A 70,943-nucleotide genomic window follows, 5' to 3' on the forward strand; every position below is an offset into this window, starting at 1 on the left:
TCTTTTATGGTGATTTGGGCACTGCATACTTGATAGCAGGTTGTCTGTGGCTTGCCCCAGTCCCATTTTCCTGCTCTACAAAACAACAAGATGGTGCATGGATTAGCAAAGTTCCTCACAACCACTAGTTACTGTTAACTCCCACAGGGAAACTGAAATAACAGTGACCTTCTCATTAAGGTAAACAGAAGAAATATCTTTATCTGCTTTGCAAGTGACATTTCATGGTGCTTTCAGCTGCAGTAAGTCAGGAGCAAAGCAGTACTGCTGGCTATAAGACTCCTTTTTGAATTCTCTTGATCTTTCTACTTTGTTGTTGTGACACTTAAAGGAACAACAAATGCTATCAGCATAGTAAATTTCTACCTGGTTGCCTTTTTCCCCTTGTTGCTCAGCCATTCAGTGGGATTTTTCTCCTGAAAGGGTAAATAGATGCCTCCTATGGAAGTTGCTATAGCAGTCTACAGATGGAACTTCTCAGACAGCAAGGACACACTTGTTCCTGAGAAACCATGTTACTATATCTTATCTTGAGTGCAGAAGGGTGGGGATTTTGAGAGAAACTCTCAAACTAGCCTAATAAATAAAACAAGCTACAGCTGAGGAGGACCCAGGCTCAGCTGTTTAACTACTTGTGACCACACAGGGAAAGGATGGGTGAGCATTTTAATGAGTAGGTGGCTTTTGCCCTTCAACCAAGTTTTTATCTAGGACAAACCTTTACATTTGTACTAAGACTCTACAGTTTCTCTCAGAGTCTCTTGCAAAAGACTGTGGAAGTTCCCATGCTGTAGGTATGCCCAATTTTAAACATGGAAGTGGACCTACTGAAGTTAATAAAGTACTTGCTTACTCAGGACTTGGTTTTGTTTGCTTGAATGAGCAAACCTTTCTTTAGCAAACACTTGCATCTCTTGTGGATGAACAGTATCCTGGGGCATTTAATTTCAGTAGCAGCAGTTGTCTTCTGATTTCTGTCTTTATCTTCTATAGCAATGGTCATCAACAATGGTAGAAACACCACATGTTAAATGGGGAGCAATGAGCAAACTATCAAAACTTCAGAAATGACACAGTGGGTGCAGCCTTTTTGGGACTGTATGTAGACAGGAAAAAAGATCCTTGTCATCCTAGCCCTTGCACAAGCCTTTAACAAAACACACATTAGTAGCATCAGCAGCTTTAATGGAGTTAACTGTATGGGAACTTTCAAATTCATGTTTGGTGTAGGATCAGGAAGTAATGTTTATGTTTTCAAAGGACTAGATACATGGGGACAATACTTCCCTAGTTAATAGTTACGAATGACCATTTTCCCCCTAACACAGCAATTTTAAGTAATGACTTCATACAGGAAAAACCTCTTTAATGAAGATGCATCTCTAGTCCATCATACAGCTCTAAAGCATAGAATCATACAATAGTTAGGGTTGGAAAGGACCTTAAGGTCATCTATTTCCAACCTCCCTGCCATGAGCAGGGACATCTCACACTAAACCAAGTCACCCAAGACCCCGTCCAGCCTGGTCTTGAACACTGCCAGGGATGGAGCATTCACAACTTCCTTGGGCAACCCGTTCCAGTGCCTCACCACCCTCACTGTAAAGAGCTTCCTCCTTATATCTAATCTAAACTTCCCCTGTTTAAGTTTGAAGCCATTGCTCCATGTCCTACCACTACAGTCCCTAAGTTTGAAGCCATTGCCCCATGTCCTACCACTACAGTCACCTCTCCAGCATCCTTATAGGCCCCCTTCAGATACTGGAAGACCAACTGCCTCATTGTTTTTCATGCGCCTTAGCATGCTTTCCAGGAGAATCTGCTCCAAGATTTTGCCAGGCACAGTGGTGAGACTGACTTGTCTGTAGTTCCCTGAGTCTTCCATTTTCCCCTTCTTGAAAGTGGGGGTTCTATTTCCCTTTTTCCAGTCGTTGGGAACTTCACCTGACTGCCAGGATTTTTCAAATATGATGGATTAGCAACTTCATTCACCAGCTCCTTCAGGACCCGTGGAAGGATCTCATCTGGTCCTATGGACTTGTGGCATGTTCAGGTTCTTAAGATGATCTCAGACCTGATCCTCTCCTACAGTGGGCCTAAGGTCTTCATTCTCACAGTCCCTGTGTGGGGTAAACCCCCACACTAGACACATGAATGTTAATAAACACAAGCAAATATCTAAACATCCTGTGTAACAAATGCAGAAGAGATTTCTTAAATTCTTCCTTCCAAGAAGACGACCTTGCCATAAGCAGCATAGTAGCAAATGACACCTGGTGTATTGATAAGGAATGGTGAGGAAATCCTGCATGCTCTCTACGTTTCTGCAAAGTTCATGCAGAGGGAACCAAAACCCCTTTCTTTCACCTCTGAGATCGCCACAGTCAAATGACTGTACGTGGTATAAACGCCTTTATTGATGCAGTCTGAACATACAGATTAATTTACAGGGACACCCCGCAGCGGTGCCCAGTGTGTGGCCGCCACGGGCAGGGACATCCCCCTGGGCCTCCTGGGCACAGGCACTGCCTCAGGGCCAGCATCCCAAAGGCCTTTCTCCAGGAGCCTTCTCCAGGGGATGCTGGGCAAAGGGGCAGCAGCAGGGCTGCGCTGGGCAGGGTTGCGGGGGCCCTGTCACCCTGTGTCATAGTGCCACCCGCCGCCAGCGCAGCATCACAATGCTCTGGGGCAGTATAAGGCAGCATCCTCCCGTGTCCCACCGCCAGAGTGCCCGGCTTTGCCACCAGGACAGGGCTGGCAGGCTGAAGGTACCCGAGAGGAATTCCTTGAGGCACCAGTGGATTTACTTGGAGGGGCTGAGGGGAGAAGACTGCCCGAAGCTGCTGGAGGTTCTCTGCTGCAGTTCCAGCTCCTGGAGGGGCCACACTCAGAGCTCATCGGATGGATGGAAATCCTGCTTCAGTCTTCGGGGAGATCGCCATCCTCATCTTCTGGGGAGACAGTGGCAGTAGCCATAAGAAATAGGATCCACAGATGGCCCAGTGCCCTCTGCCAGTGCTTTGGAGCTCCCACTGCCCGGCACAGGAAGGGTTCTTGCCCCCAGGGTTGATCAGGCCGGCAGCATTTTGCTATTCTTGGAAGCCCCTGAGGTGGCTCCAGGTGGAGGCAGAAAAGGCAGTGCCAGTGTCCCCCAAGAGCCATAACCAGCCTGTGGACCAGGAGCAGGTCTTGCTCATGTGCTCAGGGAGTAGCCGATTGCCAGCACTGGGGTCAGGAAGGAATCTTCCCCCGGGGCAGATTGGCCCTGGTCCCCCGGGGGTTTTTTGCCTTCCTCTGAGCACTGACCATGACCACTTGTCAGGGCTCCTTGGTCCATTCTGGCTTGGTTATCGCCTGGTGTTTGTGCACCACGAAGGTGGCCCCTCGTGTCCTGCAGCTGGGGGGGGAAGGCTTTTTTGCCCCCAGGGTGGACCAGCAAGTGTCCCCGGGGTTTTTTGCCTTCCTCTGCAGCCGAGCACAGTCCCTTCATGAGGCTCCTTTGGGCTATTGTGGCCCAAAGGCAGCTGTTCGTGCTCCACGCAGCTGGCCCTCGTGCCCCACATCTGGGGGGAGGCAGCCTTCTGGACTCCCAGGGTGGCCCCAGCGTGGCCCCGGGACTTGCTGCTGTCCTCTGTAGCACTGAGCACCCCCATTGTCAGGTCTTCCCTGGCCCATTCTGGCTGGGTTCTTGCACTGCTCTCGCACAACCATGGCGCTGCTCCTGCCCTGGCTTTCCTTTGTCAGGCTGCAAGGGATGTCTTTTCAAGCTAAATTGAAGGATGCATCAGCCTGCTGCTGGCTACACATGTGCATCGAGTTAATGCTTGTGAGCAGCAGCTCTGAAAGATTTAGAAAAAGAAAATATAATCTAAACTAAACTAGGCTAAAATTAACTAAACTAAACCAAGCTAAACTAAACTAAATTAAATTAAAATAAGATAATAACTTTATAAATAAATAAAATACTCTTTCTACCTGTAACCTTTCTGATTTGTGTCTTTGAGTGTTTTTGTTTACCTGAAAACCTATTGTCATTTCAAGTAAATAATGGTCTCATCATTATACAACTCATTGTGAGTGCAGGGAATGGAATGGAATAGAAGAGAATGGAGTGGAATGGAACAGAATAGAACAGAACAGCTATGATATGTCATGCATATAGTTCTGCATGACAAGCTCTGACGTAGGTCTAAGGAGCTATCTGCAGTGCAGGTCCTAAGGGAGGCTGGTCCCAGGCACTGAGCCTTATGAACACTTTCTGGACCTTGACAGAAGTAGACCTTCACTCCTCATCTACTCTTTTTTAGACATGTATGGGGTGCCACTGGAGAGGGAGTATTGGGTCAGATGGACTCCTGATGGAGTGTCGTTGTTCTCAGGCTCTTGTGTTTTGTTATAATACCTGAAAAAGTACCTGAAACAACTCAGGTATTTTTAAAAACCAGTATGTGGGGGAGGGGTGGGGTTGGGAGTGTGTGGAAATCACAGGAAATGAGCATCTCCTATAATTTGAAACAGCTTGTCTTTGAAACCTAGCAGTTCATATTGATGTCTCTGGCTCTTACAACAGCCTCAGTAAAATTGTGAACCAGTGGATCCAAGACAGAAGAAAATAAAAAATCTTTTGATTTGTGTTTTTAATCTTAATTTAGTAAGAATGACCTACATTAAAAAAATAAATATTAAATCTACTAGAAAATAACTCTCGATTTACATACAAAATGGAAAGTTAAAATAACTGAGCCATAGGCCTATCATAGAAAATGAGTATTAACTATATTTTCTGTTTACATTAATTAATTTGTTGTTGGTTTCCATAAATATTTTTTTGCACAAATAAGCACTAACACTTCCCCAAAGGTAAAGCAGGCTTACATTTAATTTATATAAACAATTTAATGTATACCCTTTAGGACTTCACAATCTTTATGCTAAACTTGTACAGATGTCAGTAATTACTGTAGCAGGACAAGTGAGGGATTCAGCATTATGAAAGAGCCTAATGAGAAATAAGCCACTTTATACTAGAAATATTAGAAGTAAAATGAGCTGATTAAAAAAAAAATCTTATTAAAAGTAATCATGTTAGAATTCTGCTGCTTGTTTATTTTAATTAAGCTTTTGGAGGAATCACTAAAAGACTTAATTGGGAAGCTCTCTTTTTTTTACTTAATCAGAGCGCTCTTCTAAATTGCTACAGGGTTTGTGGAAAGGAAAGTCTTGTTTTTAAAAATCTAACGAATAAGTAATACAACACAAGAAACAGCTAATATACCTTGAATGATAAATAGGCTTATAATAATGTACCTCCAAAGATTATACTTTTGAGATCCTGTAGAGAAATCCATGCTCTTAGGAAGATTAAAGCTTTGGAATAGCATCAATGCAGCTGTAACTTACATTGCTGCTAATGTTCAAATAAGCTTGTGGGTATATTTAAAAGAGAACCAAAGCAAAATCGCTGTGAAATTTCTCCTTAGAAAGTGCAAAAATTCACCTCTGGTAAATATACATGTATATACACACACCTCTCAATTCAACCAGACAAGGGCTAGCATAGTGCAGAAAGCTCCAAAAGCTCAGTAATTGTCTGGCACCATTTTTTGCAGGGCAGAGAACAGAGATTCTCAGGTGATTCAATGCACCACTCCAATTCTGATGATCCAGTTGAAATCAATTAACTTGCAATTAACTATGAAGCTGTTTTCAGTGCTCTGCTACTCTACCTTTTGTGTTATTGGGAAAGCTGCTGATGTTTGAGGACTGCTACAATACAGGCTTTCATTTCCATTTGCTTACTGACATGCTGAAAATAGGCATATTTCTCATTAGCCTGGAAAGAGAAGTTATATTTTGATGGCATAGGGTTTAGATTTTTAAATTAGATCTAAAGAACATCTTACCTCTGTGTCTTGGGCCATGTAAGCACTCTCACTTTTTTAATTTCTGGTGTTGCCAATGGGGTGATATGGGGCTATGTTATTTTGCAAAACTTGATTTTCTTTGTAGCTGGAAGTTCATTTATTGGTCATTATTATGCTGGAAACAGGGATTTCAGTGAATGCTTCAGAAAACCTGGTTATTTCCCCTTGTGTGCTATTCCCAAAGGGTTTTTTTGAAGGGGGGGAGTAGTTTTTTAAAACCATGCCCCACACACTTGCAAGGTAGCCATCAAAAGTGTAAGTACAAAGTCAATTTCTGCAATGCAAGACATCTTTGAGGGTAAGAAGATATACTGCTTACTGGATGGGTAGAAGTGAGCTACAGGATATATAACCCAGCCACGGAGAGCATTAGTCACTAGGTTATGCAGGTATATGGTCCCTAACCGGTAGTGGTCCCTAATTAATACAAAGCGACTGGTCATTACTTCCCAGTGCTATGGTTGCACTTGCCATGGTTTGGAATTATGGATCTGCTTGCATTTAAGAGGCCCCAATATGATATTCTTTGCTGTTGACTTTTCAACAGGCGTAACTTATTCTTGATGTTTATGATTCTTACAGGAATAAAAAGTAGAAGAAATTAGAGGTCTTAATCCTTTCTTTCACAAACAATCTTGTTGCTGTAAGGATCACCTTCTTCATTTCAGATGCATTCCTAGGGGTTTCTAAGGGTTTTCTGCATTCTGGGTTCAGAGAGGTCTTAGGGGAACCGAACTTTGAAAGTTACCCTCTTCCTTTTGTTTTGAGTTTAACATGGTTGCAAGCATGTGTTATGATGTCAGAGAAGAGAAAAAGATAAGATTTTTTAATTTTTTTTTGTTTGCTTATCACTAACAATATTTCTTTTGCTGTGTTTTTCATTGGTGGTTGTCAAAGTGTTTCAAAGGATATAATTGCCCCCATTTTGCAGATGTGGAAACTGAGGCACAAAGAAATGGCTTCCACAGTCACTTAGGAAGCCAGTGGCACAAAATGGGTGATCCCAGCAGCCCCAGTCCCCAGCATTTAATTTCAGTGCTGTTTGGTCCTTGCAATCTAGCAAATTACCCACTTCTTCCTTATTAAGATCCAGCTACTGCCTCCATTTTCTTATAGCAAAAAGCTGGAAGCACTTTCCACTCTTTCCCTTCCTGCGCTGGTGGTTGGAGAATGGCTGTGAAGTCTATGCACTTAATGCCTTTGGGCTCAGTCCTAGCAATAGAGGTAATGAAAAAGCCCTCTAAAGGAACTGGCTGCAGCTTTTGGCAGCTGGTGAGAAGGCAGGAGCCTTGGGATCTGCTGCTGCTGGAGCCTCGACCAGCAGCAGCAGTGGGTGGCAGACACTGGGGGAGACTGCTGCTAAGACCCTTCTGCTGGTCTTTGTGTGCTGCAGCAGAGTGGTGAGGCAGCTCAACCAAGGAACCATGCAAAGGTGTATGTAGACTATGGAGATGTGCTGTGAAAGGTATGAGGCTGGGAAAAGGTGAGTTATAGGACTGAGGGCTTTGTAGAAAGTAGGGATGAACTCTTCAAAACGGAAAAGAATTTCAACAGTTACTTTAATTGGGGTTTGTACAGGTAGCTGAAGGGATTAATGACAGGATATAATAGCTGTAATCTTTGGATTAAAGCTATTTGGATTTGCTAGGTTTGAGATAGGTCATGGTTTGGAAGAGATTACCATGTTGGCTGTCATTTGATATACATGCAGTAATGCTACGGTCTGGACCCAGCCCTCTGCTGGCAGCAAGCTGTATGTGTCATGGAACACGCCTCGTGGAGGTCAGGGTCTCTCCTCTGTCTTCTAGATCTCTACAAGCAAAGTAGAGCAGCTGAAAGTACCTGGAGGGAGAAGAACCCTTCTGTCCTCCTGTTTTGCCTGGGGTCGCTCCAATTAAGGAGGCATTTTAGGAAAGCAAACTATTTGTCTGTGATTCAGGATGAGTTTGTAGGCTGCTACTATGGTAAATGTAGTCAATATCCCTGGGGCATATTCTTCTGAGTGTATGATGCCGGTTCACCAAAGAGGATTAACATATAGACCTGAAAGGGTTTCTGGACTCTACTACTATCTTTTTCTAAACTGCTCTGCTTCTCTTGTATCTGGTTCTTGCCTAACAGAGAATCATAGAAATATTGGTTGGGAGGCACCCTGGAAATGGTCTTGTCCAAGCTCTCCTTCAGAGGGCTATCACCTCCATAATAGAACAGATCAGCTATGGTTTTGTGTAATTGAGCTGTGAAAACCTTAAATAATGGAGATTACAAAACATAGAATCATAGAATAGTAAGGGTTGGAAAGGACCTTAAGATCATCTAGTTCCAACCCCCCTGCCATGGGCAGGGACACCTCGCACTAAACCATGTGGCCCAAGGCTTTGCCCAACCTGGCCTTGAACACCGCCAGGGATGGAGCATCCACAACCTCCCTGGGCAACCCATTCCAGTGCTTCACCACCCTCACTGTAAAGAACTTCTTCCTTATATCTAATCTAAACTTCCCCTATTTAAGTTTGAAGCCATTACCCCTTGTCCTACCACTACAGTTCCTAAGGAAGAGTCCCTCCCCCGCATCCTTATAGGCCCCCTTCAGATACTGGAAGGCTGCTATGAGGTCTCCACGCAGCCTTCTCTTCTCCAGGCTGAACAGCCCCAACTCTCTCAGCCTGTCTTTATACGGGAGGTGCTCCAGCCCTCTTATCATCCCGTGGCCCTCCTCTGGCCTTGCTCCAGCAGCTCCATGTCCTTTTTATGTTGAGGACACCAGAACTGTACACAGCACTCCAAGTGAGGTCTCATGAGAAAAACATGGCAAAGTGTATAAAAAAAAGTCTGTTGGCCTCGTAGGATCACTCCTGGAAGCTGTGTGCTATTGGGAGTTTCATTTACATTACAAAATAGAGCCATGGGTTTTGAAGGATCACAGCAACAGACATCACAGATGTTATACTGTTTTTGCCTGTGCTGTCCCTTCTTCTAGAAAGGGCACACACCCTATTTCTCTGTGGTAGTTCTGGCTTTCTCCATCTATTCTGACTAATGGATTTGGTAATTAATTGTCACTAATTCATGACTAAACTCATTGCAGATTATGTTGTATGACGCTGCATATGTACTAACAAACACATCAGGTTCTGCATGCCCAGAGCAGGGCAAACGAGCCATAACCGTAATGTAGGTGTCACCAGCAAAGACTGCCGATCCTAGAAAAAGCCTACTTGGACAGGCTGGGAGTGTATCTAAACTGATCTGATACGAGCTGACTGTCACAGACTGATTCTTATCTTCTGACTTTGAGTAATGTAAACTGAGTCTGCTTAAAGTCTCCATGGCGGAAGAGCAGAGCTCCTGCTAATTCCTACCGACACCTGTCTCTGTGCGAGTTGTCACACACCGTTCTGGCAAGAGCTATTCATGCTGCAGCAAAGAGAGCGTTAGAGAGTCCCTAATGTGAATTAAGTACTAGCACAGCATGGATGGAGGAATGATTTATGCTTACAGTGCTGAATATGCTGATTAACTTGCAGTGATTAAATTCTCCACTGGTATATAAGATCTGCTACTTGCTCTACACTAAGGAGTTGGCAACCTTTTTCTGTACTATGGACCTCATTTCCATTGCAAATCCTGAAAACAATGCTGTTATTCTGCAAGATTGCCACTGTGTAGTAATTGCAACCGCCTAGAGAGGTCCTGTCACTACCACTGTTCCATTTTATTCACCCTTCTAGATATGGCAAAGCTGTTTTTCTTATCCTGCCCACAGCTTGGTTATAAGGTGACCTAACAAAATGTGGTTTGTGATGGAGCTGGTTCGTAGCTGTATTTGCATTCAGATACATTAGGTGAACATAACTAACATGTTCACCCATATTTCATGGCTGTGACTATTACCACAGAGGTAGAATGAGATAAGACTGGTAAAGTGCTGACTTTTAGTATTGGTAAGCTTGTATGTTGTATTCAGTTGACCAGTGTGTACAGAAAACTAGAAATATGAAACTGTAGATCCAGGCTTCACGTTTAAGACAGAATGAAAACTGGTTAATTTTGTTGAAATGGGCTCATGCATTTTTATTTTAATTTATCCTCTTTCCTTCTAAGCAGAACAGAAGGTATTTCTTAGCTCTGAGAAATACATTCCCTACCGAATGTAGGAGAGGACCAAACAATACGTTCAAACTAAAAGATATTGGCATACCTTTGGACACAAATTTTAGCTGTGCTTTAAGTACAGTGCAACACTGGTAGTTTTCATGTACTAGGTATAGCTCCATTTATACATCTCTGTTTCTTTGAGAGAAAACAATGGGTAATTATTGCTAAGCATATACAACAATTATATGCTTAGGTGCCTTATAAACTATGTGGAAAATATAGGACTTTGATGGACAAATTCTGGTGAGTTATAGGTCTTCCCCATTCCCACAAGAGAAAGGAAATTTATCAAGTACTTATTTTATTCTAAACTTTGACCAATTTTCAGTATTGAAATTAAACAAAAAAACCCCACTAAACCCCCCAGCAAAACACAAAATAAAAACAAAACCCCCAGAAAACTAACCCTAAAAATCCATCTCATTAAACATATCTGAATTCTGATGTGAAATACTTGGAAAAGACTTATGCTGATCTCTTTCATAACTTCATTTTATCATATAGTCAATGCTTAGTTAAGGAATATGCAGTTATTTGGCAGCTAGAAACTTGTGGCATTCACAGCCTAGTTTACATACTGGACTCCATGTGCAGTTGCTGTAATGTACCAGAAAAATTCTTTTTTGAGGTCCAAACTCATTATCGACTTAAATGACCACAGACCTGTTCAGGTAGCTGCAAGTAACATTCTTTTTACCAGCAATTAATTTAGCCTTGCAAACATGAAAAATCTTCAGGATCGTGAGCTTTATTTTAAGATAAAAATGGAGCAAACCTGCACATCCCAGTTGAACATCTTTGTTTGACCTGCTTTGGTTCTGTCCCTCTGTTCTTCTTTGTCGCTGTAATGGAAGCAGAGCTGCTCTGGAGTAGTAAAGTACAAATGCTGTGCCTCAGCTCGCATATTGGGATATGATTGAAGAGATAATTTAACATAGTTTTCACAGATGACTATGGAACAAATAACCGCCAGTGGCTCAAAATAACCCATTTTTTTTATAAACTCTTGAGGGCAGTGGAAAGCTAATGCCAAGCACCCTCTCTTTGATGGCCAAGGTAAGAACACAGTAATAAAATTTCTGGCTGTGTGAAAAGAGCTGCTCTCTCTAGGCAGAAATGGGGGATAGCTGAAAGACGCAGACAGAAAAGTGGACACCTGCCAAAGAGAGCAGCCTGCAAAGCATTAGCAGGTAAGGTTCCCTAGGTAACACCCAGAAAGCCTGTTTGTTCCCTAGTCTTGAATCGCCAAATGATGTTCTTATTGACAGAACAGTGGGGTGGGGAGGAGGAGGTTGGCTGCTCACTGCTAGCCTGGGCTGCAGGCTCTTGCTGGAAACACAGAGGTTGCGAAGCTGCTGGGAAAATGTGTTTAATACTCAGATTTTGAAGCCTGGGGTCTGATCTGAGAGCAGAGAAGCCAGGTTAAAGAGCAAAAGGATGATGCTTGGGTGACGTGCTCTGAGACACAAAAAGAGGAAAAAAGAAATGGGAAAACCTGTAAATGTGATAGAGCCAGTCCTGCAAGTCAAACCTGGGGTGGGTTATGTGATTCTCCAGGAAACGGTGGGGCTCTGCCTGCTTCTTCCAGCCAGGAATGGGATTTCAGTTGCCAAAGGGCTGTGCCACTCTGTGGGGTCTCCTGAACTGAAGCTGCCCATGTGTCTGCTCTCAACGCATCTCTGCTTTTAACTGATTCTCAATATGTTAATGGCAATGCATTGGTTAAAATAAACCAGTGATTTAATTCTTGATTTAACTTCCAACTTAGTCCAGCAAAGTTTTCAATATTACAAGGACAAGTCCTGTTATGCAAGGCAAAATAAGCTTTAGCCTGAACATTAGTCTAGCCACAGTGAGTTACCATATAAAGGCATAGTTCTTAAATGTACCCAGCTCTTCCACTTGATTCATGTTTCAGCACAGTATCACACTATAGATTCAACAAACATAGATCATTTTAAATTGACAGCTATGTACAAAACTATGATACAATGTTATTACAAAACTTAAGAAATAAATCTCTGAATTTTGAAAACACAATACTGCACATTCCCAGTTTTAAAGCAAAAGTAACATGAATCTACACATTCTACAACTTGGACATAAAGAATATTGAGTGCAAGCAGCTGACAACAGAATTCAAACCCAGAGATTTACTAAAGGATGAGCTGAAATGTGTCTGATAAAGCACTCTGGAAAACCTCTGTTGCTTTAATAAGAGGAACTGAGGCCCTGGATCTCTGAAAGTTGATGGATGCATCTGTGTGAGTAGACTGCAAGACTACCGATGTGCTTCAGCTTAATTGCACATAAGCATCATGTAGAACCAGACACTGTTTATATGGCCATATGCTTACTAAAATACATACTTTTTTTTTTTTTTTCCACTTTTTTTTCCCTGTAACCAATTTCCCTGGCTTTAAATGGTTGAGAGTAAAAATACTTTGTCTGATCCAAGACCAATACTTAGGTCTTGGATCTGGTCCCAGATAAATCGTCAGTAGGCGATGAGAAGGGGGAGTTAACATGCTTCTACCTGTGATGGTACAGACACTGCTTAATTTATACCCTTACTGTAGTTGAGGCACTGCTATTTTTGATATTTCTCTGAAGGCTAAACACTGAGGTCCTTTCTTGGGCCACACTCAGCTGTCGTTCCAAGTGGAGTTTGGCCTAAGAGCAGGTTGAAAGATTTAGTTTCCAGGACAGCAGATGAGAGGTCTGACCCTTTCACGCCACCATGCACAGAACCGGCCCCCAGCCCTGTGAGCGCCCAGCATGAGGCACAAGCTAAGGGGTCCAAAGTCACCAGGAAGGCTCTCTGGGTCTTGGAGAGGGAACGAAAGGCTGCATGAAGAGAAGCAGTGAGTCCTGTTGGGCAGAGGTGACCACGGTGGTGTTTTGGCGATGCAGAACCTGGCTTCTGAGAAGCTGGCAGCGCTCTGAGGACACGTGAGTGGTTCGCTGGGTCTCTGTTATTTCTTCTGCCTTGCTGTGACACCTGCAGGAGGAGGGAAAATGCAACTGTTTGTAACTGTAAGACAAAAGCAGTATGTTTTTGCATGTGCGTGTATCTAATGGTTGGGGTGCTATTAGGGAAACCAAATTCAGGTTTCTCAGGTAACCTAAAAAAAAAGGTAGAGCTAAATGTTTATGTTCTTAATAAAAACATCATGTTTCCAGAACTGATTCTGATGTTCAAGAGTTTGGGCAACTTTGCTTTTAAGCTGGGTGCTAGTTCAGCCCAACAACTCAAGTCTTGTGTTTTCCAAGCAGAATACTGGAATATGCTTCTAGGTATTAAATTGCTGAATTTACTAAATCTAGAGGATTTAGCAGGACTGTCAGAATGATGAGGCTGCACACTGACATTTTTAAGAGCCTGTCTCACTCATAACCAAAGCAAATACTATTTCTAATGACAGACGTGAAGGCAAAGGCCATACAGGAAGACGAGCACTAGCTTAGCTGCATTACCGTGGTCTATAAGAAAACTGCTCACAGACAATACTGAGCCTGCAGAAGCGGATGTGAAGCATCTGTTCTCTAGTATTAAAAGAAAACAATTTAAAAGAAAAAAAAGGAAAACCTTGACCCTCAAACTCTGATGCGTCTTTGTGGGAGGAGGCTGATGTCCTACTGTGCGATGTACTTGTCATAGCTGCTGGCAGGCAGTGCTATGTCCCTCTCCTGCCCTCTGCCTCCCTCCTCGCCAGGCTGTGGTCTTCAAGCACTGGCCTATGCTCCCAGTTGGGTTTGCCCTTTTCTTTCATAGGGAATAAATCAAGTAGATTTATGAGCAGGGAAACTGTCAAAGCCTGGTTGCTTATGGACTTGTGCTTTCAAGACTTTTGTTTCCCCTAACCTTCCCAAGTGTCATAAAGATGGGAGGAGAGGAAAAAGGGAGCTGCACAAACAGACGTGAACATTTGTCTGTAGCAATTCTCTGGGGTTTAAGGCAAGGGAATTCAAAGAGAACCTTCCCTGAATCAGGCATTTGTGCAGTCCCTCCTCTGTTTGACTGTCAGCTTTTGTTAAGTGGTCCTTCTTCAAGCTCTTTCAGATTTGGTAGGAAATGAGTTCAGATGTTAACAGGGTGCATACAAACACAGTGTGACACATGATGCCACAGGAAAACCAGCTAAACCATTTATTTCAGGAATATGGAGATAGTGTGGGATACCACTCTTTGGGTCTAAAAGCTGACATTTGAAGAACATTAATATCAATACAAAAACTGTTGCACAAGATATAGTCAAAGTGAGGCAAGAGCTCAGCAGCTGATTATAAGTTTTTTACTGCTCTGAAATATTATTTCACAGAGCCACAGGCTGTTCCTGTCCTTACTTTGCTGCTGCTACAGAAGCTCTAAAAACTGATAAGCTGGATCTGCGCAAAAAGCAAGAAGATTCCTAAGACTTCACTGAGACCCAGCAACTTCCACATCCAGCAAATCCACCAGAGAGAAATATCCTGTGCCAAAAGATAACTGGTTCTGTGACCTGACCAGACCATGTATGCTTGGAACAGAAAAGAAAGTAAAAAAATAAATTATGTGGAACATCCTAGGAAAAAATATTGATGGCGAGCACTCTAGGCTTGCTAAGTCTGTCTTACCAAGAGGGACAGACTTGAGCTGCATTTGGGTAAGGAAGCTGGAGACTAAGAGAAGCAAACAGGTTTTTGTTTTGGCTAACCTTTCCAAGTGATGTAAGGATGGGAGGAGAGGAACAAAGGAATTGCGGGTTTCAAGGTGCAGCTCATTGCTGCCCTCCTGGCACCAAAGCACAGACAGGTGCTGCCAGCGCAATGTAGCTGTGCCAGGCACTGCATTTCGAGGATGCGCTGGAACTCCTGCCTGCCTCAGTCACTTTATAAACATACTGCTTGTCCATGTGTTCCTCTGTGTTGCTTTCCTATGTCTGCTAAAGAGAATGCAGAGCTGTCTGTGTCTGGGGTTTTTTTCAATTAGGACTGTTTTTAGGCCTGCATGTTGGAATCTCTGTGCTTAAAAAATACATAATCTGAGTTATGCTTAACTCACATTTTCAGCTGCCCTCCCTGAGCACAGTCCTGACATACTTCTTCCTTATGCTTCACTGGTACGATTTTCTGCTCTTGCAGTAAATCTTCCTTAGGACTTTTAAACCAACAGAGCTACTTCCCTTTTCCACTTGATATAATCCTGCGGTGCATCACAGAAAGGGCAAGAGGAGGGCAGGAGTAGTCAGGACTGTTACTACCTAATTTGTATTTCATTTTCTCTTGCTAGCAATGATGCTCCAGGTGCAGGAACAAAAGCAACCCTGTGTGGAAATCCTGCAGAGATTCCTCAGTTCTGCCACTCCAGGGGCTGAGGCCATTGGGCTGTGTGGGAACAGTGCTCCCAGCTGGCTCCCCAGCTCCAGGCACTGGGGATGCTGGAGAATAAATACATTTCTTTCAGGAAACAAGACAGAGAGAGATTTGACATTATTGATTCAGCTCATAAGAGATGCTCATCAGCATGGAAACGACAACGCGTAACTATGCAATTTCAGTACAGTGGGTATTTCGATTGTTTTTTCTCCTTGCTTTTCTTTCCACTTGCTGTAAAAACAGGCAGTTTTGTAAATGAAAATCTCATCCTGAAACTCCTGAAGTTTTCTTTTGAGAGTTGTCACTGTATGTTGCCAGCATAGTAAAGGGTGCAGTGAACTTGGTACACCATTTCACCAGAAATTTGGTTACCTGTATTATTTATTTTGGTAACAAATGATTTACCCCTACCCCCATCCCAGAAAGCTGCATGAATGCATATAAGAAGTATGCACAGTCTGTTTGTTCCAATGGACTAGTTTGTGTGCAACTCTAGAACTGAATTTGGCTTTGAGCCGGAGTTGAGGTCTTGTGCCAACTAGTACTTCCCTCGGGTTCAGTGTTCTATTCCCTTTTCCAGATACCTATATTTAAATGGTGCTATAGGAAGTAACTACCTGCAAGCAAACCAAACATTGTGCTTTGCAGGAGCTAGGTACTGAAATTGCATTTTTACAATTTTTGAGAAAATAACGTGATCAAAGCAAGGACTCTCTTTATCACATGAAGATGGATTCACTTGGTTAGAATAATGACTTTTAATTATCTGCAGGGAAAGGTTTGGTTGCTGCTGACACAGAGGACAGACATGTGGGCTGCGACCCTGTTTCGAGGGGAGATCAGTACTGACTCCACTCAATGCAAGATCAACACCCTGGAGAGCAAAAATCAGAGCAACAAGTTTATTTTACATGTGTTTGTGATTAGACACAAAGACAAAAAGCTTAGCTGATATGCTGAATACTGATTAGGTCTGTAAAGTCCCAATGCTGTGGTTAGTTCACGTAAAAACACCTTTGAGAGTTTACATACCTCATTGTACCACACAATCTTTTTTTGTTTTATTATCTCCAGTATCAGTCTCAACCTCTGCTTTTAAACAAAAGAGAGACACTAAATACATCTGATCATGGCACGGCAAACATAACAACAGAGAACTTTTTATGATGAAAACACTGTCTAGTAGAAGAGATTTTCCTAAGATGCCATCCCTGGATGCCCAGGGAATCCTGTGGCTTTTGGGGGAGTCAGTTCTTTAAGCCAGAAATACTCATTTCGGACGCCAGGAAAACACCACCACACGGTCCCATGCTGGGAGCATGGGCTGCTCCCATTGCTGCAGCTCCTCCTGCTGCCTTGTGGGAATCAAGTTTGGGAACCACTGCTCCATGGAAACCACTTCTGGTTTGTGAAAGTGGCATGTTTAGAAATGTAACTACAGCTCCAGGGCATACTGGCATTATAAGGTAAGTCCCTCAGTGGGGGATGCTTATCTTTCTGAGCAGTGAAAGCGTCTTTCTCAGCATCTTTCCTTTCTCCTCCACTTTCTTTGGAAGGAAAAACATCAAACATTGATAAAAAGAGACTTCCACCACTTTCTTGCCCATTTGTTTGACCCCAGGATCTTGCAGAAAACAGGCTTTGGACAGTATATTGTGTCTTTCTGAAGGCTGACAGAACCATGTGTCCTTCCTGTGAGACACCTCTAATTTGGGATTCAAGTACCCACCCAAGGGTGGCTTCAGCTCAGTAGACTTTGAGGGACTTGGACGCACCTCCCAGGTTTGGGACCACCAGTGCACATCTCTCATGAGACAGAGACCTGCGTGGCTCCATGCCTTCTGTGGCTGAGCTCTCCTGGCACCAGTGGGGCAATCCACTGCAAGGGATTGATTTGGCTGGCCAAATACAATCCTTCACAGAAGCATCAGCAAGATCACTTTTTTTAATTGTTGACTTTCTCCTCTCTCCCTGCAGTGATGATTTGAGGGCTTGAGGTTCAGGATCCACCTAAAGTCCCCCTGTGGCAGGCTGTCAAGTGACTGCAGGCAAAATGTTGTTGCAAGGAGGCTTTAGGAGAGGAAAAACCAAACAACCCCACGGAGCACTGATGTTGCTGCCTTTATATGTTTGTAAGTAGTTTGGAGGGGGTGACGGTTGATTAAGTACGCAGTATTAACTGCTCTTAATCACTGCTCTGGAGTCTAATGGGGCTCTTGTTTGCACATAACCGTGCCTTGTAGCTGTCTTTAGCACACTTGACAGATGTGCTTATTGCCATCTTTACTGCCTATGTGTAATGGGCTTTTTAATTATTGATTCATCATTACCCTTTTATAAACTACTTGTAAATGTCAAGAGAATGAACTATGCTTGTGTTTTTCTTTTTCAATCTCTTTCAGGCTTAAAAAAATAAAAGCTCCGTGAAACAGTGTGGCTCTAGGGGCAGGGGGCATTGGACCTTGAAATGGGGAGGAACAGATATATACAAATATAGGAGGAAGCTTCCCCAGTTTAACTCAGTCCCCAAGGGCTATATATGAAATAGGCTACCTGAGTAGCTTTTGCTGTGCCTCTTCTTCTTCCTCCTTTTCCCAGATGACCTCTGCTTTTCTCTGTCGGTGTGAGTTTGCTCTGGGGGAACTGTTGCTGAACAAGAGGAGTCAGTGGCTGGCTCCTCCGAGAAGGACTTCTCTTGAGAGGTGTCCAACAGCGAGTCTGCACCAGGGTCTTCATTTTCCTTCGCCATCTCTTTTGACTCTGCTTGATGAGCCTCACAGAGAGCAGATTGAGTGCTGCCAGGGTCAACCCCGCTCTTGCTCAGCTGGGTTTCTGGCTCCTGCGCCAGCCCGTAGCTCTCCAAGCCATCAGCTGGGCATTCCTTGTCCTGGTCTTCTGAGATGGCCCCGCTGGTCCATCTGAGTCGGTCTCTGAGAGTAGTGGCCGAACTACTGCTCACAAACATTATCCCTGTGCCCATGTTAGCAGTAGAGAAAGCAATGGAGCCGCTCTTTGCGCTTGGCTGGAGGCTTGCCCAGCTGTCTGCCTGCTCCATCCCAGTGCCTGGCATGGGCTGACCAGCCCCATCAGCTTCCACCAAGCTTACTGAGGGGTTTTCTGTTTGGGTCTCTGGTGGCAAATCTCCTCCAGCATTGTTTTTAGATAACACCTGGTTTGAAGCTGAAGCATCTGTAACATCTCCACCCACCTCCATCAGGGCAGTGTTTGATGGGGAAGTGCTTTCTGAGGGATGACCATCGTTGTTTTGCTTGGTCTTATCATCCATCTGCTTTCCTGCTGCTTGTGGATCCTTAATGCCGTTTCCTTTGAACAAGAAACATGCAATCAGCCACAGCTGCAGAGTTGCATCTGGGACCAACCAAGGTGTTTCTGCCACTGGGAGAGCTTATGAGCTAGCAGCTGCCTGGGGAGGGTGCACTGACCCTAAAGAAGCTATGCAAAAGCAGCACCATTTTATCCTCCCTCTACCTCCACTTCTTATACCCCATGCGGCCACCCCAGGTGGACTCCAAGGCTCTAGCTCAGCAAAGCCCCTGCTCTGTTTTCAGCATGTATTTCTGTGTCTTTGCTGCCAACCAGCTGATTTCCATGGAAGCCCCTGGACTTCCAAGGATGCCTGAAAGCCTATGGCAGGAAGAGGGAACCCACCTGCGAGGTCCTGAACTAGGGGGCGCTGCTGGCTTGGATGCATGAGCACTTCAAAACTGCCCATCGACCAGCCTAATCCTGCCCTTTCAGAGCAGGTTTAGGAGAGCCACAGCGCACAACTCAGGCTCTATGGCAGGCCAATGTCCTTAGACTTACTTAATGTGCACTGACACCAAGGTCAAAAGACCAAAGAAAAGCTAAACCCATGGGCTGTCTCCTAAGAAGCACATAAGGACTTAGGTCTTTTTGTAATTGAGAGTTTTTCAATCTGTTTTTTAAGGACTTCTTTGGGCTCCCAAACATAGACTAAGACATGGTGCAGCAGGCTCCAAGGCAGTGACAAGGTGTGCTACTGAGACTTGATAGCACAGAGTGGACTTGTGTGGGGATGACACCAGTGCCCCATCAGCATAGTTGTATGGCTGACCTGCAGGCCGTGCCTCTCAGAGGGTTTATCAGCAGGGGTACAAGGCCATACTGCTCTAAATTGCTGCTAATTCTGGGACAGACCTGGCTGGCAACAGCTCAGGGCTCTCTGCTCCTCTTCTCCACAGCACTGGCTGCAAAGCCTCCTTAAATAAAATGCCTCAAATACAAACATGATGGCTTCTTGCTTGTGTGCTTGGCTCAGGCTCAGAGGCAGATGGGAATGAATAGCTGCAGGTACAGTTGGGTCTGTGTCCTTACCAGACTGCCTCTCCTCTGGGCCCTCCGCAGGCAAGTTTTTAGGAATTGCATCCGACTCGTGTCTGTTCTTTGTCTTTCTCAGCGTGAACCCTTTCCTTATGTCGGCTAGCAGCGCATCGATGACACACACCTCCTCCTGCTTCACCACCCCCTTCTTAACTGGGAGAGAGAGAGATCTGGGTGTTAAATCTGCCCGTGAGATGGGGCAGGAGGAGACTTTGCAGCGATGCTGTTGCTTGGGGTCAGTACTGCTGTGCTGGAACAAGCAACCACAGGCAACACAAGGCACTGATGCCAGGCCTGGCAGCAGCCCATGCTCTGTGCCCCCGCAGCAGCATGTCCTATCTGAAGTCAAAGGGCATATCCCAAACTCTGGGTGCTACTGGCTGGCACCAGCCCTGCCCAGACTTGGTGCCTGGTTGTACCATCACCTTGCAAAACCCCCTGTTTGCTATCCATGTTGGTGGGGACCTTTTTTTTGGAGGGAAAATAATACCGATTTTTCTTTCAGCTGCTTCCAAATGTTTTTCAGTTGTGCCTTTTGTTTTCATCCAGAGATACGCAGATTTAAGTTACCTGCAGGATTTTTGGGACATCAGTCGTCTGTGGTAAAGAGAGACTATTCAAGTGTACATGGGGATTTCGGAGGTGGGGGAAGTCAAATGTTTCTTGTTAGATTTGGGATTCAAACGTTCTGTTTAGAAACTGAAAAGTTAACTGAAATGTTTCTTTTTTCTTTTTTTTTTCCCTCTGCTGTTCAGTCAGAAAACCTAAAATTAACTTCTCTGCACAGCTACAACTGTGAAAAGTCAGTTCTCAGCTATGGCTGTGAGACTTTAAGGCTAAAAGCCTTTAGTCAGCGGCATGTGGAAACCCACAAAATAAATCACCGCTGCTGGTCCATTTAAGCAGGGCCAGTAAAGAGCTCCTCTCTGCTCTCTCTCTCTTTTTTGAAGTCCTTTCAGATACTCACTGACTTTTCCGTTTTCTCCCTTCTGTCTTTTCCCCTCTTCCTCTTCCAGCTGTTTCTTCCTCTTCTCTGCTTTGGCAGCTTGCTCCTTTCTGTCCTTGTTCTCCTGCAGTGAGGTAACAGGGGCATGAGAAGGTTGGCTGTCTGCTAGAAAAGCCAACGAAGAGAAAGAAGATCTATAGATTGTTGCAAGGGAGGATGAGAAATTCTGGCCTTATCCTGTGCAGTAAATAAAATGGGCATGGGGAATAAGGGCTGTCTTGCCAAAAGCCAAGACCACTGGCTTGGTCAGGACTCAGCCACATCCCAGTGGGAGGTGGCAGTGGTGATCTGCCCAACACAGCTACCTACCAGTGTGCAGATCTTCTACCTGACCTCTAGCTGAGGAAAAAGTGGAAGATACTGAAGCCATGATTCCCTCCAATCTGCTGGGTTCTTTACTGCACATCTCCTTTCTGAGTCTGTTTGCTCAGGTTGGAGCAACAGGTTAAGTTTTATTAGCCCCTTCCGCTAAACCTTGACACTTGACTGGAGTCAAGTCACACTTGACTCCAAAGCATCTTTGTGACTTTGCAGCTAAAGTTGCACCAAAATCCCAAACCACCAGGGTCTGGGCCAGGCCAGGAGCACCAGCACTGCATGAGGATGCAGTGGAGTAGGGATCAGATGCCTCTTCACTGGGTAATCTCATGCCAAGCACTGAAAGGAGGAGGCCATAACCAGCATCTTCCCCACACTGGATTCAGGTGCCCATCCCACCCCTCAGAGAAAAGGCAGGCATCAGTACTAGGGATGCTCAGCATCACATGTGCAGATGCCAACCTTCAGAACTCGGATGAAGAGATCTCTGAAGGTCTTCATGGTGCTAAATATGTCCTCTAAGGACAACTTGCTTGAGTCTTCACAGAGATAATTTGCAAGGTCTTGTCTCTTCCTTTCAATGGTTTCAAATTCTTCTTCCAGCTTTCTGGAGGCATCAATGCTATCCTGAAATGCATTTAATATATACAGTAAAACACCATCCAGAGGACAAGGAATGAAGTGCACTTAAAGAAAAAGGGATGTCAGCATAAGACCTTGGAGTAGGCTCCAGCTTTTAGCTGCAGCAGATCTTAAAAGGTAGGAAGAAACTAAGATTTGCAGATGACTTTTGCCCCTGGCAATTGTGCTGTGCCAGTTTACAGGGGTGGCTTGGGCAAGGCATGATAAGATCAATGCAAAGCTTAATGCCAAGTGAAGGGCTTTACTCTGGTGATCTGCACAGAGGGTGAACATCTTCACTCAATGAAGTCACACACAGAGTGGAGAGCGCAGTTGGGGCAGAGGCCTTAGGAAATGGCCTCACCAAAGGTATCTAGATCTGGGGTGGAGCTGGCAATAGACACTAATGTGCCACAATATGTGGCATTGCGGCCTATTTCCAAATCTCAGAGCATGTTTCATAGCAATATTTTCCACCCTTCATTGAGCCTTCTCAATGAATATGTATTCTTCTCAGCTGCATATGTATTGCGCACTGCCTGTGTGTGTGTAATGGGGGAGATACAAGGGAGCTCCGTTACTGACCTGGATAGGTTTCTCATACTGTTGTTTCACATCGTCATTTGATGATAAGACTTTTCGCTGAAGCTCCAGCAACTTCTTTAAATTGGTACTGGACTCCGTGCGTATAATATCAAGATTAATTCTGAAATCACACAGAACCCCCCCATTAGCTGATACTCCAGCATCTTGTGCTGACCAAAGAACGGACAGGTCTGAGCTGGCAGTTTCGTTGTCCCTCTGCTTCCCACCACTTCACTGAACTGAAGCCTGAGATCTGAACTCTCTGTACAGTCTGAGCTCACAGAAAACAGTTTCCCTCCAACAGCACTTATGAAAAGGCTGCCAGGTCTACCTACAACTTTATGTAGTGAGATGCATGTCAATAAAAGCCCACCTACCCAAAGGGCTGTTCTCCACCCTCAGAGCTTGGTATTAGCTCACTTTCCCTGGTTGAAGGCATTTCTGGGTAGCTGGCCTTCACAAGCTCCTGGTACCAGAAAGGTAGTGCAGATTTTGGAAGGGCCTGGGAGGCAGCATTAGTTTAATGCTCTGCAAATTTCAGCCCTAAGTGTTGCCAGCTGTGGTAGAACTATTCTATATTAAAGGGGTTTCAACATTCATCAATCAAATCTTTCGGTTAAAACTAAATAAGATGCTGTTTCATTAATGTGCTCTACCAGCTGCATGTGTCCTAATTTCTGGTACATTGTTGATGTGTATAGGATTTATTTTTGTTTTTAAGGAAGTGACACACAATTTTACCCTGCTGCTTTTGAAACATATTCAAGATCCTTTGGTAGTTCCAGTAGGTCCTTGTGGCTGTTTTCTACTTCCTGAAGCGGAAGAGAGAAAGAAGTGTTACTTGCTGTAGCAGGAGCTAAAAGAGGAAGCTGAGGAGAAAAGACACAGGCAGAAGAGCCTGGGAAGGAGGACTGTGCCATGTCCTGCTGCTGCCCCTCCTCTGCAGTTTGCCAAGCCACATTCAAAACAGTATGGCACATTCAGAGGGGAAAAGCATTACTGCTGGGCTATAAAACCATACAAGAGGGCTGAATGTTCAAAAATACTCATAGTTCAAAGCAAAGCTGACCTGCTGCCAAGTTCTTTTTCTCCCTCTCCTGAAATACCTACTCTTGACCATGGGAGGAGGCAGGACTGTGGTTTGATGCAGTCTGACACTTTCTACAGTCCCAGGAGGGGTTCAAGAGGGCTTGAATATTATTTGCATAATTTACTTTCATGGCTGTGCTTGCTGCAGCTACTGCCAGCCGAAGCAGGCCTTGAACATGTGTAACTGGAATGGAGGGACCTTGATGAATGAAGGTGGCAGAGCAGAGCATGGAGAAAAAAGTTAAAAACAGCAATTCAGGGAGTAAGAAAGCAATGGGAGCCTAGAGAAGAACAACGAAAGATTGAGCAAGATCTGGTGGAGAAGGGACCGCCTGTAGAAAGGCAGAAGGGTTGAATGGGTACAGACCAGCCAGGATAACTTTGGTGGCCATGTGTTCTATGGTTTGCAGCTGATGATGTGCAGATTGCACAAATGTGAAAAAGGAAGTTCCAACCATTGAGGGGAAAGATGTTGGAGGAAAGTAGAACAAGTCTTAAAATAAGGAGCTTCCTGAGCAGTGCCCACAAGCAGCCTCCACGAAGTAATTCAAACATTCCCAACTTGTGACACCCTGCAGCTAGTCACAGGGGATACGAATATGAGTGTGTGGCTTTAACTGAAAGTAGAGTAGGAGAAATGGTTCATCCGTGATAAAGTCTCTCCCCTTCCCTATTGCCCAGGACTTGGTACTGGTACCTCCAGAATATGGTGCAGCAGTGTAATGCGGGTTTGGTTTGCTTTGGTTTCTGTTAGTTTGAGTAAAGTGCTGATTTTAAACCCATCGGCATCGCCTGTGTGACTTCCCTACAAGATAAAAAGAAAGCAGATGTAACTCCTGTGTCCACCTAAATTACAACCCTAAAGATCATCCACACACTATAATCATGGCAGGACAAGACAAAAAAAATCCTTACGTAGTTCAGGAAGTTTCCAACTTTGAGAATCAGTTGACAGAAAAGTGGCAGGCGCTGACTGTTCAGAAGATCTGAAAAACATAAAGGACTTTTAAACAAAAGCCTCTTTTACACCAGAATATTTCCTAAACTGCATTGAAATTGGGATTCTGAATTCCAAAGTGTAAATCCAAATCTGATATTTCACCTTTGAAGCCCAATGGCCCAGCCTGCAGAGAAACTGATTCTATGTAGATTCAGTTCCATGAGTTGCAAAAGTTTTTGTTGACTCATGTTTCTTTCTTTCTTTCTTTCCATCTGGTTTCTCATTCCTAATGGAAAATAACTTGGAGTTGGACCCTCCTCACTCACAGCCATCAACTTCCTGCCATCTTTGGAAGTACTCTGATTTACCCTGGTGTAGGCAAGGGTAAGTGGGCTGCAATTTTAATCTTGCAGACTCCATTCAGTTGTGCAGTGAAGCCAGTTCTGACAGCCCTGTGATTATTGGCTGGCTGCTAAAACCAGACACGCTCGCCCTGTTCTTGGTCTTGCATGGTGGAGGTGATTATCAGGGCATGAAGGGCATGGTCCTTGTCCTTACTCTTATGACAGGGTGCTGCAGTGGTGTGCTTTCTGAAGCACTCAGCTTTGAGGCATGAACAGGTCCAACAGGACCACTGGGCTGATGGGAAGACACTTTTGGCGGAAAGCTTCAATTTATCTCAGCAGGCAGCTGTGATGCCAGCTGGAGAAACCCCCAGCAGGCAGCTGGGGGAACTGGCTCTGTTGCGTTGGCAGCACCTGACAGTGTCAAAACAGCATCCTGCTCTCAGAGGAGTGGGACCTGAGGTTTCTGCCATACGAAGCCAAAACCTATTGCATAATCTCTCCATGTACTCACAAAAATGGAGCATCTGCAAGTTATAGCCCAAAATAACAAACTTTTTCTTCTGAGTCCATTTGTAGGCAGGGAAAAACTAAAGCATCACTACTTTCTGGGGAAAGTGCTTTCCTGGCAGCGAAGAAAATTGCCATGTGAAGGCCTTAATGTGGCAAATAGTGATGGATGAATTAGCTGTAACGGCACCAGCTCCGCTGTCTAAATTCAGCTCCTCTGAATGGGCTGACGAGTTTCCAATGCTTCACTGTTGAAAGTGTTTCAGAGGAATACATCTGCTGCAGCAAAAATGGGCTGAGGGTGTGGAAAAATCATCTCTGGCCCTATTAAGGGCTTTGACCATCAGTGGAAATGCCTAAAGCTGTACCTCAGTGCACCAGTGAATGAACCACAGAGGAGTTTTTCTAGGGGCTGGGTAGTGTCATTGCAGAGCTCCAGGGGAGTTTTGGGAGGTTTAAAGCTTCCTGTCATAAATAAGATTGAGAAATAAGGCCAGGTCATTTACCTTCACAGGCTCTCCGGATGGCTTCAGCTTTCGGCTGAATCATGTCCAGCACAACCGTGGTCTCTTCACAGATCAGCATACATTCAATGCGCAGCTGGTAGCTAAGGACAGAGATTGATTTAAAGCTTAAAGGTGATCTTAGCCAGCACAGCAGCTCTCCTCCCACATCACGAGTAAGACTGGCCACTCCATAACATCACTGTCAACCACATCCACATAACACCAGTGTCTGTGGCTTGTGAAGGGAGGCAAGGGGCTGCTGCTTGCCTTAGGAACCAGTGCGGATGCAGTTTCTGCTGATGCACTATGATCTAAGAGAAGACTGATCATCGTGTGAGATATGGGTTCCTCCTTCTGGGCAGGTGTGACCCTGAGTATGGGCCAGTTTCTGATACTTCAGAGGGAGAGGAGGTGCTGGAGCAACAACAGCCTTTTATCTAAGGGTAACAGGGAAAGGGATGACTCTAAGGTGGAAGGAGAAATCCGCCAGCTTTATCCATCAGTGTTGGTCTGTGAGTCTCCTATAAAGAAACTTCAACTTCCCAGAGGTAAACCAAGAAAAAGATTGGGCTGAACTTCATGAACAACACCCTTACCTTGGAATCTGAAGGAGGAGAAGATAAAACTGATCTGCGTTTGCTAGTTTCGATTTCTCTTCTTTGAAGGCCTTCAGGTTTTCTATCTAAAGAGAGAAATAATCAAGACTGCAGAACTGCACTGCATATTCAGCTCTGGAACTAAGGTTACCATTTTTCCTCCTGACCTCATGCTTTTCAGGCAGCAGCTTCAGCAACTGCTTCAGAACCTCAACATCAAACTTGGTCCGGTCCCCATTTTGGACCATGGCAGCCACCTCTTCGTTGGAGCTGTACGGAGGAAGAGCAGAGTCAGCTGTCACCCAAAGACCCTTCTTCCACAGCCACACACTACCAAGACATGTATCTGCACAAGCACTTTGCTGTGCTTTCCCTAGTGAAAGCCACAATAATCCAAAAGGAAAGATATGCCCCTATGATATGTCTCTATGAACTTAGAACTGGGACGTGGATCCCTGCTATGCTCCAGATTTCATTTCTGGCCCTGTTCAAGTAACTCAAGGCTAAAGATCAGTCCTGCAACTCAGATCTCTGTCTCTGGGGATCTGAATACCTTAAAAGAAAATTTAATTCTTAACTTTTCCACCACCCTTGTTTTGAGGAGGGATTTGACCTCCAGAGGTGTCTCACAACCTACCACCATAAGAGCCTATGCTACAACATTATCTGTAACATGGTGTGCTGCTTCGGCTGGAGTAGAGTTTTTTTCTTCATGGAGGCTAGTATGGGGCTATGTTTTGGATTTGTTCTGGAAACAGTATTGATAACACAGGGATGTTCTAGTTACTGCTGAGCAGTGCTTACACAGAGTCAAGGCCTTTTCTGCTCCTCACCCCACCAGCAAGGAGGCTGGAAGTGCACAAGGAGTTGGGAGGGGACACAGCTGGGACAGATGACCTCAACTGACCAAAGGGATATTCCATACTATGTGACATCATGCTCAGCTATATAAAGCTGGGGGAAGAAGTAGAAAGGGAGGACATTTGGAGTTATGATGCTTTATCTTCCCAAATAGCCATTACGTGTGATGGAGCCCTGCTGTCCTGGAGATGGCTGAACACTTGCCTCCCAACGGGAAGTGGTGAGCTAATTCCTTGTTTTGCTTTGCTGGTGTGCGCAGCTTTTGCTTTACCTGTTAAACTGTTTTTATCTCAACCCATGAGTTTTCTCACTTTTACTCTTCTGATTCTCCCCCCCATCCCACAGAGGGGGCAGTGAGTAAGTGGCCGTGTGGTGCTTAGTTGCTGGCTGGGGTTAAACCATGACACATGGAGATGTAACACCTTTGCCAACATATGGGGATGTTGTAGGTAAAAACATAATTAAAAATTAAGCCCCTAAAGTTAGTATTTTAAAGACAGTGTAGGTGAAACTGGGAAATGTTCAGATGTTTCAGTAACACAGATCAGCATTGGCTTTTTAGAATAGATTTCATGAGGACCTTCCAGATACTATGCAAAACCTGTTCAAAGTTTTGTCAAGTGTCACAAAAATTTGCCATATCTTACCATTTAAATTGCTTCAAAAATATGTTCAAATTGAGACTTTTCTTGGAGTCCAAAAATGTGATCTTCATTAAAGAAAAAGAAGATATCTCATATTAGATGAGCTGTTTGCAGTGATCTTTATTCGAAAGAATGAGAGGGACCTCCTCACCTCCTTTGGTTCTGCCTTCACTGGCGTGGCTGTTTTCTCCTTGGGCGTTGGTTGTGGGAAGCAAAAGAGCTGCTCTATGCTTGTGTAATTGGGCTCTATAGTTTCCTCGCTGCTGCTGCTCACTGAAGCCCACATTGAGTGACTTTCTGAAAAAAGAGAAGGTGTTCAGACTGACTACAGGGACAGCTGAAAGCTCCTGAGTTTTGGGACAACGTGAGTTGCTAGAAGGGACACCTCTCAGAAGATGAATGAAATAAGAAGAGGCATCTTATTCCTGGACAAATGCTAATTATTGAGGAGGGGTAAGTCCCACAAGCAGGATCCAAAGGGCCCAAAGGGTAATTAAACCTGGTGCTTTATCGCAAGATATGCTGGTAAGGGGATGCAGCACTGGGCACATAGAGGCCATACAGCCCCATCACTCCCTATATGACCGCATTCTTCTCCACAGCAGGCAAACTAGATCAGCATGAGAAGGACCTTGGCCATTTCTTTTCTAGTCCCCTGACTGATGTTATTTCTGCTTCCTTGCATGCTAGCTGAGGGACTGGCCACGACCTGAGCATTTTCTGACTATGCCCTTCCTCCATTTTTCATTTTATAATTGAACCTCTTTGTATAATGCTGGCTATAGGACTGCTTGAATTAATTCCCACTGCACTTGCTTAAAAATACTGTTGTGGTGTTTTTTTTTTAAATCACCTAAACATGTCTGTAGAAGTCTCTACTGAAATAACCCAACAATTAAGTTCTCTTGTGATTGAAAACACGCCTTATTTAGACTTCACCTATGCCAGCTTCTGTGCAGTGGATGCCTTGCTTGTCTAGGACAAAGCTGATGTTGCCTGTCCAGGCTTCTCCTCACATTTCATTCTCCTCTTTGGATCCACTAGGAGAGGGAAATGTAACCCAAAAGTCAAGAGACAAGTCAGTGATTCTCACAACTCTCCAATTCTTTTAGTGTCTTTCTTGAACTGTCTTGTGATCCCTACCTGTACTCTTACTCATTACTTTAATATACCAAGGTACAAGCATAGACAGACTACGGAATAAAAGTCTGGGGAACCCAGATCAAAGACTGTTGAGAATACAAGTCTAAGGCATGTCATGGTGGATCAGCGGAATATTCCCATCCCTCCCCCCTTCTTCTAATTTCAAAAAGTATTTCAGTTATAAACAAGCTATTAGAAACTACTGATTTAGTTGGAACGGATATTATATTAGTAGTTTCATGCTGCTGTTGTTTATTTAAGCTCTGCAGGTCAGATGTAATGGAAATCAGGGAAGTCCTGTATCCAAATGGAGTTAACTGCATTTGACAAACTCAAAGATAGTGCTTTTTCCCCTGCGTCACCCTTCAAGCAGCACTGACTCTATGCCAGAAGCACCCACCTCTCACCACATTGGAGGGCAGCTTCTGCCAGTTCAGCTTCTTCATTCTCAACGTTGGCGTCTTCACCGTCTTGTGGGGAGGCCTGCCCAAGCCAAGAGGGCAGCTGAACTGGGAGGCCACCACAGCTTCTATATGCTCTCCTGCCATGCCGGGCAATGGAGGTGGAGGAGGAGGCATGCCCACCATACCAGGCAATGGGGGTGCAGGGGGAGGGATGCCCCCCATGCCAGGCAATGGGGGTGGAGGGGGAGGGATGCCCCCCATACCAGGCAATGGGGGTGGAGGAGGAGGCATGCCCACCATGCCAGGCAATGGAGGTGCAGGGGGAGGGATGCCCCCCATACCAGGCAATGGGGGTGCAGGGGGAGGGATGCCCACCATACCAGGCAATGGGGGTGCAGGGGGAGGGATGCCCACCATACCAGGCAATGGGGGTGCAGGGGGAGGGATGCCGCTCATAACAGGCAATGGTGGTGCAGGGGGAGGCACGTCAGGGAGGGGAGGGGCTGTAGTTGCATTCATCATGGGGGATGTGGGGGTCACAGCTGCTGTGCCAGAGGGTGGGTGTGGAGGTGGTGGTGGTGGTGGTGGTGGTGCCACCGGGGCAGGAGCAGCATTGGGTGAAGGGTTAGATGTCTCTGGCAAAGCAGAGCAGGCTGTGAGCTGGGAACATGAGTTCTTTTCGTTGAGAGGTGGCCCTGAGGGAGTTGCTGGTGCCTTGGAGGGGTTTGAAGATCCTGCTGGGCTGTGAGATGTACGTGCACATGGTTCTAGCTCAGCCTGAAGGCCTTCATTCACACTCCCGGACAGCCGGTTTTCAGCTCGCTTTTGCTTGTTTGGATGTTTCTTGATAGACAGCAGCCTCTCGATGACTTCTTCAACTGTGTTCCCCTGGACTAGGGAAATGAGTCAGAGGTCAGAGAAAGGGATGAAGCCCAAAGGTTGGTTCATGCTATTCAACCCTCACCAAGCAGCAGATCTGGAGCCACAGAGGCCACTCCCTGATGTCACTTTACATAACTGCACTTTTAGCTTCTGGGCAATTTCCTATGGTTCTGACCAACGCTTTTTTGAGCATGACTGCCAGCAACACTAGCCAGCACCAGCAGCAGGATGCCAACAAAGACAGCTTCCCACTGACTCTCACGACCCAAAGCTCAAGGCTTAACCATCAAAGCAAGACCATGAATCCTGAGCCCACTGCTAAATGTGGCCAGCTTTCACTGTCATCCACATGGCTGGGGCTTTGCATTGAGACTTGACCCTACGCAGGAGATGTAGCTTTGCCCCAGCTTCTGTTCAGCTCTTAACAAGTCCTATAGATTATTTCCTATACATTTGGGAAGGACTTTTGCAGGCAGTGGGTAGGACAATGGAAAACAAGAGGATAGTGCAAGGCTGGATGGGTATGTCATTCTTACTGTCATTTGCAAGCAAAAGGGCTCTGTTCACTACCGCGTCCAAGGACTCCCACAGCAGGAGGCTGGAGTGATGAGATGGTTCTAAGTGCAGCAGGCTCTGGAGGATGGACAGCAGTTGGATGGACACTGGAGAGCGGCTCACCTAGAAGATAGGGCAGCTTTCCATTACAGCTAGGCTGGTTCCAACCAAAGTGTGTTAACCTTGCCATTGCATGACTTTTTACCCCACCTGAGGGCCTACTTACTTTATTGAAGAGAGATGAAAAGACCTCATGATGATCGTTCATGTTTATCCCGTCACATATCTTTAATAATTCCTCATCATCTTCTATTTTGAACTCCTCAAATGTATCACACTGGATAAGCAGATCCTCCTCCTCTATGTCTCTGCAATATTACAGCATTCATTTTCACTGGAGAGCCCTTCACTGATTTCCAGATGATTATTTTTGTTTAAATGGCTTTTATCTCTTTGTCTATCAGACTCAGCCAGTCAGTGTTGAAAGTATCCAACTCTACCTTATTTATAAAGGACCAAATGCTATCAGAGCATCCTTTCCTGAACTGAATGTACCTCTTTCTACAGTTAACACATACAAATGAATGGGAGTTTTCGTGCCACAGCCTGGCCCTGTGTATGCTTTGTATAGACTTCTCCTTGGAGCTGTAACAGAAGTGGCATTTCCACCTTTTTGAAACTGGGCCTTCTTCTTTTTTTTTTCTTTTTTAAAGTCAAGACAAGTTAAAAATCTTCCAGTGACATTTCTGTTTAAAAAACTTCCTTTTCTGTTACTCAAAATTGGATTAAAAAAACTCCAGCCATTCTAAAGCTAACTTTTCCAGCGCTCTTGAGACCACTCAGAGATGGAACTCTATGCTTGCTAATTGGCACTATTGAAAAATCTTCCCTAATTTTTGTGGGGTCGAACAGAGCAATTCCAGTTACATGGATAACTGCAACTCACATACAATGCATTCTAGAATTTATCATGGGTGTTTCTGACAGAACATAATTTTAAAATTTAGACACTGCAAAGATAGGTATGTCCAGACATGCGTTAGTAAATTGCTTTAGTTGGATGCTTCTGGGAGAACACCAGCAGTGAAAGGGTTTTGAATGCAGCAAGCTGCTCAGTGAGCTCTCAGCACCACTTCAGGTTCAGTCTGAAACGTAGCCTCAACAAGGATGTCACTGAGCCTTGCTCCATCTGTGCCCAGAGCAGCTGTCAATGCCATCTGCACCAACAGTTGTCCCCGTGACACTGTAGTTGGCAAGAGCATCTTAACACTGGCTTAGTGCCTCCAGTTCCCATGTAGTGGGTGAACACAAGTGTGCTCCACACCATGCAGGTACACTTCACTTGACACAGCTGAAAGCTGGTAAGTTACTATGAATCTCATTTATAAAAGAAAATTTAAACAGTGATCCTTACCTTAGCTTGTCTAAAATATCCAGCAGCTGAAGACCTGGGAGAACAAAGAAGTAGATATATTGTCATTATGACCTACTTGCTATTGACCCGTTATGATTTTTACATAATGTTATGCTCATAAGCATTTTTTGCAGAGATAAAATGTGAAAATAACTTCAGATGGATCTGTCAAAGTAGGTAGGGTCATCTGGTAAATGAAGAGACCCATGGTACACACGTCTGCAGCTGTGTGAACCACTGCAGCATCCCCCTGGAGTTACTGAGGGCCACAGGCACTTCTGGAGCATGAGCCACCTCATTACGAACTAGACATCTAAAATCAGTCAGATGAATGGTGTGATCAAATGTCCCTTGCTCTCCACAGGGAGAAATGGAGCCCAGGCTCACCAGCTCAGATATTTGCACCATGTGAGGTAATCTTAACAACAGTACCTAGGATCCCAATATTGAAGCAGTTGGAAAGTATTTCTGAATCATAGGGCAGTTTCTGTGGCTCAACTGCGTAGCCACAGGGTGATGAAACCTTATTTACTCTTATGAGGAGTTGCAAAATATGGAAATGTGGCTACATAAGATGGTTGGTTATAGAAATGCATTGAAGAAACTCAAGTGATACAGTCCTGCCAGGATTCCAGAAAAGATCAAAGATATGAGAAAGCAGCAAAATTTAAAAAATCTGGTTACAGAAATGTTATTGAAGATTATAGAATCCAAAAGAGGGAAAAAAAAAAAAAAAGGAATCTGCCTCTAATATTTGCAGTTTTTTGCTCCCAGCCCTTTTTAGTCATGTTATGGATACATCCAGAAGAAACACAACTGCTTGGCAACTGATTTTCTCCAGAGAAAGTTAAGTGCAACAAACATCTTTACCTATGAACTCATTTCTGATTTGTGTCCTTGTTCTTAGCTCTTCTTTCCCCAGTATGATGGCATTGATAGCACTCAGCAGTGTGACCATGTATGGCACATTATCTGTGTTGGAGAGCTCGTTCATTATAATGCTGAATCGATACTGTTGGTTCTTCACACTCTGTTGATAACACAAGTGATATTTCTATTCAGACAGTTCAGAAATGTCTACCACTTTAGTGCAGGCTGTCAAATGGAATTAAAACCTCTTAAAAACCTCTCAAAAACCTCTCAGTTTACCTCACTATGTACAAGATAGGAAAATAGGTGAAAACAGCACTCCTCCATTATGGAGCAGCGTCTGGTTGGCAGAGAAAATCAGTGAAACTCCTCTTGGATCTCTATGTTTTCTGATAACTGAGGCATCTACTGGAGCTTGTGGCCAGTGAAACCCTTAGATGTGGCATCATCTATTTTGATAATTGGGTTGTGCTTTTCCTACCAGAAAGGACCCTGTGGTTGGCAGCTGTCTGTCCAGACAAGTCACAGAGCAGCGCCATGGATTTATGCTGTCTAGGCCAAATTTCATACAGTTTTCACCTTATAAATCCCTGCCTCTCTTACCGAAATGATGCAAAATTACCTTAATTCCCAGCCTTTTTTTGTGGTACATGGATCTACCCACATAGATCAGACCAGAGCCATACCTCCTGCTTCAGCCCAACACTTGCCTTGTAATGGTCCAAGGCATCCAAAGCCAAAGTGTGGCCATCTGATGAGTAAATGCACAGTGCAGCCAGGAGTTCGAATATTTGCTTTTTGACCATGACATTAGTTGTGTCAAGTGCTGGAGGAAAACAAAACAAAAAAGAATTTATAATGACATTAATGTTCTGAATCTCAGTGTCTTCTGCTACATGGGTTATGATCAGTGGTAGAATAAAGACTCAAGGAGTGAAGCCAGTACATGGAAGATGGGAAGAGAAATATCCCAATGTATAGATATCCCACCCCAATAGGATTATGTGATGTTAACTTCTAGGGTGAACAGTAAATGCTACACGTATCCTACTGGCATTTTGGTGCTGCTCGTAGTTGTCAATCTCTTCCATGTACCAGTGGCATGCTGCAAGAGCAGCCAAGATTTCAGCACCCACAGTCACACATTTTATTTCCCATTTTCACATATGTGTATTTTCCATACGTATTTTCCAGAACAGCAGATGAATCATTTTCACCAATTAATGAGCCTTATTTTTAGTGCAGAAACACCCAATGTGCGTATCAAGTAGGCCAATTGTTCTAACCAGTCCCCATGTATTCCACTTTCCCACTACTCTTTCTGTCAGCCCTTAGAGCTGGAAGGGAGTGGAAGAGACCATCTTATACTTTTTATTAATGCCCAAAGAAGCTCAACCACTGAAAAGCCCAGGGTGCCTCCCTGTTTTCACAGCACAAAAATGCCAGCTCTGTATTTCACATGGGTTAAGAAAGTGCAGGGTGGAGAGGAAAAACACTTAAAAACTGAGGAGGGGAGAAAGCTCGCTTTCAGACTAAATGCATTTTGAAGAGCTATCAATAAGGGTTTCTGGGCACAGCTGTCATCTCAGCTCTGTGGAGCAGCACAGAATTTACCCTCCCAGCACCACCACTATTAAGCACTATACAGTAACTTCTCGGAGACACCCTGTTGAGTTTCATACCTAATGATGAGCCAAGTAAATGGCAGGAGAAAGTAAGTGACATTACCTAACCACCTTCTAGAAGGAACGGACTGAGCAGCACAGAGAATGGACTTTCCTGAGTCTAAACCATGCCACCTTCCCTTCTCTTTTCAGGCTCCAAGTCTCCAAGCCCTTTCAATTCCTCTCCCTCTGCCCTTGGGGCTCACAAAGACTAAACAGCAAATGTCTGCAGACAACTGCAGGGTTGAGGACTTCTCATGGCCACATAAGCTAAGCCTGGGTCTATCCCTGGCTTCTCAGTAAACGATGAAGATATTTGTGTGGAAATAGCATTGGGTAGCAAAGGTAATGTGATTTCAAAGCAGTATTATTTTAAAGAAGAAAACAATGTCATTAATCAGTTGCAACCAACAATTTCCAAGAAGCCTGCTGCAGGACAGGAGGATAAGGAACAGGGAAGTCTCCCCACATGCCACATATGATGGATGAAGGAGGAAGGTGTCTTCTCACCTTGGAAGAGTTTTCTGACGTAGCCCTCGTTGCTCACAATGTATTCAATGCCTCTGTGGGAGTTCATGACCGCTCGCACACAGTTAATGCAGGTGAGCTGAAGCAAGGCATCAGAAATCCTGGCTACTCCTCTCCCGGACAGCCTGTCCAGGGCCTCCAGGAGGAGGTCCAGCCCGCACAGCTCCAGGAACTGGACCATCCAGCTATCGTCGCTGTTCTCCAGCCGCTTCTTCAGCCCAGAGTAGTTCACCACTGACGGCATTTGCAGGAGACGGATGCACAGCTCTGGCTCTGCATTTTCCAGGTTGGCCTCTGACTGGTCAGTCTCCTGGGGTCCGAGTTTCTCCTTCAGGGCAGCCCACTTCTTGTGGGCACCTTCCTTTTTGATTGACATCATGAACAATTTGTCCTGAAAGAAAAAGAAAAGACGAACTGAGAAGTTTGTCTTGACTGACCAACAACCCTCCAGCAGCCCAGGTTTTATTCCTAGTGATGGGGATGTAAAGCTCAACTGCAGCAGGTCCCCAGCTCTCCAGCATTTACGGCCCACACTGGAACCTGTCCTCCACTGAAGAAATTCAATATATCCCCTCCTTTACCACAGACATTGCATTCAGGCCCTGAAAACTCTGCAGAGAGACTCTTAGCACATGTAAGCCAGCAAATACAGTTTTAAAAGTAGCCAATTTACACCAGTCAATAGCCACTACCTATTTTCATGCAGCAAAAGGATAAGGTTGGAAGTGGCATTATCAGCTCTGAACTTCTTATGCCTATTAAACCACTTTGAAACCTCACTGTGCTGGAGAGGCCATTCAGTTTCTAAGCATTTGTAATGAGATGGAGAAGTAATTTTGAGCATATCCTGCTCATAAAAGCATCTGATCACCCTGTTATTTTTTGCTTTATTTCTTTTGACTGATGGAGGTTAGTTTTATAGCACTCACTTAACCTCTTCCTGTGTGCTGTAATAGCAAATACGTTTGCAAATGTGGGGCTTGCGCATGATAATGTGAGAGCATGACTGGTTGCATGTGAAGGGGCGGCAGCAAGAGGCTATGAAAACAGCAATGCGTCTTTCTGGAGATAGGCACCATCTCTTTGAGGCCCATCTCCCTGGAGGAGATGGTCTGTTTCACCCATGCTGATAGCAGCAAGGAGAGTGAGGAGCTGATTCAACACAGAGAAATAGCAAAGCCAAGTCTAATTAACTTTTGGTGCCAAATTTTACGGTGTTAGGCAGGATTATTATTTTTAAGGCCCCCAGTGATTAAGTTATACAATGCAAGCCCTTTTCAAAGCTGAATGCAATCATTTTGAAGCTGAATTGCTCCCAGAAAGGTCAGTTTGTCCCACAAAAGGGGGGATAAACCTGCTGAACCCAAAGCCAGACACTAACGCTACCTCCCCTCCCTGCCACGCCACAGGGTCCTTGGCTTCCCTGGGCTGGTGAGCACGCATGGGGCTCAAAACAACCTGGAGGCCAATTGGCCCCCAAAGCTCAGCACTTGAGGGATTGAAGAGATTATAGGAGAGTTTTGCTTTCCCTTACCAGCTCAAGCACAATGGGTTTCTAGCTCTCCAGTGTGTAGCGAAAAGAGTGAGAAAAAACCCCTGAGAAATCTCTGTAAGGTTTTATTTGCCAGAAAGCCAAGATAAAGGAGGGACCATTTACAGTGGTTGGAAATAATCTTGGGTTTTTTTAAAGCCTGCCTTCTGATTTTTCCTGGGGACTGCACTGTTGAGAAAGGTCTTGGCTGCTTCACCGCAGCAAAGCATCATGGCTTCTGGCTTACCAAAAGCCTCATTTTGGCATTCACCTCTTGGCAAATATACAGTTAAAAAGTTTGGTCGAGGTGGGCATTGTATTATAGACCTAAACATGTCTCTTGGAAAGATGCAAAGTGGGATGGGATGGGATATTTCAGAGAGCTTGAACATTTCCCCTGGGAAAAGGCAATGGTGGGACTCTCTGGCAGTGGCATTCAGCTCACAACTCACAGCACCAGTGTTAAGCAAGGGTCAGGGAGGTGGTGGAGTTAGTGGGATATGGTCACAGAAAATCCTAAAAGGAGAGCTCTGAAAAAACTCTCTTGCAGAGTTTCCCTTTGCTTCAATGGGGGAAGAGCTGCCAAGTGCCCAGTTGTTCACTGTTCTGCTATCTGAGAAAAATGATGTCATGATCGGAAAAGATGAAGTTGCAAATATACCACCTGAGAACACACTGTACAGCTGAAAGGTAATAAAAAGGACCATATGAAAAAAAACCAAACCAAACCCAAAACCCAAACAACAAACTCTCCTGCCAAACTACAGGCTTGAGTTTATAAGATCTGTCATCACTGTCTGCAGCTCAGAGTCCTTACTCACTCTTGGTAAAATTCTTGTTGGAGTTAGTCACCTCCGGGCACTTGTCTGTACTGGAACCCAGGAATTTGGGTTAGGCTCAGTGCAAAGGAGAAGAGAAATCCTCCCTCCCCAGAGGGAGAAAAGAGAAAGCATCCTGCCCCAGGGTCACAGCCCTGGTGATTGGGCAGCATCCTACACCTCTCACTGCAGAGAGTCATGGAGCTAGAGAGATGCTCCTAAGGAGTTGTGGTCAGATCCCACCCCATGCTGTGCACCAAGCCCAGCAGTCCTCTTCCAGTGCCTGGGGTCAAGGCCAGACCTTCAGCATGGGGCAGTGCTGAGGACCATCTGACCTGGGTGAAGTGCAGCTCATCCTGCCCAGCCCTGTTCTCTAGTGCCTTCCACAAAGATCCAACATCCTTCAACCTTCTGCTCAGAGGAGGAATCAACTGTCCTGGATGTTTTACTTCTGCACATGGGTGGGCACAAACCCAATCACTGGCAGTGGGGCCAAGCCCTGGCTCACTGGAGGTGGGACTCATCCTTCTCTTGGCTCTGCTGTAACCCAGACTCTTTCCTCTCCACGAAGTGAAAGCGTGCACCAAGCAGAGAATCTGGTTTTGGGCCCTGTGTGTTCACAGCAGTCTCGTGGTCCTGCTCGTGAGAAGACTGCTGGAGTGGCTGCTAGAAGAGGATGGTCCTCCCAGCTCATGGCAGGGCTCGTGCTGTCTACCCAAGGGGCTGCAGAAGTTCCTGCCAGCCACAACCTCCCTCTCCCTCAGGTTGACTTCTTTTTATACTTAGGAAATTGCTATTTTACTTGCATATGACTAAATGTTTCTTATCAAACCAGATAACAAAGCGGGCTGGCTTTTTGCTGCCAGTTGTACAAGTACTTCGTTATATATCAAAGAGATTAAAATAGCATTATTGACCTTAGGCTTAGCTGATTTCTGAAAATTAAGCACAACCAGTGCAACAGGAGACAGGAAATACTGATGAAGCATCCTGTTTACCGGCGGATTGTTCTGAATTACCCTTTCGTCCTCACCTGCTCTGTACAGATGTGAAGAGATGACAAACAAACCAAGGCAGGTATTTCTCCAAACAGTACCGGCTTGTATTTTTATGCACTAAGCTGAACAAATTGGATTGATTAAATACTCTTTCCCACAGAGAGTGCACTCTTTTTGTAGGGAAGAAAAAAAGACAGCTAATGTATTTAATCATAAAAAAAGGAAATAAAATAAATAGGAGCTGTACTATATAAATGGAAAGGAAATAAATATGGAGGAGACCGCAGTATGATTCTGCAGATGGTGTGATAAATCTGTTTACAAACATAGATATGAGTGATATATTATGAATGTAACATCTTTACATATTTTCCATTAAGCACAGTGTTGCAAAGCCACTCAGATACATCTTTAAGGGCTAGTAGTTTCACTTTTTATCTCTGACCACAGGAACTTATTAGCAGGTAAATGATCTCAGCAGAGTGAGACAGATAAGGGCTGAAAATGGAACGCATCTGTCTGCTGTCTCGCAGAGGACATTTAGACTATGCTGGCTGAGGGAAGGAAAGTCCCCTGACAAAAAGAGACAAGGTGCTACGCTTAAAAGGCTGAATACGTCTCGCCTTGTACCAGTAGAAGGGCATAGGGAGTTTTGCCTTTTGCTGCCCAGGCCATAGAAGAGGATGCGATGGTGGAAGCAATGCCCTCAGCCTCTGCATCTGGCCACGCCTGCAGCACCCACAGCCTGTCCTCCCCAGCTACACATCAGCATCGGGACTGGGTGCTGGGTGCTGCTCCCTAGGGCACATCCTGATGGTGCCTCTGTGCTTCCTACTGTGGGGACACCCACAGCCACAACATTAACTGTGATAAATGCAACCCTCTCCTCATCTTGCTTCTCACCCTCAGAGGTCAGTTAGGCCTGATGGGGAATGACAACTAAAGCATCAGTGCAAAAAAAAACTTTGAAGAGATTCCTTTGGGAAACATAAAGGCATCATAATAAAGGCTTGTCCTCTTGCACCCAGCCACAGCAACACTGCGGTTCATGGCGCTTTTTGGATCATTGGGTTTGCAAAGCTGTGATGTTCCCTGCATCCACCCAAACCAGCTCATAAAATTTCCTCCCTTCTTTTTGAATCAGATGCTTCCCAGATTCAGTTTTCTGTGCCCTTCTGTCCTTCAAGTCAGCTCCTAGGGAGAAGACATCTGTGGGAGACAAATTAGGGCACATCAACACTTTTTCCATCCTGTGAAGCTGTGGAGAACAGAGCTGCGCAGCACAGCTTTCAGTCTAAATTATTACATGCCTCCAGGATGACATGGATCACAGCAAGGACCCAGGAGGACTTGTAAAAGAGATTTCTCAGGGCAGCTAAGTACAATTCAGTGAAAACAAAAGGGAGAAAAATTACAGGTCAAAACCATTCTGATTTTTGGGAGCAGACCTGTTGACCATGCTGCAGGATGGGCAGGGGTGAGAGGAAACAGCAGGTCCTTGCTGCCTTTTGAAGAAGTCTGAGAGCATCCTGTCCCACGTGCTGCCCTCGCCATCCTCTGCTTCCCTCTGTAAGGCTGTTGGGGCACACAGCTGGCCCTAAGGAAGCTCTTTTTTGCTACTCACTCCCTGCTTCCTTCCGTGCCTGTTCCTGACACTCAGGAGCCTGTTCTGCCTGGCTGACTGCTAATGATAGGTTTTGCTTCTGGGTAGTTCCAGCTTTCACTCTGCTGCTGGGAATATGCTGAGCTTTTGTATATTTTGCAACGTGTCAGTCAGTCACTAAAAAGAAACAACATCCTGGCTTTGTGCTTTCCGAAACTACTTCCAGAAGCATGATGAGTTTCTTCCTTCTCTCCTCTTGCTTTCATTTGTACTGTTGTGCTCACCCACTCAGTGTCTGAACAGCTTGTGTACATACAGGCTAATGAAATCATCCTCCCAAGTATCGAAAGAAGCAGGGACAGGGGGGCAACACCACAAATCTCTGTTTTAGAAACCAACCTGACCCCCTGGTGTGGGCTCATTAGCATCAGTAGGAACCACCAGCATACTCAGTCTCCTAGGGGAGCTGACGATAACGGTAGGGCGGGAAATTGAGGCGTGCAAACAAAAGGCATGCCTTGCCCAACAGACCTCAGCATGCAAACCAACCACTGCTCCATCCTTTTTCTGCCATAGCAAGTAGCCTCAATGATCTTCAGATCTATGTATTCTTGATCCTCACCTGTATCAGAGGCCAGAATGAGTGATAAATGCTTAAAAAATGAAAAGGTCTTGGAATGAGTGCCCAGTCTTGCTCCCCATTACTGAAGAAAATGAATTCTCCAGCACACTGTGCTTTGCTTTGGCACAGCCCATGTGTGAGGCAAAAACGAGCTCCCAAAGCAGCCCAGGTTGGCTGTGTCCTCAGAGGTGCTGCACTGTTACGGGGAGTGTTTTGCCTTTAGCAAATGCAGGAGCACAGACATGCAGCCTGCTGTGGCTGGCAGGCAGGATTTGTGCCATCCACACACTGCCTGGGGCTGGCAAGGGGATGACAATGGCTTCTTCCAGCAGTGAACTCCCAGAAAAGGACTTCAGTGCATAGATAAAAAGGACTGTGCCCATACTGGTACAAATACATATGTATTTTGCCAGTATAGCTTGTTCCTTTACAAAGAAAGGAAAACCACCTTGTCCTGATTCAGTGCCATCCACCGCTTGCTGAGTGCCAGCACAGCTTCTCTCTCCTGCACAAATACAACCTATGATATCATGTGATGTCTTGCACAACGGGTAAATATGTCCATTCAATATACATTGGTAGTGGTGGGGTTACACCACACCAGTAAAAATAATCACTAGTGCCTTCTTCCTCACCAATAAACAAACAAGTAAATAAATCATCAGGCTGCTACTGGTACCACATACAAATCCAGCTCAAGTGAGATCCTCATGGATGTTTATGTTAGGATCTTCAGTGGCATCTAAACCCTTATTTATATTTAAAGGTTGCACTAGCTTAGCTTTAAATGGGCTTATAACCACTCTTTGTTACACCACCACCACACTCTGAAGACACTCAATAACCAGTTTACCTTAACCCGGTAAGCCAGGTTTAAATCAGGTTGGTGCAGCTGTCAGACCTTCGTTTGGGAAATTGCCACTGCTGTCAGGAGACCTGGTCAGAAGCACCTCCACCTATCAGCAATTCCAGCATCATTCAGCATTTTGGGATGTAATTTATTATGATGATTTGGGGGTCACGTGAGAAGCAGAAACTGTTACCCAGCAACATGGACAGTGTGGCAGTAACTTTCTAAGACTCCCCTGGCTCCCGCTCAGTAGGAAGCTGTCACACAAACAGATGAGAGCCAAAACCCTTTTATTGCCTTTTGGGGGGTTAATTTTAAACACCTCCATAGGATGCGAAGAGGACAGAGAAAATGGGCAGAGGGAATAATTCCTACCTCAGAGCTGAAGCCAAATTATTTCCTTGCCTCTCTTGCACGGAAGGATCCTCTTGACTGGCTGTGTGAGCCTTCACTTCCCTGGCCAGCTCATTTTCTCGTCTGCCAAGCAACCTTCAGTCAATAGTCTAAATCTCCACATGAGCATGTCTGCAAATCGCATGCTCTAAGAAAGTTCAACAGGATGTCAGCGTCTAATAGAATGTAAATACCAGTCTTTGGAAAGGTGCAAGGAAGTGACTTTTCTGTAGCCTCCAGGGAATGCATTTGCATGTAACTTGTCACCCCCTTCATTCACTGCACTGACTGCTGGGAGGGTGACATTTCCCCACGGGCCAGGGAGGAGGGAGGCTTGCACCCCACCGCAGCTCCATCTGCCAGCATGAGAAAGCAGCCCTTGGCACGGGGTGACTCAGAGCAAGGAAATGATCAAAGCAGGGAAATGATCTGGCAAAGGGAAAGGGAAAAAAAAGAAAAGAAAAAAGAGGAAGAAGGACGGCCAGGCTGGGTGGGATGGAGAGTGTGAGGGCAGCAGGCGGCGGGGGCAGCCCTTTCACCTTGCATCAGCTGCGTGGGGGCTTTCCAGCTTTGTGGCATTGGGCTTTAAACACTGCAAGATATTTGAAACACTGAGAGAGGCAGGACAGCTTAAAATAACGAGGATGTCCAATCCAAGGCAGCCCAGCCCGGGATCAGCAGCTAGGAGAGGCATGGCAGGGCAAAGGTTGGAGGCTCAGACAGTGTTCCCCTGGGCAGGGGCTCGATGATGGGAATCCTGTTCTCATCTGGGCACCCCTAAGCTCCCACTGAGCTTTGGACCAGCCCAGCTTTTATGGGCTGAGCAGGCCCTGAAAATTTTACAAGCTTTTTCTAACAGAAAACTTCTCTGTGCCCTTCTGGTCAAGATTTCATGTGGAAACTAGTTTGTGAGCCACAGCTGTAAAATGCATCCATTCAGCCTCTCAGGAGGTGTTAACTGAAAGCCAGTTATTATTAAATTGTGAATACTTCAACATGGCCCGTTTTAGCAGAGAGCTCCTGCCTGGCTCAGGGTGGCAATTAGGCTTCATATGCTGTTTTTTTCTCACCCTGTGAGGTCTCTATCCTGGATTGAACCCCCCGAGATCCAAAGTTGGAGCCCACAGAAAGAGTATTCCTGCCTGTAGTGGGGAAATTCAGCCCTTGTGTACACAAGTGCAGCTCCACCAATACTAGAAATACGCTGATAAGTCTGCCCTTCAGTTAGTCTTTAAGAGACAAATTGCCCATGTGCTTTCTAGTTAAGGCAGTTTCACCACAACAGTTCAATGTCCAGGGAAATGACCCTGCACAGATCCCCATTCTGCCTTAGGAAGCACTCTGACACCATGTTTATACAATCCAAGACAAACATTAATTCGTGATGGGTTTTGCAACAGAAAATGAATGTCACTTCACATTACATGCCCTCCTAAACTGTAATCCCCAAGTCCTCAAGAGATTAGTCGCTAATCTGGTTCTTGGGAGCAGGATGGGGCTCACAACAGGTTTTAGGGAAAATATAAAATGTCACGAGAAAAAAAAAAAAAATCCTGAAAAGAAAGGATTGTTGATGTTGCAAATTCCTGTTCTCGCAACCACGGAAGAAATTTAAAGGGCTATCAGCTCCCATCAAGCTTCATCTGAGGCCTGGACCTGTGAGATATGCCAGAAATGTTTGTGTTCTTAGAAAGGCTGCATCATCTCCCACATAAAAATAAGCAGAAGCAGACAAATTTGGCTAAAAAAGCTGAAAAACCAGCTCTCGGGCTGCAGTGTACCTCTGCGGGCCCCATGGCACACGAACAGCAGCAGCAATGGGCAGTAGCTGAGAAAAATGAGAGGGTTTGGATCCAAGCTTCTGCTCCCAGCTTGTGCATCACTTGTGCTCCTACCAGGGGTTTGGAGCCCTGCCTGGCTACTGCAGGCAGCTGCCTGTGCCCTCGTCAGGCTCTAACACCAACTCAGGGACAGAGAGATGCTTCTGCACGCTGCTGAGGTCTATCGACCTGACTGTCTGTAACTCAGCACTAGCAAAGGTGATTCTTTTTCACAGCACAACCAAAGAGAGTCCATGCATAGGGCTGTGTCTCAGACTGAATGCTTTGGGCACTGCCTAAGGAGCAAGGGTTTCCTCAGCACCCCTGGCCTCCTCCTCCTCTGGAGGAAGCAGCGGAAGCCCCATACTGATGTGCTTAGAGAGGGGTGCCGGTGAGGAGTCAAAGGCTTATCTTCCAGGAGAGCCGAGTGCTGTCCGGGGGAGCACTGCTTTGCCCCCAGACTACAAGGATGTAGGATGTTAAGGGCATGAATCATCTATGACTCCACCCCCGCACATCTGAGCTTCTGTCCCAGCAACTTTGCTTTCAGATTGCTCAGAGAAAGGGCTAACGGTTTTCTCCCAGCAAATCAGCCCAGTTTTACTCCATTTTTCTAGCGGACGATTTGGTGGTCCTCTGAACAGTAATTACATCAAAATCAGACATATTCAATCAAGAACTAAGAGTTTAGCCCCACATTTGGTAAAGAAGAGCCAAGACCCTCTACAGCTCCAGTATCGCTCTGCTGCCTCTGGATTGCAGCACAGTGGCTCCCCTGTCCACATGCCGGATCCACAAAATCCAATTAAATAGAAATAAATACACCCTATTTGCCCTCAGGAATTAGATTATTCCTAATTACAGCAATCAGTGTCTTCTCACTGCTCTACATTTCTGTGACAAATCAGCTCCTGTGCCAGCAGCTTTTCTTATAAGTTGTGTCAAGGATTTTGGAAAGGAGATACCCAGCTTATTTCTGGCTGGCAGGGAGAGATGCCAGCCAGAGGTCTGCTGTGATAGCTTTTTTTTAGGTGATCCTGCCTAAAATGCCTAGTATCATCTCCTACTAAATTACTAAACATCAGCAGAGCCAGTATTCAAGAATTACAGGTGAAAACTCACCTCTACATCTCTGTGACCGGCTTGTTGGGTACTGCGGCTCCTATGGAGCCAGTGAAGACAACATGTTAATAGGGGAAAAATTAGGGTACTGGAAAGAAATCTGCATAATACAACAACACTCCTTTATTCATCTGAGAACTGAACTCTGCATTAAGCAACCAGAAGGACCAGTGTCAAAGAAAGTGCTGAAAGGGCACTGAAAGGGTGTTTGGCCAGGTGAAGACCAAATTTAGGAGAAAAGCCCAATCCTCCTCCCCCTGCCCACAAGGAAGGGAAGATGTCCGGCCTTTGCAGCCTGACCCTGTGCCATGGGGACAGCAGGAGACACCAGAAGAGCTCCTGGGTAGCAGATGGGGTGGGCCAACGATGACCTTCCCAGGCACTGGGAGAGCACAGGTTTGCTCCCTCCTTGGGGAGCAGACACATATGAGCATCCTCAGGAAGTCACAGGAGCAAGATGAGAACTGCAAACCTGACTGCTGGCTCTTCTGTTTACTCACTTTCTCTACCTTCCTTGGAGACTGGCACCCCTCCTGCTTTCTTGTCACAGACCAGCTCTCTGACTGCTTTTCTGCTGAATACATTCACTTTATATGACACTATGAGAAAAAGAAAGAAAAAAAAAAACCCTCTGAAGTAGTCTATCTGATGGATACTTCAGATAATGAAAATAAAGGACTCTGCTACTGCCAGCACATGCATATTTCCGGGAGCTTTGTATTTAATGGGGTTAATCTACTTTAAATATCCAAAACACTCTCTCCACAGCTCCTTTGGTAGGAAGCTTCTGCAACAATAAAAACATCCTGTTTTGGGGAGGGTTCTTCCAACTGGAAAGATGAAATCATTAACTGTGGGGAACTTGCTGCTTTCTTTGGACAGGCATTGATGAAATTTTCTGCCCAAACCCCAAACAGCACCAGCAGTTATACCCAGAGGAAAGTGCAAAGATCTATGTATGGGTTTCTAAAGGATTTATGTGCTCCTGAACACAGGCTAAGTAAAGAGCCTGATATTTAGTCAATATATTTATCCTGCACACATATACTACACCCATGCCTAGGCTGCAGGGGAGCCACTTAGGAACTGCCAGGATGAAGGCTGCCGAGGCAGCTGAACTCTGCTTCCTTGCACACACACTGGTACTGCAGTGGTGAGATGTAATTACAGAAAAAAGACCTTTTGAGCCCTGCTCCAGAGGGAGGGAGGCAGCCAGATCCTGCGCAGGTTTTAGCTCTACTCCTCCAGCATAGGCACAAACGCTCCTCACTTGCTCAAGGATGAAGATCTTCAGGCAGGGAATAGCTTTTCCCTAAAAAACAGTTTGAGGTAGGAGGTCCACAGGGGAAAACGTTGTAGGCACCACGAAGCCAAAGAGCTACCAGGATACATATTAACATTTACAGACATTGCTGCTGAAAAAAGCTATGAGACACCAGAACGGTATATAAGGAAGCAGCGTTTTTTCCAGCTGTTCTCCAAACAGGCTACAAACACAACTCCCTCCTGTCGAGAGCAACTTTTCCATTCAACTGCTAATGAATCATGGTTGCTGGTACCTCATCTGGTGAACAGCTCAAGAGTAAACATCCTGAGCATTTTTGTGGAGATAAGGCTGACCATAACCCAGATTCCTAATGGCACAGGCAAAGTACATATTGCACACATTAAGGAGAACAGGCACGGATACTGCCAGATACTTTTCTGTGAGCTTGTCTGAATATGGACGTTACTAGGAGTAACCAGAGAACATGCTCAGCTGCTAATTGAAGAAGTTAAGCATCTGAGCCGTTTAAAAGAAATTCTTGCAGAAGAGTGGCTTAGCATGGTTTCAAAACTAATCTACTCCGAAGTTGCCTTTGGACTATTTTCTCTACTGCTAGGTGCAAAAGTTTGAAGTCCCTATTTTATAATGCAGTAATCCTAGAACATTGACTGGCTTAACCCTTTGCTTTGCTACAGTACTTGGTCCAGCTGTTTCAAGAGAACCTAAAGTTGTCCTCCTAAATATGATCCTTCCAATTCTAACTCAGTACTGGAGTTCATGTGAAGGGATTTTAATATGGCCCAACCAGACGGAGGTTTATGATGGGAAATTCTCATACTTTGAGAATGACCTTACTATACATAGGTTTAACTTACATGCAGGATACGTTATACCAACACTTTGATCTCTTTTAGTTTTTCCTGTATAATAATTTAAATCACTTTAGAAACAAATAGTTGATATTGGTTTTTCCTTTGCAAAGAAATAGTTTTCAGTCATATCCTCAGGTTTGCATAGTCCAAAGACCTGCAGCGCTTTATGCCAGCTGAGCATGTGGCTGTCATTGATTTTCAAGAAGAAAATCGCTATATTTATCTGATAAATAAATATACAACTAATATTAGGATATCATTTTATAAGTGATTCATCTCTACACATATGGCTTGCTCCAACACATGCTTAGAACTCTTATCAGAACAGGGGTTTGGGAATTACAGGCTTGTAAATCAATTTAGCTTTTTGATAGTCCTTTCTTTTACCTTTCTTCTAGATAAATAGAGGCCATATTTACAGCTTGCTAATGGTTGTGGAGGTTCAGTCCATTTCCAGTAACGGAAATAACAAACCCTGGAATTTATCCCCAGGCTTATAAAAGAAGCCTCAGGACTGGGTAAATACAAAATAACTCATGAATATTGGACAGCTTGTTCTGAAATGTGGAACTACAGCCCATCAGTTCATAAACAAGTGAGCAGAGCCAAGCAGGCTGGAAAGCAGCCTTCCAAGGAAGAAATGGAGCAGCTCAGCCAGGCTTCGGATGCAAGCTACTTGCGGAGCCGGCTGCTACATCAGCATGATGTAAACCAGAAGGGAAACAAGTTATAAAACCTATCAGGGAATAAAAATATTTATTCCCCAGTTCACCTTCATGGTGGGCTCAAATTTGCACGACCTGTCATATAAGTCAAGAACAAGTCACATTCACAAATACTTCCTAAATTGCAGAGCCCACTGCTGAAGTGCCAGGTAAATATCGCAATCCACAGTTTCTTTTTCCATGCAAACTTTACTGCCCTGGCTCAGAGCACATTTATTTTACTGCATTGAACAGGCAGCCGAAAGTTAAGCTGACCAATTTTAAAGGTTTGTTGTGGTTTTTTTTTTCAATAACAGAAGTAATTAATCTGCTTCAGAGAATGAATCAGCCTTTTCTGAGCTAGAAACACACAATGGAGGAGATTGTGGCTGTTTCTGGGGTGTGAGGGAGGATTACTCACACAACCAACACAGCAGAGGCAGCCACCCAGGGTCCACAGCTATGGGCAGCAAAAGGGGCAGACCCCAAAGCCAAACCCCAGAACCCCCTGGTGCCACCCTGTGCTTCCAAGGGACTTGCTGCACTGGCGGGAAGGAGCTCGCTGCAGCACTGCTGGAAAAGATGGGCCAGCACAGAGCTAATGGTACAGGGAGGGCTGTGTGGCTTTGCCTCTCCTCCCGCAGTCCCCCTGGACTGCACCCCCAGCACATGAGGGGCTGTATCTGCCCCTCAGAGTAAACTCTTTGGCAGCAGTGACCACCCTTTTATTTAGGTGAAGTACCTTGATCTGGGCCAGGTGGTGCAAAGAGCTGATTTGCCATGGCATGGTTTGTTGTTAGGCTGTGGGAAGAAAGACATCACTCACAAAAAGCTGCTACCTTTTACTATGGGAACTTGTGTTATCACCTGGGGCCTTTGTCAGAAAATAACATTAACGCTTAGTTCACTGCTTACAGCAAACGCCATGCAGTGACTTAACAGAAAAGCAGGATGGACAGTAGACAGTTCCCAGATAGGGGAAACCAGCACAACAGAAGCAGCATGGAGATAGCTGCCTTATTAAAATAATGCAATTTAAGACAGAGCGGAGGGTAACAAAGTTATTCCTTTAGCAACACTGACACAAACAGACCTGCTCAACAAAGTTATAAACAATAAATAGAAATTATGCCATCCTCATTCATTGATCTGGAGAGAGGAAAGAGGCTCTACTGCTGCTGCTTCTCTGCCTTAGTCCCTTCTGCCTGTGGAGGCTGGTTGGGAGACACTGTGTCTCCAGCAAGGGACAGGATCACTGTGCAGTCCCTGGGATAGGAATGGCATGTCCCCTTGTGTGGCACCGGTCCTGCTGGGGGGCAAGGGAGAGGCAAGCAGCCCCAACTCCATGTGGAGAGGCTCACTGCGGAGCAGAGCTGCAGGTCTCCAAATTCATCTGATCTCCACAAGGGCAAAATCACCAGCATTTTCCATTTCAAACTACAACTAAATTTAGAGGTTTTATGGTTGCAGGGTGCCTCCTTTCCCACACTTTCCTGGAGTGATCTCCAAATTCCTCTGCTGTCCTTGCTCATTAAAATGTGACTTGGCTCTCCCAGCTGGAAAAGTGGAGACCCACGCAGTCCCAAGGTGGCCTGCTGCCATTAGTGATGTCCAGTATCAGCATTAACTATCGGCTTGGGAGCAGCAGAGGCAATTTGCAAGGCGGATTTGGGGAGAAACCAGTGTTACTGAATCTGTGGGTACTCTGTGAGCAGCTATGCAACCTATCAACTGGAGCTTCTTCTCATGTCCTTTTTGGGACAGTCCTCCCAGCACCAAGGACTGACTGAGGACACCTGTACAACAGACTCTAACACAGCAGCAATGCAAAGAGCAAATCCCTCTTCTGCCCTTAAACCTTCCCCCAAATTAATACCATGTACTCCTCAGCTGAGGCAAAATAATGGTCATGGTAAGAAAACCAAATGGAAGTCAATACAAAATAGCACCACCTGGTGACACCTACCATAACCATGTCAAGTTCAACATTGCACCCCACCAACTACAAAATTTGCCAGCTCTTCATTTGCCTTTACTTTTTTTACTTGACATAGTGCTGGAGCAACATCCCTTCTGAAGTGAGCTGTTACTTTTAGACTATTTAAATATTTTGGAATGAGTAGCTCCAACGCTGGGATGAGGACTTCACCCACTGGCTCTCAGTCCTCCTCCTGGCTTTGCCTGGCATCCTTTATCAGCTCAGTAGGTTTCTCAGAGCACCTTGAAATACACCATCAAATACAGAGCTTTTTGCAGACACTAGTGCTTGCTTAAGATATCCATTGATCTGTGGCTTCAGCATTCCCAGCACTTTGAAATGTCAGCTCAGGTATCACTGGTAGAAACAGCTGAATCTGTGAACAATACCTGTTCATTACATCAAACAGAGAAACCATCACGCTGTTAGGCCCTCTCCTCATGCTTTCTGCAGATGTGAAAGGCTACATTGACAGAACAGCAACAAATGTTCACCTGCCACATTGTACAATTACTTACTTTTAACTGCAGCCACTCTTGTACATGCTAGGCTATGACTCAGGGGCTCATGAACCCCACGCACCCTCTTCCTATTTGTTTCCACATTCTGTTCCATAAAATCAGCTCCTTGTGTACCACTGATGACATCTGGTAGCAATCATAAGGCTTGGCTGTTGCTCACTAGTTATTTTTTCCTAGGAAAAAGGAACCAGAAGATACTTGCCCTTCACAAGGATCCTAAGTGGCACTGGGCAGTCGCTGAAATGTAGTGAACCATTTTTTGAAGCATTCCCATCTTGTGCTTCACTCCAATTCATACAGCACCCTTGGAGAACCAGAACAACTGGAATAACGTGACAGCCCCACACCAGACCTACCAGCATGATGTTGCCCTTCATTAGAAGGAGAAAGCCAAGGCTCACAATTTGACGTAACTTTTTTCCTTCTCTCAATTTGGTCTTAGCATCTTGGGTGACAGCATAGGACCCAAGTGCTCTCTGTCTATTAAAATACAGATTGCCTGCTCTGTTCCAGCACTTGGTGCTCTCAGTGCTTTTTCAGGCCACTGGGAGATGACAGCATAAAGCTCGCAACCACTGTATGACGAACTGTGGCACACGCAATGCTGAGAAACACTGGAATAAACTTGAGTTTGGTGGATAATACCAAAGAGATTATAAGATACTAGATCAGAAAAATGTAGTCATTCTTGAGCCTCCCTCCCGCACTGAACACCAGGGTTATCACACTGCAAGGCTGTATCTAGTTTCTGCAAAAAATTTAGCTATTTTTCACCCAGTTAGATAATAAACAATGTAGAATGTTAATGAATGGAACAGGGATAACTCCTTGTGATGTGTTCATTTGCACCTACCAATAGCAGTATTTTGCACCCAGCAGAGCTGGATTTGTTCAGTGTCACTGTGTGAGCCTATGAGCTGACTTTATTGATTCAGTGGGTGGTATTTCCTCTGAATCATTATTGATAGACTTTATTGCAAATATTAAGAGCAAGGATATTCAACTGGGAGTTAAATCTGAGCTCAGATATGAGTTTGTCTGAAGTTCTCCCAACTGTTTCAGCTCTGTGAATACTGTTTGCTGCCCAATCTACGGCATTGTGTTGCTACCCACTGCCGAATTATGCCCGTCTTCTAATCAGGGTTCGTTACAGTACAATGGTGGGATTAAAAGTCCCTTGTCAACAGAATAATCATTCCAGGAAAAAAAACCAAAAACAGAAGACATGGAAGTAAAAGAGATGGGGGGGGAGAGGGGGGGAAGAGGGAAGAAGGACAAATGCAACTTATTTTGCATTGCTAAGAACAATGTTCTACTCAGTTACTCTGAGAAACCTATCTGGCATACCTAGCACACAAGAAAGGGGTAGAGTCCAGTTTCCAACGCATTTCAAGTGCAGCCATTTCCTACACAGCTCAGTGAAACTGGGACTTAAGACACAAAAAGATGAAAATTCGTAATAACTAGGGTACAGACCTAAAAGGATCGGACAGCCAGTGCCATGGAAGGGATCAGTCCAAGTTTGGCAGTGGTCACTACTGAAAGCGAGGGAGACCCCAACATCTCCCTTAACCACAGAGCACGTGGGAGAAAGCTGGGAGAATACCGCACCAGCACAGAACATGGGTCCATGCAATAAAAATTGGATTAATAAGAAGGCTGGAATAAAATCAGAGCAGAAAACAGAGGTTGGACAGACACCTGGGGATAAAAATCCCAGTTTCACACCGCCATCACCAGACAGGAGGAGTCTGAGGAGGGGTTAATTGCAGTACCTACCAGGTGAGGTATTATTTCCAGGTGAGATGTCAGACAAACATTAAGCCTTGCAGCTCTGCTGATCCATGGGGAAGTCGGAGAATGATAAGCCCAGCACACGACTGCTGGGAATCAGCAGAAGCTGGAGCCTGCTTCATGAAAGCAGACAGCAAGTTCTAGCTTGTTTGGCATTGCACAATTAAGAGAAAAACATGCAGCTCCTATTTCTATATTGATAAGAGAAAAGCATCAGACTGGGAGAACTAAGCAACTGCAGGGCAAATACAAAGTAAGAGAAAGCCATATATTGGGGAAAAAAAAAAAAAAAGTATCAGTTCAGAAGAGTTCTGAAAATTTCCTTTCCTGGGCAACTGGGAAGAAACGAATTACAGTGGTGTGCAATAAGGCGTAATATCATTCAGTAGTTAGATTTGCTGATCTGTCTGGTGCCTTCCTGTCCTACATTTAGGATCTTTTACACAATGGGTCTTCTACACTGCTTGCACTTTCGAAGCAAAATTCTTGGATGACAGCCTAGAATGAGATTATTAACTTATAATAAGACAAAAAAATCACATATCCTCATAGGTTCCTGCAGTCCCATCCCCCACCCTCCAGTTTTGGCAGCCCCTGCTCCTCTGTGTAGTATTAAAAACAAGCTAAAGTGGATGGAAGAGAAATGAGATTAGCAGCCAGACAGCTCAAATTTTGAGCAAGTCCAGTAGGATGATTGCAACCTAACTGTAACTCTCTCCAACTTTTCCTTCTGATTTAGGCCAGAAGTTTCCTCCCAGTCTACCAGGGTGCCTGATGTGTTTCGCAGCCTACAGTGTGTTTACTCAGAGAAATTCCTCAATCTGAGGAAACTGAGAAAAACAACAGAGTTCATAATGCTGATCTGGTACGAGGAGGGAGGACCATAAACACCATTTTGGGTTACTTCTCCTAAGATCAGTGTATCGGAGCACTCCTTCCCCACCCCCAAGCTCTGGAATTCAGGTCTGGGTGCCGATGTTGAAAGAAGCCACTTCATCATTGCAGAGCTATAGAGCAAAAGGGAGGATGAGGCATGAAAGAAGTATGTGAGTAAACCCGGACAGCACTTGGGAGACCTTATCCTAAAACCCACTGGATAACAGAGTATTTCAAAATAAAAGCTTGAAACTATTCCAGCCCCGGGAGCAGACACAGCAGCCGTACACTGTATGTTAGGAGATGCACTGACACTCATGAACAGCGGGACACCATCCTGCCTGCACATCCCACTGCCACACACCTGCAATCTGGACCACCTTGCACCTAACAATCATACCGTTGCACTGGCAACCTGGAACACATTGTACCTGTACATTGTGTGCTTTCACTTGTGACCCAAACCACATTCAGCCCGCACACGGTATCCTTGCAAACCGCAACTCAAACTAACTCCCACCTGTATGTTCCACCACCGCACTTGTAATCTGGACCTCGTCCCACCTATACACCGCGCTGTTGCATCTGCAATCCGAACGGACTGCCACCTATCCGATGGACTATCAAACCGGCAGTCGGGACCACGTCCCAGCGATGCCGTCAGCCACCACACCTGCAACCCAGCCCAGCCCAGGTCCCACACACGCCTCGCTACCGTCGCACCTGCAGTCTGCCCGGCCAGCCCCCCTCCACTCCGCAGCGCCGAACAGCCTCCCCGGGCAGCCTGCGGAGCCCGGCGGCGGTCCTTCCTCCCTTGACACCAATCCCGCTCCACCGGCTGGGACCGGGGGAGAGCCGAGGGGAGGATGCCCAGCCGGGCTGCAACCCCGGGAGTGGGCAGGATTCAGCCCAACTTCTCCCGATCTAGAGGACCCCGCTGCCACTATCGCCCCCGGCGGAGCTAGGTCTTACCGCGGCGGCCTCCTGCGGGCTAGGGTGGGTGAAACGCGGCGCCCGAGACCCTTCACCGGAGCCCGCAGCCGCCGGCCTCTGCCCGCCCGCGGGAGCCGCGCCCGGTTCCGGGGCGGAGCGCGGGCGGTGCGGCGCGGTGCGGCGGGCGGGGGGCCCGGCCCCGCCGGGGAAGTTAGTCCCCACCCGGTGCGGGGTCCTGCTGCTCTGATGGGGGGATCCCCGACGGCAGCCCTGCGCCCGTCTCCCGGGCTCACCCTGGAAGAGCCCGGGCAGAGCCTCCCGGGAAGAAGGGCCGTCCCTGCTGCCCTCCTCGCCTCCCCTCTTCCTCGCCGCAGAGTGGACCTGAGCCCCTCGGGAGGGGTCTCCCAGTGCGCCCCTTCTGCCTGTCGCGGTTGGCACTGTGGAGCCAAGTGCTGCCTCCCGCGTGTCGCAGCCCGAGCTGCTAATTGCCCCGGCGTGTGCACCCCGTGCCCGGCGCGGGGCCCCTCTGCCCAGACACGGGGGCTTGAATCCACGGACCGGGGCTGGGACGCGTGTGGGGAACCACGGAAGCTGAGGACAGACTCCCTGCATCAAGGGTCCCCTGCGCCACCCTCGAGGGATCCTGATTTGAGTAATCCTGGTCCCCTCGGTTTAAGTGCTTCACTTTCAACATCGGTGAAAGGCAAAGGATGCCTTCACCTTTAGTAAAACACATCAGCTCTACAGATGAGCAGCGAAACAGTGGAGCTAGGCTAAATATTATCAGTCAAGTGGGGAGAGTTCTGTAGAAGAGTTTGTTTCCCTTTGTGGGTCAGGAGTGTTGTCTCGTGTAGGAATTAGGGGCTGGACACGGTTCTTGTTTCAGGCATAGCCACTCGGCTTTGCCATACAGAGAGAAAACCTGGAAGCGAAAGTCATGGTTGGGAGAGAAGGGGATAGCTGATGGAAAAATAATAAAGTGTTTTGCAAAGGGTTACTGCAAACCTGTGTGAGCCAAGCTTAGACCACAGAGTGTGATTACAGGAGACTGGAGGATAGTTATAGGGTAAGAACAGAGCGCTGAGCATCTCTGAGACTTCAAATTGGAAAATGAGACCTGAGGCTTTACCGTTTGATCGTAAAACGCTCCTCTGATTTTAGTGGAAGAGGAGAGAAATGGAAAAAGACTGCTTCTCTCAGGGATGGCGGTTCACCAGCATGGCTTGTCAGGTTTTCTTTTACTCAAAAGAAATGTTTCTGATTGGTATCTTATGCAATACTGAGGTAGGTACATATTTTGTTTTGCAGATGTACACAGCAGAAAAAATGTATGTGTCCCATGGAATATTTCTCTGAGGGTATAAACCTGATTTTGAAAGAGCTATTTTTTTATTTAGGAAATAGTAATTGTCTTTTGCTGCTGCTGCTGTTTTTCCTTTAGCCTTTTGCCCTTCTCTGCAAGTTTTTGCTACTTAGGTGTGTGAACAGGAGCAGGGAACTCAAATCTTTCCTACTCAAGTACATTTTTCTCCTTTGCCTTTGTCTGTTCCCTTTTCATCCTGGGGCAGGCCTGGACATGAGCAGGGCTGGCCATATGGAAAGCAGGCAGAACACATTGCTCTTGGCCATGATGGGACCTGTGGAGCTTCCCCCCATGCTGCCTGATGCATAAGCCCATTTCAGGCATTTTCAGTGTCTGGTTTGTGGCCTCTCTCCCACATGGTGACTGTGTGTGCTGTGGCAGTTGGCCAGTGGATCTTTTGATCCAATTACCAGCTATTTCCATAGGACCATAGGATGACAGGGATGCTGGGGAGCTGTGTAATGTGCAGGAGACCTGCAGCTCAGTGACCTCGTACTTGGGGCAGATAAAAGACAGCAAGGGAGCTCTTCCCCTTCCTCCATATGTCACTGCTCTACTCCTCCTTAATGCTCGACGCTTGTCAGTCATGCTTTCTGAGCTGGACATTATGGAGACAGTACACATGGCCCTAAAAATTGCTTATGGAAGATAAACTACAATTGCTGGTCTATAAAGCCTCTCACCATCATGTAGGAGGGAGGAACAAAGCTCAGCAAAGACAAGACAAGAAGAGAAAATGAAATTCTGTGTAAATACCCCTAGTTTTCACCAAAATCCCTTTTGACTGAAGCAGAGATGAGCACGGGGGTGAACAGTAAACACAAAAATGCTCCTTTGTTGGGATAAAGCCACATTGTGCATATGTGTCCAGAGCTGGATGCACACGCGATGTAGCTGAGGGGATGCGGGAGCTGATTTGCTTCCCCAGACCTGTATCTGCAGTGTGCTTTGCACCTTGAAAACCTCACATCCTCAAAAAGTAGGCTGAACCCTCCCTGGGCTCTTCATCTGCCTGCCTGAAGGGAGTGTGATCATTGAAGGTGGTGTTAAATGTCTATCTATCTGAATTGCCATTTCTTTTTGGTGCTATCACTGCCAATTATCTCAGAAATGTGTAAATGGAAGTCCACCAATGGACCAAATTCTCCTTTGGTTACACCATGAGCCACTTTTTCTCTTCTAATCCACAGCTGGCCATTCTTTTGCTTCGTTTCAGGCAAAAGAGCTGATGGCAAGTCTATCTGTGTTCAACAGCACCCTTGTGCTGGTCCTTGGTTGCTCAGTCCCACAGTAAAAGGGATGAAAAGAAACACCACTGCAGCTGGAAGACGGGGCTTGAGGATATCGTTGCCCTGGTTGGACTGGATTCTTAAAAAACAATTTTTTTCAGTGGAACAAGCTACTTCCAAATCACTCTTAGCTTGTGTTGCTCTGTGTTCTCACTACCTATACTAATACAGAACAGAATAGAATAGAATGTTAATTTCAGTTGGAAGGGATCGACAACGATCATCTAGTCCAAATGTCAAATATTTGGATTGAAATTGTGGGGGTTTTTTTCTGATCTTTTTCTACTTGCTGTGTTTGGGATCCACGTCAGGTTCCTGATATTTTACCTATAGTTGTGCCTTGCCCCTCAGGGGGACTGAAACATTTGTATGGGGCTTATGACATGAAGGCAGGGCTGCAGGAGAGCTCAGGAACATCTGAGAGACACAAATGTTTGTGCAGACATTCCTCTTCCTACCAAGTAGCTGAATTTTAGACAGAGATCTGCCATGCTGAGAATGTCATTACTGCATAGCTGCAGGAATTGTTGTCCCAAGGTCTGATGACAGCTTGTTTTGTGTTTGTCCCTGCTCAGATTAAAGCAGGACTCGTTTCCAGCAGTGATGAAGGTTAAGAGCATGTATGGCACAGAAGGATTTCTCATCTTTTCTTCCTTCCCTTCAGCCCTTTGCAATGCTTACAGTGAAGGTCAGAACACAGAAGAAAAGTGCTTTTTGGTTTTGAGTAGAAAAGCGGTGGCAGTGGTTGAATTTTCCTAAGGAAGGGGCCCTGGGAGAGTTGACAAAGATATTATGTCTAATACCAAGCACATAATAATCTTTGTGTTTTAGTGTTCCCTGAACCATAGGAGATTAAGTAAGAATGCTGGGAAGCAATCTAGTATTTGTAAGTCAATAATGGTGCATACATACACGAGGATTTAGACACACATTTTCAGTTGTTGTAATGGGAAGATGAGAAAAAACAAACACATTTATGAAGCCTAGAGACACAGAATGGGTGAAATGCCTCAGATTGTGTAATTTAGGTAAAGACTCGCTGGTGTCCTATTACATAATGTAGCTAAGCACAGACAATTTTTCTAAGATGTTTTCAGTCTGCCTCATATTTTGTTATATTAGAGACGACACTTGGAGAGCAAGAAAGTCTTTTGTTTTGTAAGAGGGCTCGTCTGCTCCTCTTGCCTACTCCCCATTCGAGAGTGTTTTTTTTATTCATGTGCCATCATGTTTATTTCTCCAGCAACAGTGGTTGCATCTCAAACATGATTTTGAAGAGATTAAAAGCTTCCAGAACAAATGTCCACTGCTGTTAAAGAAGAGGCTGAAGTCTTCTTCCCCTCACCCCCAGATTTCTACTTAATTGCAATTTAGGATTAATGGCTGTGTTTCCTGCGTAATGGATTTATAAAGCACTGTAGTTCTGGCACTGATTATTCAGGCGTACTCAAAGCATGGACTAACAGGACATAATTTTGTACTGATTCAGTGCTCCGGCTTTCCTATAAATTTCTTACTCCTCAGTCTGTCTGGTACTCTTCCAGGTACACAGCAAAGCCATGCTTGCTGATACTTGCCATGGATGATGGAACCATTTACAAACTTAGGAGCAGTGGTACAGGTGATATGTGACTCCCCACCCTTATCTCTTATCCAATTGGTGTAAAGATTTCTAAGTCTGTCAGAGCTTGAAAATGTTTCCAGCTCTGACAGGAAAGCCTTCTGCTTTTATGTCCAGCTTGCTGGAGTTCAGGTCCCCATTGCTAATAACTCAGCTAGGAGCATCCTTTGAAATGCTGTGTGTAATTCTCACTAATTCCCAGAATGGTGAATTTAAAGTGGATCAGATGCTGAAAAGGGGAATGCTACTGGTGGTCTACAGTGTGAGATTAAAAGACTTTGGCTGATATAGCGTAACAAAATGAGGGTTGAGAGAGGATGGGATCATCTGCGAGTATTTCAGGAAAGGTGTCGGTGCCACACAGGAGCAAAATTCCCCCCAGCTATTCAAGCATATGAACTATACTGGCACAGGAACAAATGGGTGTTGATGAGAAATGAACACATTCACACTGGAGAAGAGAACAGGTTTTTTAATGGTCATAAAAGTGTTATTTCTGTCAGGAGATGAAAAGGCCAAAAATCATAGGCTGAGTTAAAAGGGAGCTTCATTGCTTTATAAAAAGTCATTGAAGAACGGTTTGTCTGCAATAGCAGATGCCAGTTTCAGTGACCACAAAGGGGTTTGGCTCAGAATTCTCCTTTCCTTTTACTTAAACCTCTTTCTGTGGCCTGAAGGAATGAAGAAAGGCTGTGATACACAGTTTTTCCCTCCCATTTTGGGTAGTGATCAAGGGCAGCCACTTTTGTAACGTGCGGTGGGGTGTTTTTGGATAGGCCACCCCTCCTTTGGTTCCTTCCTCATTTCTCATACTCATGTCAGTCTCAGCCTACATCTCATGCCTTGGTTGTGATATATTCACTGATGTCTTCCTTTCTCCCTTTGCATCCAGTGTGCCTGGTGTGTTTTACAGACTTTGAGATGGAAGGTGAAGGTTCATGGGCTGTGTGGGTTTCACTGTCTCTTGTAATAGAAAATCTCTCCATCAACCTTAGGATGACCAATCCACAGTCACAGGAAGAAAGACCAACCAGCTTATGATGTGTGCTATAGGGAATAGTTATAGCCAAATTACTGTATTAATAACACAACTCCTACCTCTTTGCCCTCCCCAGAATGCTGGAGTTGTTGGACACTGTGATTGGATCCAGCAAAGCTATATAGTGTCCTCTCCAGCAAAAGAAATAGAACCTCAGAAAAAAACTAGTAGAAGAAAAGCTCAAGGCACATAACAAGAGATGATTCCTCACACAACATGACAAGTTACGAAACTCCCTGCTGCAGGATGTTGTGGACATTAAAACTCATTGAAGGCCCATTCATGGAAGAAAAATAGACCAAGAGCTATTAAGATAATGCTTCTGGCTCTGCAAGTCCCTGAGCTGCAAAATGCTGGAGGCTGAGGAGGTATTATGGGTGGGCATCATTACATGCTATACTTAGGCAGGACTAGCAACTGTGAGGCATCTGGTTTGACCACTTACAGAGGCTAAATGCGGGGCTAGTTGGATGAAGACCTTGGTGTAGCCCCGTACAGCTGGTCATATGGGCTTGGGCTTTCTTCCAGCCTGCTTCTCATAGGTGGAGATATCCCTTCACCATCTGCAGATCCTCGGTCACTATCCATTCTTTGAAACAATGTCTGCAAAAGTCTTCGCTAAGTGGCTTAATAGAAGACCGATTAAAAAGATATGATGTCTGCAAAAGGCTGTCTCACTTTTCCCCAGAAGGTCTTCATTCTGGTTTTGAGCAAGGCATGGGATTTTTTGTTTTCAGAGAGAGTTTGGTGTTACGCTAACACTGATTTAGCCAGGTTGCCTGAGCTGGTGGAAGGATGGAAGTACCATGGCAGGGCAAGGCATGGTTCCTTCTTCTTTAGTATCACTATTTCCACTATGTCCTAGCTTGCTGAGAAGCAGCATGTTGTGCATGTTAAGTATCAACATGGCACTGAATTTCATGCACAGTTTTGATAAATAAAATCTGTGTTCTAAGCAAAGGCACCCAGACAGAGCCCCTTTGTAAAAGTAAGACTTAGACCTAGTGTGTGTCTTTGGGAGAAATGCAGAATTCATTTTGGGGAGGGAAACTGATACAAACAGCAGGCCATTTTCCTTTACAAAGGCTCTCTTTCAAAGCTGGTGCATGCAGCAGAACAAAGGCTGACCCCATAATCTGTACTCAACAGTAGCTTGGAATATTTGATAATTTGGCTATTGTACATGCATACATCATGCTTGGCTGTAAATAAATAGGGCCATGGTTGGATCCACTGAGGATATAGTCAGCCTGTTTCCCATTACCATTCTGGTTTCAAGGAAATGCTTATTTTGTGTTTCTGCCTTCTGCTGCCCAAGCTAAGCCCATCTTGCCACTGAGGCCAAAGGGTCTTAATTTCAAGCCCAATAATGAAGACACAAAAGATTTTGCTACCATTTTAGAGAAAAAAATCTTTACTGATGCAAACCTGGTTCATTGCTTCTCTCTTTTATCCCTGTAACTTCTTTTTCTTGGCTGAATTTTTCCCAGCAAACAAGTAGCCCAAGAAGAACTTGGGAGTTACAGGTAACTTGAGGTCCATGCTAAGGTAAATGTATAGACTAACACTCTGCACTTCTGCTCCACATGCGTAAAAGGACGAAGGTACAACTTCTAAAGCTTATCCTTGGATGCCTGAGATACTCCAACAACAGAATAGTGGCACTTGCTCAAGCATGTAAAGCAGTCGTAGTATGCAGATTAGTGATAGTTTTCATAAGTTGTCCACAAAGTTCTGTGGGGATGTAACACATTTGCTTACTTCATTTTGTGGTTATGCTCATAATGCAAGCAAAATTTGGGTTGCTGCACTGAAAACATAAAAAATTACTGACTTAAGACACACTGTGTTTGCAATGTAAACATTTGCACCTTTGTTAATATAATTGGCTGTAACTGGTGAACAAAGTAACCAGAATGAAATTCTTACAAAATCATCAGTTGTTTTACTGGATGAAACACTTTTTACTTGGACGTTTTGATCACATTCAGTTCATTGATTAGCATTAGGTAGGAGTTTTTGCAGCGGCAGTTTTCAGAGCTTGGCATGAATGACTCGTCCTCTATGGCATAACATCACATGGCATAACAACACATAAACATTTTTCTAATAACGTCAAAATCTTTGTGCGTGTTTCAGTATCGAGGCCAAGAGCACAGAGATCTGTTCCAGCAGAAGAGCGGATGACATCTATGACTCAATACATGGCATTGCCTCTAAATACATAAACACTTGACTACCACTAGCATTTACTCTGAGGCTTTGTGACATTCCTATAAATTGATCTCTTTTTTTCTTTCTTTTTTTTGGAGAAGTCTCTTTGCATTCCGCAAATATTGTGAAGATACATGGTGATGAAAGAGCAGATTTTCTGGAGAACTCAACAGCCAGGTCCCTTAGGATCGGGATCTAGAAAGCATAGGAGAACTACATGGGAAACTTCAGACTCTCCTTGGAAAATTGGTGGAAAAGAATAACAGAGGATTAAATTAGTGGTCAAAGGAATACATATAAAATAAACAATCAACAACCTAGAAAAGAAAGCAACTTCCATGGATTAATGACTGGTTAAAGCATTTTTCACCACTGAGAAGAAATGGACTAATAGACTGCGATAGTGATTTATCTTGGGTTGCTTTTCTGTGTTTCCATAAGTGATCTGGAAGAGGATTGAGAAAGGAAGTGACAGCAGTTCCTGATCGTACAGAGTTTACTGAGAATAATAAAAATTAAAACTGACAGTAAAAGTTAACAGAAGGATCTGATGATGGTTATTGGCTGAATGGTAGAATAACAGATGCATTTCATGTACTTAAGGGAAAACAAAACAATCCTAACCATGCACAGCGGTGAGGTCTAAAATTAGCTATTGCCACTCAGAAGAGCTTAGACTCATCAGGTATAACCCTATGAAAATGTCAGCTCAGTGCTCAGCAGAGAGAAAACAGCAAAAAATGTTAGGTATTGTTCAAGCAGGAAAAGAGCACAAAAGAGAAAACATAACAAGTTACTCTAGAAAAATTTTGCACTCACTGCTGGGATGGATGCTGCACACCCAGAGCAGAGCGTGCAATTCTTAACTCCCTTGCTGAAAAAAGAAAATAAGCTGAAGTACAAAGGATGTGGATAAAGGCAACAGAAATGGTAAAAGGAATAGGAACACTTCTCATGAGAAGACTTTTTACTGACTAGGAAGAGAGATGATTGAAAGGCTCTATGGTTAAGGCTGCAATGTCATAAGTGCAATGGAGAAGGTGAATAGAGAACAAGATTATTTACTTTTTTTTCCCCCAAATGAGACCCTGGGATCATATATTGAACTCATTTTTTTTCAGTAACTCAATTTTTAAATAAACAAATGAAAGTACTTTTTTATACAGTCTGGCGTTAAACTGTAGAGCTTGCTGTTCTGGTGTAGATGCTGAAGAATAAAGAGCTTCAAAGAGTGGTTAGGGAAATTCAAAGGAGAAAAGTCCATTGAGGCTATTAATCATAAAGATTGTTTACAAACTGTGGATCAGAAAGCCCATGAACTGCACATAGATTAGAAAAGTATCGGGACTGCCTAAGTGTTCACTGCTATCAAAGGCAGGATATGGTCCTATACCATACATGGGGCATGCACGGTCCCAGAGTAGGTGTTCTTCCCTTTTTCCCCTGAACTGTAAAGAGCTTAGTAAACTGGGTGTCAAGCTTTTAAAAACCGATCTTCAGATTTGTTCTAGACCTTGAAACTCTGACTTTTCCAATATTACAGAGGAAGATGGCATCAGTCAGCAAGAGCACTCAGATCACCTGTGTCCCCATGGGATCATGTACCACGGAACGAGGTAAACCAGTCCGCCTCCCCATGTGCAGTTCTGCTTCTGTTCTTTTCAATTAAGGTAACTTTTAATCATTTGCTAACATTTTCAAAACATTTATCCCCTGCCACTGACAGGCTTTGAGCTAACTGTGGTACAGAGAAGCTGCTTTTTCAGAAACATCTGAAGACAGCAGTCACAAAGCTGATGTGACAGGGAGTTTCCATAGCTTGCTCTCGCCACACAAAGGCTTGCTTCTTATGACTCAGCCATTGATGTGACTTGGTTACTCATCAGAGAACTGCTTGAAGAAAAGACTAATTTTGAGTTGAATTTGATTAAGATCTGAATGGTGGAGCTGGGGCAGAGGCTCAGAGCTGGGGTTAGTGGTAGGATGGGGTAAGGAGGACTGGCAGCTTTCTGCATCTCACCGCTGCCAGCTCCTGCTTTCAGAAACCCTTCCCTCCTTCCAGCCACACAACAGCAGCACTGAGCCCCAGGGGTTTGTGTTAACCTCAGAAAGCAGCATATTTAGCCTTGGAGCCTGCTCAAGGAACCTGCCTGCCTGTGTTCTCGGCTGCGTATGAACTGACATGTCCTCTACTCTGGCTAGGTAGACTGTGTGGGGAAGATGCCACATCTCCATCCCATGTTTACAGGACCAGGCAGCCAAGCCAGCGTGAGAAAGGCTGTTATTTACTGCTGTGGGCCAGCAGTAAATGCTTCTTTCGGTTTCAGGAAGAAACCAGGAAGGGCGTGGTGATTCATGGTGAACCTGAGTCACAAGGTTTGCAAGGGTTATATTAGGGTAGGGCAGGATATACCCTTACTTGACGGCAAGCCTTCAAGTCATTATCTAGCTCTCACTTCCCTGCTATTAGCAGTCTATGCTGTCTTGTGCTTGTTTCATTTGTACTGTATTGCCTTGCCCTTTCCCTGACTGATAAAAAGTGAAAATCACGTTCATGGCCTTGGCGTTGTGCAGTGAATTGCTCCAGGCTGGACAAATCAGTCCTCTCTCCACAAGGCCAGGCTTACAATGAAGGATGGGTCATTGCAGAGGGCTTTTGTCAGCAGCTGCAAAGCCAAAGCAGTGCTGACACTTGCAGGCTGAGAGAAACTCATTGCAGGTGCAATGAAGATCTATAGGTCTGGCCCTTCTGATCTTTTCTTTGTAAAATTTAAGTGCTCCTTGTCTCCTGATTGTCCAGCAGACAGGGACCAGAGAGGACCCAAAGCTGGTGAAAACAGGGGGGAGAAGTGTGGCTGCAGAGATTGGGGAAGCTTTGCCCCTTGCCTTGCTGGCAGCAGAAGCTGGCCCAAGAAGGACAGCTGGAAAGGCATTTACCGTGTTGCTTTTCCATGCTTGGGTCTCACACAGGTTTCAGAGGAATCATGCCTGCTGAATAAGCACAGGCAGGCTGGCAGCACCGGGACTTGCTTTCCCCAACAAGGCTTCTTGGGGTGGCTGGAGTAAACACTAATGATGGCTCATTTCAGGCTGCCAGATCTTAACGATGATGTTCTTGGCTCCCGGTGCACAGCGTAGATCCTACAAACCACAGCAGTGGGGGCTGTTCTTGGCTGCAGACCCATAAATCTTCCGCAGGGCAGAGGAAGACCTGAATCCCAAAGGCCATCCTGTAGGAATTCAGACCGATGCTGCTGAAAGCTGCCATGGACTCCCTGATTATCCATGTAGCCAAGTATTGCTGTAGCTCTGGTGCTCTAAGGGTGTAAGCAGTGTGAGACATGCAGGGAGAGAGATCTTTTGTTATACTCAGTTCAGTTTTATTTATTAAGAAATATATGCAGGGCTTAGGAAAACTAGTCTTTAAATCTGTCATCAGCTTTTAAAAAGATGAGCCAAAAAGCTTCAGCTTGTTGTTATCTGACAAATTTTTAAGACAAAAGCTGGGGAGTTGTGTAGGTGCTGAGCTCCATTTTCCAACTCCATGAATGGAGCTGTAAATGAATGGGGAATGGATAGGTCACATCTCCTACCTGCATCAACAGCTCTGCCAGAACAGGGTCTGTTTCTCCACTGAGCTCACCCTAGTAGAGGTAGTTTTGCTGGTGTAAGATGCTACTAAGTCAGAACAGCAGATTTGTCCAATCTCACATGCTGGGCATGGGATTTACTCATTTGGCTCCTTCCAATTCTTTCCCTGACATGTTCATGAGGCAGTATTGTACCATGGTAACTCCTCCGTGCTGGGATCCCATGTGTCTGGTGCAGCTGCTCCCCTTGGTCGGTGAATTCCCCATCAAATGTGTAGAGAAGATCCCAGATGGGAGCATACAGGCAGGGTCTCTTACAAACACCTTGTACTCATTTTCACTCCAGAGAGTCCAGGAGAGTAAACATCAACCTTAAAGTGGTTTCCTATAGAAACAGCATGCCGTTGGTCCTGAAAATGAAGAGCTTTTTCTCATTTTCAGAAGCAGTATGATAAATATTTTCATTTCAATATGTTTTTTGTTGGGAATCACTTTCATTTAGCTTCTTATCGCAGTGACTTGGGGGCTAAGAATAACTAGAGTCTAGCAGCTCCTAGCTGGTGAGGCATATATTTTGAGAACTGAGTTCAAACTTGCATTACTCATAAGTAAAGAAGAAGAAGCTGCTCCTGCACTGAGCTCAGCTCCCTGTGGATCTGAGAAGATCAGTTTTCTTCTGCCTCTTCAAAATGAAGACCATTAGGAACACACAACTACTCCAGCCTCTCTGCAATGAAAGAGGTTGGTAACAAGCAGGGCAGCAATAGCTGCTTTCAGTCTCTGGCTGGAAACAGCTGCTGTATCCCAGACAGCCACTGCTGGAGATACCCACAGAAGGCTAATTCATGAGGTGCTGGCTTTTGTTCTGAAGGTTTGCAAAGATGCTCTGTACACAAACCTCTGTGTATTCAAGTGCACTTTGCACCTGGAAGGTTTGCAGTTCACTGGAGCATGGCCTGATCTCCTGCTCAAGTGAGGCAGTAGCCTTCCTCCAGTGAGGAAGCTGCCTTGGACCTTGGAAAGCCACTGTACACCAGTGCAGCAGTGTGAGAATATGGCTGTCTATGCTGGCCAGTTTTTATCATCTAGCAGTGGTCAAGTGAATTGTGAAGACATAGTAGGGCAGTGTCCAGAGAGCACAAGCCAGATGAAGTGTGTGATCTGTCAGCTTGGCTGTGAGGTGAGCTGCTTCCTCAAATAGCTGGATTAAAGCTAGTTCAGGTCCTTGGGCTGATGTCTCACCTTTGTTTTACAAGATGACCTCCAAACTGGTACCCTTAATTGGTCTTGGAGATTTTTTTGGGAGATCTTCTGATGGCCAGAGGAGGGAGAAGGGAGATAAGGCTAATGCTTTTCAATCAGAGGAGCTCAGCAGGGCTTTATGAGCTCTGGCTGCTGAGTACCCGGAGCTGGGACAACAGGCTTTCAACCAGGCAGTGTTATGCGTGTCCTGGAGCTCCACAGCTTGGACATTTGCAAAGCCTCAGGACCAGAGGTGGAGGCTGTGCTTTCTGAAGGGAGAGTCTTGCTTTTCCCCCCGGAGCAGATGAGGACAGCGTGGAAAGGTCCGGGTTGCCTGTAATGTGGGAGGTGAGCAGAAATGCCGGAGGAGTCAGGCACTTGGAATGGGAGGGGGGAGATAATGCCCGTGGGGCAGTCTCGGGAGGAGAAGGAGGCAGTGTGGGAGGCTTCGCTGCCGTGCCAGGGGCAGGGCAATTGTGGAGGACTCCAGTTTTCAGCTCGGAGGTGGGATTGTGAACCTCAATACTTTCTGCCTTCTTCAGGCCCAAAAAACTTTATTTATTCTTTTTCTGAAACCCACATTTTAGTGTGAACAGGACACAGAAAAGAGATTAATTTGTGCCAAATGAAAAAAGGGAAGCAGAAGCAAAGACATGTGCTGAAGTGTCTGAAATATGGTATGAAGTGAATGGCCAGTTACTGTTTGGAGTTACAGCTGCGTAAAGGCAGTATCATCTCACTGTGGTTGATGAGGTTTACAAGATTTCTCTGCCGTGGATGAGATTACACCCCCAAAAAGCCAAAAAGGAAGCTGTGAATCTTGGTGACTTTTAGAATCAGAAGTCAGTATATGGGAGGAGGAAATTCGGGCTCTGATTAAAAACAGAGGATTGCACAGCCTTTGGGAGCAGGGACTCATAGAAAGCAACAGGCAGCTAGCTACTCAATGCACTGGTGACCCAGACATACAGGTATGGCAGGATGCTTCTGAAATGGGAGCACTGTCAGCAAGCTGTGGTGCTTTCCAAAAGGGTGCAGGAAGATGCTAATAGTGAGCAGAAGCAGAGAAGTCTAAGAGGGTTTTCAAGGTTTCCATCTTGTGTGGAGGAAGCACGATCACACTCCCTCCTGTAGTAGGTATTAGTGTGGTGCAGCCACTAGGGAAATGACGGGGGCAACCAGGACACAACCAGGAGAGCCAACATCTGGCCATACTTCTGTACCTAGATGGTGGTGTGGCCCTGGTTTCAGAGCCCATTAAATACATGAAGGTCTTCGGAGACGTGTATCTTCGTCCACATGTCCTTCCATCAAATATAGACATCCTATTTGCCTGTGTTAAGTGCTTTGAGATCTGCTGGGCTGTTAAGCTCTGAGTAATGATTCCTGCCAACTTCTCTGTGGGATGTGAAAGGGGCTTGTTCACAGACTGTGTGATCACCCCGCTCAAGCCATCACTGGCCCTGGGGGGGTCTGAACACCCATACCTGCCAAACCAAACACCAGGCGCTGATGTAAAGATCACAGAGAGTGATGCACTTTGTCTGGACAAATTACTGTTGTTTCCAGAATGATATAAAAGGGTTGATGGCAGTTATGAAATAAACAGCTATGAGTTGTGGTATCAGGAGGACTGAGAGGATGCTTGCACAATTATTTTCTCTCTTTTATTTCCCCCCTCCCCCTCACATTTAGTAAGTAGTAGCTAGGGAGAGCTTAAGCAATGCCTTCAGCCTCTCCACTGTGTAGGTCAGATATGGGGTTAGTGGAATCAGCAGAGACTCCGTAAATTCTCTCCTGAGGATCAATCTGAAAACAGCAGTAACTCCAGCCATGCTGGTTAGCCATAGGCCAGGTGGGAATTTCTGGCCACAGATGGAAAAGTGAGCTTGGGAAGAACTGGGCCATCATTTCTAGCCAAGATGCAAGCACATGTGCTTATTGTGCCTGTAACTGGATGTGAACTCCCTTCTTGAATTCTTGATGATTTAGAAGAAAAAAGCCCCTCTTCAAGCTGTCCTCAGTTAACAAGATGAAAACATTCCCTGCAGCTGATTTAGCTCTTGCATGGTGTTGAGGGTGAGCAGGCAGCCATGTCCTCTGTTTCCAGGTCTCCACGCTGCTCTATGAAGCCCCATGAGTACTGTGGACAGCTGTGGAGCCAGGGGAACCGCGGGGCAGACCCCAGGTCTGGGGAGCAGAGCCCAGCACCGTGCCTGCAGGACAGGCAGGCAGGAAGAAAATCAATAGCAATGAAATTGGGAGAGGGTGGCTTGTGCCAGGCATCAGGAGAGTGGCTCAGCTGGCAGCCAGGCTCCTTCCTTCTCATCATGGGCATGGTGCAAGAGCCAGTAATCCTGCAAATGGACACTGAGGCAGTGAGAGCTGGTCTGCACTGTGTGTCCATGTGTGCAAGGAACACAGAAGGGTCAAACCCTGCAGGATGTTGCTGTGCCAAAGAGGCTAAAGGAGACACCTGAGGATCGGTACCCTGCGTCAGCTACTGACTCGTGCTGTGAAGCCAAGTCACTCCTGTCTGCACCTACCTTGTGTGTGTGTGTGTGCATGTGTGTGTGCCCAATGATGGCAAAGGCAGAAGGACTTCACTTTGAAGCACACTATTCAGGCACAGACTTGGGTGCTTTGCTAGAAGGGACCATGGTTGAGTGGTATACACCAAAATATGCCTGTCTTGGGGGATGCTAATGGTTCAGGGTTACACCTTTCCTGAGGCTGGATCCAATGCGTATGGGGCTGAGTTGGAGATGAGGTCCCCACAGCATGTGTGTAGACTGGCATGGCACATCAGACTCTTGTTCAGCCGGGTAAACCCAGTTCTAGGCTCAGAAACTTCCAGGCAGAGACATGCAGGTGCTCATTCTCCACTCTCATACCCATCTGTGCTGTAGTGACCACAGACTGAGTGCTTTTTTAATACTTCCCAGTTTTGCAACTGTGGTTTGATTTCTCATGCAGGGCTGACCTTGCTGGGGAGTATGGGCACTATGACCACCCTGAGAAGCTCCAGCTACTATTTAGGAACAGCACCTGGAGCCAGAGCTCCAGGAGGATGCTGTGCTTATGTAGTTGGCAAGAAGGCATTTGAGCCCTGTCTTTCACTCTTGCATGAAAGCTCTTCCTTTCCTGAAGATGAAGGAGGGGATTTCTTAGGCCTCAACAGGAATGACCGAACATTTGCCTATAATGCTGGCAACAGGAGAGCTCCTTCTCCTTGGCCTGGGTAGAAGAGTGCATTGGCTTTCTCATCAAAATTAATCTGCATGGAGAGGGAATTAATCTGCATGGAGAAGCAATTAATCTGCATGGTGCAATTAATCTGCATGGAGAGGGAGAGGCCCAGACATTCCACTGGGTAAGGCGAAAGCCTGGCCCTTTGGAGCCCTTGGTGCTGGTCTGTGCTCTGTCAGCACTGCCACCCCGGGGTGATACAGGACAAACCAGCCACTGCCCCATTTAATTTCTCCATTTTCTGAGAAAGTACCAAGTGAGGTCCCTAACCCTGGGGCAACAACCAAAAAATCATTCCTTTTCTCTGCCTCTGGCCTGCTGGAGCAGCTCTCTTCTGGGCAAGTTGGAATTCGGTTTGACTGCCTTCCCTAATGTCTGTAGTGATGAGGCTGCACAAATGTGAGGAGACTGGGGCAGTGCTCAGATGGATGGGAGCCCTGGCCCACTCACCAGTGAGCTGCCCAAATGCCTGCACTGAGGGAGAGGAGGATGGCCGTTGGAGCAATGGTCAGGATGGATACTGGACTAAAGGGGTCATTAAATCACTGTCTAAATCTCCCCTCTTGCCTTTTAGGGCATATATAGGGCTTCATGGGGAAGCCAGGGGCAGGACTTTGTGTGCTGCAAGGGGAGACATGGCACTCAGGAGAGTTCAGGATTGCACCTTCGGCTGATTTTCTGCCTTCAAGACACAGGCTTCCAAAATATTAATACAGATCCTGCAAATCGTCTAAGTCCCCTTCTGGCCCTTGAGTGAGTAAAACATGTTGCACGCAGCTTAACTTCAACCTCATGGCTAATTGGCATACCTATGAGTTGGAGTGTTTTGCTGAACGTAAGTGGCAACCAATTAAGCCTTCCTCTAAAATACGGCAGTTTGGCTCAAATTGTGACCCCTGGTAAATATCCCTTCCAGGGACTTTACTGAGTTGTCAAATGAGGACCTGCCTATATTAAGTGTGCTTCAACTTGTTCAACCCTTCTCTGTGTCAATAAATGAGTGCCAACATCATTTTCCATACTGTTGGTGTCTACCCAGAGAGAGCTCTGGGTACCACACTAGAGTACATCTTCCTCCCTCTCATTTGCAAAGGAGTTATTTATTGCCCCCAGACTGCAAGATGGTGAAGTGGCTCGGGGCTGCCATGTAAAATGGCTTACAGATCATTAATTGCCACAGATGAGAAGACAGCAATTACACTATTTACACCACAGTTGTTTTGGTTTACAGCCTAATTCACATTCATTCCCCTGTAACAAACTCACAAAAGAAAAAGCACCAGTTCATTGGTGTTACTCATCTGCGTAATTAAACAGTAAATGCCTGAGCTGTCAAATAGATAGAGGCTCAT

General features: G+C 45.4%; 2 protein-coding genes across 3 annotated transcripts; both read right to left on the reverse strand.

The window, feature by feature from the left end:
• Positions 1-9,972: 9,972 nt before the first annotated feature.
• On the reverse strand, positions 9,973-29,354 carry LOC115606816 (inverted formin-2-like). 2 transcript variants are annotated; one of them, XM_030483331.1, is made up of 15 exons: positions 27,974-29,354; positions 27,826-27,887; positions 26,485-26,587; positions 26,318-26,403; positions 25,722-25,822; positions 24,337-24,407; positions 24,119-24,226; positions 23,074-23,144; positions 22,333-22,453; positions 21,589-21,753; positions 20,770-20,872; positions 19,797-19,955; positions 17,994-18,764; positions 16,473-16,532; positions 9,973-13,083 (listed from the first exon to the last, which is right to left on the reverse strand). In XM_030483331.1, the coding sequence occupies exons 1-14, from the start codon at positions 28,106-28,108 to the stop codon at positions 16,474-16,476; spliced, it is 2,115 nt and encodes a 704-aa protein (XP_030339191.1). In that variant the 5' UTR covers positions 28,109-29,354; the 3' UTR covers positions 9,973-13,083; position 16,473. The 2 variants fall into 2 exon arrangements, with proteins under 2 accessions (XP_030339191.1, XP_030339192.1); XM_030483332.1 differs by lacking the exon at positions 27,826-27,887 and having other exon boundaries at positions 27,974-28,021.
• A 2,862-nt stretch (positions 29,355-32,216) lies between these two features.
• LOC115606817 (inverted formin-2-like) lies at positions 32,217-54,116 on the reverse strand. The gene is made up of 5 exons (XM_030483333.1): positions 54,024-54,116; positions 35,265-35,673; positions 33,801-33,916; positions 33,091-33,250; positions 32,217-32,254 (listed from the first exon to the last, which is right to left on the reverse strand). The coding sequence occupies exons 2-5, from the start codon at positions 35,659-35,661 to the stop codon at positions 32,217-32,219; spliced, it is 711 nt and encodes a 236-aa protein (XP_030339193.1). The 5' UTR covers positions 35,662-35,673; positions 54,024-54,116.
• Between the last annotated feature and the right edge of the window lie 16,827 nt (positions 54,117-70,943).

The sequence above is a fragment of the Strigops habroptila genome, chromosome 4, assembly GCF_004027225.2.
Source record: "Strigops habroptila isolate Jane chromosome 4, bStrHab1.2.pri, whole genome shotgun sequence".
Taxonomy (NCBI): domain Eukaryota; kingdom Metazoa; phylum Chordata; class Aves; order Psittaciformes; family Psittacidae; genus Strigops; species Strigops habroptila.

Excerpts from the sequence above, each read along its gene's own strand:
- LOC115606816 (XM_030483331.1), bottom strand. The coding sequence starts at position 28,108 with ATGTGGGCTTCAGTGAGCAGCAGCAGCGAGGAAACTATAGAGCCCAAT. Across the intron at positions 27,888-27,973 it reads TGAAGGCAGAACCAAAGGAG|ATCACATTTTTGGACTCCAA; the intron begins GTGAGGAGGTCC and ends TCTTTAATGAAG. Across the intron at positions 26,588-27,825 it reads TTTTTGAAGCAATTTAAATG|CTCCAACGAAGAGGTGGCTG; the intron begins GTAAGATATGGC and ends TCCTCCGTACAG.
- LOC115606817 (XM_030483333.1), bottom strand. The coding sequence starts at position 35,661 with ATGATGTCAATCAAAAAGGAAGGTGCCCACAAGAAGTGGGCTGCCCTG. Across the intron at positions 33,917-35,264 it reads CGTCAGAAAACTCTTCCAAG|CACTTGACACAACTAATGTC; the intron begins GTGAGAAGACAC and ends GTTTTCCTCCAG. Across the intron at positions 32,255-33,090 it reads AATCAGAAATGAGTTCATAG|GTCTTCAGCTGCTGGATATT; the intron begins GTAAAGATGTTT and ends TTGTTCTCCCAG.